This window comes from Symphalangus syndactylus, chromosome 6 (assembly GCF_028878055.3).
Source record: "Symphalangus syndactylus isolate Jambi chromosome 6, NHGRI_mSymSyn1-v2.1_pri, whole genome shotgun sequence".
In the NCBI taxonomy this organism is placed as follows: domain Eukaryota; kingdom Metazoa; phylum Chordata; class Mammalia; order Primates; family Hylobatidae; genus Symphalangus; species Symphalangus syndactylus.
The window spans coordinates 51314944-51387032 of NC_072428.2; the positions used below are offsets into that span (position 1 = coordinate 51314944).

Genomic DNA, 72089 nt, shown 5'->3' on the forward strand with positions numbered 1-72089 from the left:
CCTCCCACCTTGGCCTCCCAAAGTGCTGGCATTACAAGCGTGAAGCACCACCCTGGGCCAAAAAGTCCTACTTAAAGTTATAAAATGCACTTTCAGTTTAGAAATAAATTAATCAACACTTGCATCTTCATTCAAAAATAATACTCCTCTCTGCTATGTGAGCTAAAGCTGGCTACAAGTAGTCCTCAGGACATCTAGAGAGAGGCTTCGTTGGCTTCTCTTCTCTTCCACACACTCATATCTTACTAGCTATTATTTTAACACTGTCAAGGTCAAAGCTAAAGGGAAAAGAAAAATAAAACCAATGGTAATTTTTTTTTTTTTTTAATGAAGTTGCATTCTTGTCTCCCAGGCTGGAGTGCGGTGGCACGATCTTGGCTCATTTCAACCTCCATCTCCTGGGTTCAAGTGATTCTCGTGCCTCAGCCTTCGAGTAGCTGAGACTACAGGCACGTGCCACCACACCTGGCTAATTTTGTATTTTTAGTAGAGCCTGAGTTTCACCAAGTTGGCCAGGCTGGACCTCAAGTGATCCGTTCACCTCGGTCTCCCAAAGTGCTGGGATTACAGGTGTGAGCCACCATGCCCGGCCTAGTAAAATTCTTATTTATTCGATATTGTCATAAGATGTTTTCATACTTGCTAGGCTTAGTGGTTTGGGGGGCTTTCTCTTGGACTTCTTTTGTGAGTTCATCAAAGTCTCCCAACAAACTACTGGTTTCTCACCAGAGGTTTCTTTGATCTGGTGAATGTGCTCTATTTCTGTCCACAGCCCAGAGGTTACCCCCAGTTCTCTTCTGTTGAGGCTTTACTGTGCCTCCAGACAGCCCTACTGGACATCATTTAAGAGGACCTTCTTACTGGCTCTCTCACATGCACACAGGGTACTTCTGGTCCATAGGACACACTCAGGCAGTCTTGCACAAGCAGATTTGTGAGAGTAGTATGGACCCTAGATAAGAAACAGCAATTTTTTTTTACTCTACCACCACAGAAACTCTCCCTTTTTCTGATCTTCAGGTTTCTCAAAGGGAGTCAGTCATCAGCGCACTCACTGTCCACCTCAGATCTCTCTGAAGGGAGCCATTATATCTCTGCCCAAACACCTGATGAGAGAGTGAATAAAATCTTAACACAGCTTTCTCTAAAGTGGTCCTCTTCACAAGTCTTATGATGAGAACCCCCATTTAACAGCACCTCCTGTGTCATAAGATACTATGTCCCTACTACCTCTGTGTCACAATTTTCTGACATCAGAGAAAGAAAAAGAAAAGAAATTCTCAGCAAACAAGGCTCTGACAACAAAAGCTGGCAGTTCTTGCAAAGACACCATTTGCCTCTTGCTTAAGATACTAAGCTATTTCTCTGATGGCCAGTGATGAGGAGCATTTCTTCATGTGTTTTGGCTGCATAAACCACAGTGAGATACCATCTCACACCAGTTAGAATGGCCATCATTAAAAAATCAGGAAACAACAGGTGCTGGAGAGGATGTGGAGAAATAGGAACACTTTTACACTGTTGGTGGGAGTGTAAACTAGTTCAACCATTGTGGAAGTCAGTGTGGCGATTCCTCAGGGATCTAGAACTAGAAATACCATTTGACCCAGCCATCCCATCACTGGGTATATACCCAAAGGAATATAAATCATGCTGCTATAAAGACACATGCACACGTATGTTTATTGCGGCACTATTCACAATAGCAAAGAGTTGGAACCAACCCAAATGTCCAACAACGATAGACTGGATTAAGAAAATGTGGCACATATACACCATGGAATACTATGCAGCCATAAAAAATGATGAGTTCGTGTCCTTTGTAGGGACATGGATGAAACTGGAAAACATCATTCTCAGTAAACTATCGCAAGGACAAAAAACCAAACACCGCATGTTCTCACTCATAGGTGGGAATTGAACAATGAGAACTCATGGACACAGGAAGGGGAACATCACGCTCCAGGGACTGTTGTGGGGTGGGGGGAGGGGGGAGGGACAGCATTAGGAGATACACCTAATGCTAAATGACGAGTTAATGGGTGCAGGAAATCAACATGGCACATGGATACATATGTAACAAACCTGCACATTGTGCACATGTACCCTAAAACCCTAAAGTATAATAAAAAAAAAAAAAAAAAAAAGATACTAAGCTAGCTCACCATTAGGGTGTGTAAAAAGACATTTGCAATTTTAAGATGCCAAGAAGACTGTTATATATGTGTTCCTCTATTTCCTCTTTGGGCATGCAGATTAGTAGGAAAAAAAAACAGTCTCAAGTTTCACTTTTTAGGCTGTTACCTTTATGTCTATGTATTAGTCAGTTCTCACACTGCTATAAATACCTGAGACTGGGTAATTTATAAAGAAGAGAGGTTTAATTATGTCATGGTTCTGCAGGTTCTACAGGAAGCATGGTGCTGGGCAGGCCTCAGGAAACTTACAATCATGGCAGAAGGCAAAAGGGAGCAATACTTCATATGGCTGAAGAAGGAGCAAGGGGGAGGTGCCACACACTCCTAAACAACCAGATCTCATGAGAAATCACTATGCAAAAACAGCACCAAGAGGGATGGTGTTAAGCCATGAGAAACTGTCCCTGTGATACAATCACCTTCCACCAGGCCCCACCTTCAACAATAGGGATTACAATTCATCGTGAGATTTAGGCAGGAACACAGATCCAAACCATATCAGTCTATAATAACTTCTTTAATTCTTTAGTGAATTGTGTATTCTCATTGTCACTGACCTGTCTTCCTTGATAGTCTGACAACTCACTTTGGAATTCAGCATCTGCGATTTTTCTGCCTCAGCCATAACTAGGGAGGAAAAATTCAATTTTAACATTGTATTATAGCAATCAATGAAATTGTTCTATTGGATTCATTTATACAAAAAGTTTCTCCTACCACCTCATATCCCTTTCTGGGATTTTTGTGTAGGAACCACAGCAACCTTATCTTTAGATTTTATATTCTCCAAAATACTGGGTTATAATTTTTGCTTCCAAACCATTAGAAAGGCAAATTTCTTTTTTTTTTTTTTTTTTCTTTTTTATTATACTTTAGGGTTTTAGGGTACATGTGCACAATGTGCAGGTTTGTTACATATGTATCCATGTGCCATGTTGATTTCCTGCACCCATTAACTCGTCATTTAGCATTAGGTTTATCTCCTAATGCTGTCCCTCCCCCCTCCCCCCTCCCCCCACCCCACAACAGTCCCCGGAGTGTGATGTTCCCCTTCCTGTGTCCATGAGTTCTCATTGTTCAATTCCCACCTATGAGTGAGAACATGCGGTGTTTGGTTTTTTGTCCTTGCGATAGTTTACTGAGAATGATGTTTTCCAGTTTCATCCATGTCCCTACAAAGGACACGAACTCATCATTTTTTATGGCTGCATAGTATTCCATGGTGTATATGTGCCACATTTTCTTAATCCAGTCTATCGTTGTTGGACATTTGGGTTGGTTCCAAGTCTTTGCTATTGTGAATAGTGAGAAAGGCAAATTTCTAATCCTTGCATTTCACAAGGGAAATAGTAAATCGATTCTTTTATGTTTTTAATGTAAACTAAAGTCAAAAGAACAATACTACTGCAGAACTGAAGCCTCTTTCCTCTTAGTCTGAAACTTTAGCTGTCTATGCTATTTAGGCCAGAGAAAATGTACAAGGCTTTGTGTCCAGATCCCTACAAGTCATCTAACCAGGAGGCCACAAGTCCACCCCATCTTCCACTTCTGTTTTCAGGCCCTGAAGAGTATAGAGAAAATACTGCTTTTCCTGGGGTTTTAAATGCTGGCAGAAGCAAGACTTTACGGTAATAAGACCTAGATCAAAGGCCCGTCCGCCTGGTTCAGCCTGCCTGCCTCCACTCCCACCTCCACCATGTCCATCAGGGTAACCCAGAAGTCCTACGAAGTGTCCATCTCCAGCCCCCCAGGTCTTCAGCAGCTACTCCTACACAAGTGGACCTGGTGCCTGCATCAGCTCCTCAAGCTTTTCCCCAGTGGTACCAGCAGCTTCCGGGGTAGCCTCGGTGGAGGTTATGGTGGGTCCAGCGGCATGGGAGGCATCACCACTGACACAGTCAACCAGAGCCTGCTGAGTCCCCTTAACCTGGAGGTAGACCCCAACATCCAGGCCATGCGCGCCCAGGAGAAGGAGCAGATCAAGACCCTCAACAGCTAGTTTGCCTCCTTCATAGACAAGGTACGGTTCCTGGAGCAGCATAACAAGATGTGGAGACCAAGTGGAGCCTCCTGCAGCAGCAGAAGACAGCTCAGAGCAACATGGACAACATGTTTGAGAGCTACATCAACAACTTTAGGCAGCAGCTGGACACTCTGGGCCAGGAGAAGCTGAAGCTTGGCAACATACAGGGGCTGATGGAGAACTTCAAGAACAAGTATGAGATCCATAAGCGTGCAGAGATGGAGAATGAATTTGTCCTCATCAAGAAGGATGTGGATGAAGCTAACATGAACAAGGTAGACCTGGAGTCTCTCCTGGAAGGGCTGACTGACGAGATCAACTTCCTCAGGCAGCTGTATGAAGAGGAGATCCCAGAGCTACAGTCTCAGATCTCGGGCACATCTGTGGTGCTGTGATTGGACAGTAGCTGCTCCCTGGACACGGACAACATCATCGCTGAGGTCAAGGTGCAGTACAAGGAGATCTCCAATCGCAGCCGGGCGGAGGCTGAAAGCATGCACCAGATCAAATATGAGGAGCTGCAGACGCTGGCTGGGAAGCAGGGGGATGACCCGCAGCGCACAAAGACTGAGATCTCCAAGACGAACTGGAACATCAGCAGGCTGCAGGCTGAGACTGAGGGCCTCAAAGGCCAGAGGGCTTCCCTGGAGGCCGCCATCACAGATGCCAAGCAGCGTGGGGAGCTGACCATCAAGGATGCTAACGCCAAGCTGTCCGAGCTGGAGGCTGCCTTGCAGTGGGCCAAGCAGAACATGGCGTGACAGCTGTGTGGGTACCAGGAGCTGATGAAAGTCAAACTGGCCCTGGATACCGAGATTGCCACCTACAGGAAGCTGCCGGAGGGCGAGGAGAGCCGGCTGGAATCTGGGATGCAGAACATGAGTATCCATACAAAGACCACCACTGTCTATGCAGGTGGTCTAAGCTCGGCCTATGGGGGCCTCACAAGTCCTGGCCTCAGCTATGGCGCAGGCTCCAGCTCCTTCAGCCACACCAGCTCCACCAGGGCCGTGGTTGTGAAGAAGATCGAGACCCACGAAGGGAAGCTGGTCCGAGTCCTCTGACGTCCTGCCCAAGTGAACAACTGTGGCAGCCCCTCCCAGCCTGCCCCTCCTGCGGCTGCCGGAAAGCACGGGAGGGAGGCCACTGTGCAGGGTAGCACAGGGAACAGGAGACCCACCTGAGGCTCAGCCCTAGCCCTCAGTCCATCCATGCGGGAGTTTAGTGCCTGAGGACTGCCCTTGCCCGTGCCTCCAGCTACAAAACAATTCAATTGCTTTTTTTTTTTCCTGTCCTAACTAAATCCTCAGCTAGCTCTGCCAAAAAAAAATAATAATAATAAAAAGTAATCACTTCATGCCTTAGGTGGTGAAAAAACAATTAGCATCTATTAAATGCATTTCAAACTCAAAAAGTACTTAAGGTTAAGTAAAAGTAGACCTAGTAAGATCAAGGAGTCATTATCTTTGCTCATTAAAGAGATATGTATCAGTCACAAAATCAGCAGGAAATAAACAAAATTCAGAATAATTTAAACTGAGAGATGCCGGTGAAAAAATGAATTATAGAATAATGGACATGGCTTAGGAAACAAACAGGGTGTGTTAGTCCATTCTCACACTGCTATAAATAAATACCTGAGACTGGGTAACTTATAAAGAAAAGAGGTTTAACTGGCTCACAGTTTTGCAGGCTATGCAAGAAGCATAGCGACTTCTGCTTCTGGGGAGGCCTCAGGAAGCTTTCAATCATGGCAGAAGGCAAAGTGAGAACAATGCACTTCACGTGGTTGGAGCAAGAGGAAGATGTAACCCATTGGGGATTACATTTCAACATGAGATTTGGGTCAGGACAGAGATCCAAACCGTTATCACGAGGGATGCTGAGATGCCTGGAGACTGGTGATAGTGAGAAACCATTATGATTCCAGGGGCCAAAGCGGGAGGATGAAACATTGTCAAAGCAGAATATCTCCTCCAACTCTACATTCTCCTTCCGGTGCCTTTGGTTTTGTGAACCCAACCCCAAGTCAGCCCACAAGAGAACCCGATGATGCAGTCCATTTTGGTCAACACCCTGAAGCATGAAGAAAAGCACAAAATAATGGACACTAGAACTGGATATTAAGATGACAGTGAAAATAATGAGCACAAGTTTCCAGTCAAAATATATCACCTAAAAATAGATACGCCATACTTTCTGTCTTTGGGAAAAAATCCATTCATGAACAGACATGAGAGCAGTTGGAAAGATGAGAGATAAGACAAAGAGTCCTTGAAAGCCAGTAAGCTCAAAACAGATATTAACTCAGACACAACTTGAAACTCTGTTGCTGGCCATTGCACAGGAGACCTGAAGTGGTGGAGGAGAGAGGGGGCATGTCCTAGGAGAAGTAGATATTTGATAGAAAGGAGAGAAAACATCCCCAAGAAATACCTCAAAATTGTCAACTAGCATCCTTTCGGAAGATTGTATGTAATGATACTTGGTGAACTGTGAAAGCATTTAGCTGGCTGTAGTTATTAGTTACTGCTGTTATTAACAGCAGTCCAGGATGGAGTACCTAATAAGACCCCTATCACGACCATATTGAGCTTGTGTTACAAGCACCTTACTCCATTGTGGTGGCTGTTGGCTTTCTCAGCTCCAAATCCACCATTCTATAGACTCTGCTTTTGATAAGAAGGCTGCAACTCATGAATCAGAATAATCGTTTGGTTCCCTGCTATGGTCCATTAATTGGGGGAGGCTAGGACACTGGAAGCTGCTGTAGGGACAAATATGTCTATCATGTTTGCTTATTGTACCTATCAGTGCCATCACAGCAATAGTTCTTTGCCCAGATGCATTGGTTCCAGTTTCTAGTTTTATTTTTTCCCACACTTCCAGCAATAATCTCATCATGCCCCTCAGAAGAAACAGAATCAACCATCAGTGGGCTGTATTCAGGGACCTAAGTCCCAACTCCACGCGCGGTCTTTCTCTGGTGTTCCTGAGGTATGAGCTGTAGCGGGGAAGTCCCCTTTCCTGTAAGGTTGGCTCTTGGCCCCATGTTCTCCATCCTTTGAGCTCCTAAGGTACCATGACCAAAAGAGCAGCACCCTCTCATTATAGGTCAGAATATAAGCTCTTGGGGGAGCTCTCCACCAAAATTATAGTTTTTAATAAGCCCAAACTCTTCTCTTTGTTCCCAAGGTCATATAAGTAGAGGAAACTTCCTGTAGTTATTATCCCCGCATTATTCCTGTGTTCCTTTTTTTCCCTTTCAGTCCTCTAATACCTGTTTATCCAGTTCTTTGTACTAAATGCTTCCTGTGTTAGTCACTGGTGTGATTTCTGTTTTTCAATCTAGACCCTGAATAGCATATCCACTTCAACTTTCCTTGGGGATAAGGTCCAAGCATAGCATTATAAATCCCACCAGATTAAAATATTTCTGTATTTGCTTCTGTTAATCTTGAGGCCTTACAGAAAATTAATTTATTTGAAGACGGTATTTCCCAAAAGCAGGAACACGCTTGTTCAGCAATAAGCATGACATTACTACTTCTGAAGAAACTATACAGATTGGAGTTGAATTAAGCATAGTTGTATTTCACAGAACGCTTATGCTTGACATCTTCCCTGAAGAGCTGGGAGAAAGTATGAATATTTGACCAAATACAGTTAGGTTACTGACAATGCAATAAAATATTTATTTATTATACTAGCTGTTAAATGTGGAGGTCAAGGAGGCCAGAGGCAAAGGAAAGTAAAAATATTTGGAACAATTGAGTAACCATGGACACGGCAAGCTGTCTATGGTAAATTTTGTTTATAAGATTCAGTAATTTGAAATTGTTAACGCACTTTTTATTCCCATTTGAGAGCAGCATGATGTTATTTATCTCTTTAAGGGAGAAGTTTAAATAATAAGTAGACACTCTTTTTCCATTTTTTAAAACAAAATAATACCACATTTGCAAACTAAGCTGGGCCATTGGTTAACAAAGTCTTTGAAAATGATTCATCTCAAATGCAGAAATGTTATTATCATCATGACTATCAAAGGAAAAGAATGGTATCCTTGAGAATCTTCAGCTCATATTAATCTGAGTTCACAGTCTTCTTACTTCAAACTAAGTTGTATTTTGGGAAACTTTAAATACAAGCATGAGTCTAAACATATTAACCTCTTTGAATGGCATTTTACTCATCTATAAAATGACAAAGACTAGAAAAAACTGAAACGTTCATCTAGTTCTTTGCCATGCTAGAATGGAGAACTTTTAGCACAGCCTAGCGTATCTGTTTGGTCTTCACACTGTAGATGATGGGGTTCATTACAGGAGGGATTAGTAGGTAGGCATTGGCAATCAAAGTATGCACATATGGTGGGGCCTGCTTCCCAAACCTGTGAACAAAGGACAGACTGATCAATGGAATGTAAAATACAGCAACAGCCCCAATATGGGAGATACATGTGCTGAAGGCTTTCTTCCTTTCTTCTGGGGAAGCAATGCTGAGAACAGTCTTAATGATCAAAATATAAGAAAGGACAAGAAAGACAGAATCCACCCCAGCAGTGGCAATCAGGGCAGTCAGCCCAACTGCACTGTTGATCCTGGTGTCTGTGCATGAGAGCTTCATCACATCAGGGTGAAAGCAATAGGAGTGGTGGAGCACGTGGTTGCAGCAGTAGGACAGTCTTTTAAGAAGCAACACCATAGGAGTCAGTGTTATTGTTCCCCTGGTGATAATTGCTACTCCAATCTGTGCTATTTTAAGATCAGTTAAGACAGAAGCATATCTAAGAGGATTAGTAATGGCCACAAAACAATCAAAAGCCATGGCCAACAGCACTGAAGATTCCATGACAGTGAAGAGTTGAATAAAGAACATCTGGGACAAGCAGGCATTAAAGCTGATTTCCCTCACATTGAACCAGAATGTACCCAGCATGGTGACCAGAGTGGATATGGACAGGCTGAGGTCAGTGGTGGACAGCATGGAGAGGAAATAATACATGGGTTTGTGGAGGCTGGGCTGAGTGACGACGGCAAAGAGGATCAAGCTGTTTCCTGAAAGGGCAGTTACATAGAGGAAGCAGAAGGGAATGGAGATCCAGGTGTGGAAGGCTTCCAGCCCAGGAACACCAGTGAGCAGGAAAATGATGGAAGTGGAGGTGATATTCTGCAAAGTTGACATATTGAACTCAAAGGGCAGAATCTTAAGCTGAGTGTCTGGCAATGATAAACTGTATTTATTATGCATTTAATCTGAAATTATTTCACCAAGTAAACATTTATAAAAGATAATGTCTATCTTATATAGAAAGCTCATAAAGATTGGTTAACGGCAACAACGAATGAAGGCCACATCAAACAAAGGAGCAGAAAACAGGAAATGAATGGTTCCCTGAGGATACAGAATTTGTACAAAAACGAAGAGAGCAGCATTCCGTCTTATTTAAGTTCACATGTCTGATAAGTGACTTCAAGTGGTAGGTAGTCAGCAAATATTTGTTGAAGTGTGTGCAAAGTGTTGTATGATATTTTAGACAAATAGTAATATATGCAGTGATTCTGATACAGTAATTGAATTACACTAGCTTTCGGAGGCCCATCCAAAAAATCCTCTCTTTATCTCCTGCTATTTTCTTTCAATCAGAATCAAATCCAATATGTCTAATAAATAGCCAACATTTGTTGATCCCCTACTATCTGCAGTGTGATAATACCCTGGATAAACATACAGTCTATTCATGATATTAAAATTTAAACTGTACATAAGAAATTTTCATACCACATAACAAGTGTGAGTTAGATATAAAAACATATACTTATGTATAAACCATAATTAGAATATATGGCGCCTCCAATATGACGTATTGTGGGTAGTTGAATGTTATGAATTTTTATCCTGCATCCCAAGTCAACGTTTTTTACAGCTGCATGTTATAAATTTTAACTGGGTTAAAATACTCTGACATTTACCAGCTGGATTACCATATGATGAGTTACTAAACTGTATGTGCCTCATTTTCCCCATCTCTAAAGTAACAATGGTATGCATATCCACAGGACTATTGTGAAGATTAAATTAACGTATGTGAAAATCTCAGCAGAGCATCTCACTATGGTAAAAAACTTACCAAATGTTAGTTATTATCATTAAAGAGAAAAATTAAAGTTAAAAAAGTGTATACACATTGTTTTCCAACATCTATCCCCAACCCCCACCTTCATGTATCTACTTGTCTCTTTATCTGGTAGCTGAGAAAAAAAAAAAAAAAAACATGGAAATATTCTAAATCTAATTTAGGTAATATCCACTGGTTAATATCTCTTTCTCATTTCTTCTCTTCTTCCGCTACAACTATGTTTTTCTCACCCTTTCTTCATCTTTCCAGGTTAAAAAGAAGAGCTCTTACTCCTTTCCAGACAACCCGCATTACCTAGTCTCAATCTATCTTGGATGTTAGTTTTGTTTAACATCAAACGTTACTGAGTGCAAGCTGCAATCCAGACTGTTGAGATACAGAGCCAAGTGAAGTATTGCACCTGCCCTGAGGATCATTAGGAAATAATAGGATAGTTCAGAAAACAAATGTGCAAACAAATAAAAAGACTGTATTTAAAATACAGAGGTATATATATTAGAAAATTGGAGGGGATGGAGTCAAACAGCTTCTCTGAGTAAGTAAAGAATTGTCGAGCAGAGGCTAAGTGAAAATCATCACGAAAGAAATTCTAAGCATATTCAAAGGCAATGGGGTTTCAGATATTTTAGAAAAGCCACTAAAGTGTAAGATACAATGTACCAAAAGTTAGTGTTTAAGAGGTAAGAAAGGGCTGGGCACGGTGGCTCATGCCTGTCATACCAGCACTTAGGGAGGCCGAGGCAGGTGGATCACCTGAGGTCAGGAGTTCGAGACCAGCCTGGCCAACATGGTGAAACCTCATCTCTACTAAAAATACAAAACATTAGCCAGGCGTGGTTGCACATACTTGTATTCCCAGCTACTCAGGAGGCTGAGGCAGGAGAATTACTTGAACCTGGGAGGCGGAGGTTGCAGTGAGCTGAGATCACGCCATTGCACTCCAGCCTGGGCAACAAGAGTGAAACTCCATCTCAAAAAAAAGAGGTAAGAGAGATCAAGTATGTAATTATCTTCTTTGCTTCAAAAGGGTAAGAGATTTGTGCTATTCATACAATCTATATAAAATACGATTTATTCCTCAATCTAAATATAATTAAAAACAAGAACGACATTCTTCTTAGCCTGCATCCCTGCTATGTGTATCTCCTTTCCTACACCAACAACTCATAAAATGATTTGTCTATCCTCATTTCCCTCCCTCATGGTTCATACCTATATTTGAAATCTGGTTCTGTTTTTGATCAAAACATAATTTGTTGCATTAGCTGTCTATAGCTGCATAAGAAATTACTAAAACTTCAGTGACTTTAAACAAGACATATATATTACCTCACAGTTCAGTAAGGCAGATGTCTGAGCACAGCAAAACTAGGTGCACTACTCAGGATCTCGCACGGTTGAAATTAAAGTTCCAGCCAGTACCATGTTCTTAATTGGAGAGGAGAGTCCTTACAATCCTCACTCAGATTGCTGTAGGAATTTAGTTCCTTGTGGTATATGGTTGAGGTCTCTAATTTCTTGCTGGGCTTTTAGCTTCTAGAGGCTACCCTCAGTCCCAGTCATGTGTTCTTCTCACAACGTGATATCTTAGGTCTTCAAATCCAGTAGGAGAACCTCCTTCGAGATTCTTGTCTCTTTTAAAGACTTCTATGATTAGGTAAGCCCTACCAGGATAATCTTCCTTTTGATTAACTCAAAGCCAAGTAATCAGGGACCTTAGTTACATCTGTTAAACCCTTTTTGCCATATAATGCAACGTAATCATGGGAGTGATATCCCATCACATTCACAGGCCTCACTCACACACCCAAGGCATGGGTATTGCTCAGGACAAGTACGCCAGGACGGGCAGAAATCTTTAGGGCCCTTTTAGAATTCTACCAACCCCACCTGTCAAGGCTATCCAGTCTCTAAATCTTTATAGGTTCAACTTCTGAAATGTCTCTTGATTGACCATATTTATCTTCCAGTTTTATCAGTGACCTTCCTCCCTACCCTCAGAAATCTTTTTATATACTGCACCTGGGCTTTTCCTTACTTCACCAAACTACCAAATATAGTAAGTTCTTTCACACTAATGTGTTTGCTTAATTCATGTAGTTCTCTCTTTTTGAATAAGACAAAATATTTTAGATCCACTATTTGATCCAGTGAACCATGTATAAATTAAACATGAATTTATTTCAGGAAGCATTTGGTAGCATCACCTACTCTAAGTCAAGTCAGAAGAACTTACTTCTTCCTCTGGAGTTATATTCTTTTATATTTATGCATCTAGAATAGTGTTTATTCCATTGTATGATCAAATATGCCTCTCTAACAAAATTAAGTTACTGGAAGGTAGTTCGTTGTTTTTTCATCATTATATTCCCCATACCTTGAAATATATTTTGAGAAGTGTGGGCATACAATATATACAAGTTGATGTAAATTCAATCCAAGAGTTGTTAACTGACCAAGATTCTGAACATATCTCAGGACCTTAACACATTCAATTTTGTCTATTTAAAACATGTTGTGTTGCCTAAAATTATATATGTGGCTTCTGGAAGAATCGCACAGAGCTCTCCAGTGTTCTCACAAACTGAGTAACGTGTGTGTGTGTGTGAGAGACAGAGAGAGAGAGAGAGAGATTTGGGGTTTTACTGATGGAAGACTCTGTCCTAGTATTGGAGGGTTAACTTTTATGTGCCCTCCCATTTGTTGACAGTAATTATCTTCCTATTATATCAAGATAACACTCCAGACCCATTGTAAGAATGTGTTGCAAGCTATTTCCTGGGCTACCTTGACTTATCTCTCTTCTCCGATTACAGAGTAAGTGATATTGTTATATGGTCATACAAACCTAGGTTCAAATTTTGTCTCTGCCACCTAGACCTAGCCAGAGTTCTCCAAATAAGCACTTTACATCAGATTCCACTAATGTGAAACTGGTAGTTCACCAATGGCACTACTTTGTAAGGATTAAACGAGATAACATTGTAAAACATATAATATGCTGACCAGTGTGTGGGACGTGGAAGTCACTTGATATTGGTAAATGAAGATAAGGATGAGGATAAGAATGGTGGTGTCAGTGTGTGTGATGGTGGTAGTGGCTGTTGACCTTAGGACCTTCAGTGGCAGCTATAAAATGTGACACAACTAACCAGGAAACTTAAAATTGCATGGACACATTAACAGCCTGCTCTAAGCAGCAAAACAAATGGCTCATAGACCAATCAAACCTCCTCAGAATAGAATGTTCCTAGAAAATACAGATTTCAGAAAATAGATTTCCACAATTTTCCTTAGGCACCCACAAGAGCTTTCTGCAGCTAATAGTCTCCCTCGTTCTTAAAAGAAACCAGGGCGTGTAAAGTGTGATGCTTTTCCTGAATGCAGCAGTTTTACTTACAAAGTGTAAGGATGTGTTCTTTCCTGCCTGTTTTCCAGAAAGGGGCCTGAGGAGCTGGGGATGTATTCTACCCAGAAATAGGTAGCATATATACAAAGCCATATCTCAGGATGCCTGAAAGCTCTTAATAAGCTCCTGGTGGAGATTTCTGCAGCCCCCCAGAGTATGAAGCTTCCCAAAGGCTCATTCTACTTCATGGCTTCCTTCTCCTTCTACTTCATGTACTTTTATAGTTTCCATGAAGGGACTGCTGTTACAGGTCTTTGAGCTTATGTGTTGATAAAATTTTCTTAAAAGTAAATTTGTGAGTAACCACACCCTCCGAAAAAAACCTACAAGATCGCCTCTCATTTTCACACCACTCCCACACCCAACTGATAAACTTATCTTCCTCCTATATTATTTACGTGAATTTTATATATTTTTAGAAACCCCTCTGCTTGTGCTTCACTCTATGTCCCCCAAAAATCTTCATTTATTCTTTCATGGAACATTTGAAGTATCTTTCATATTCTAGGACTTCGTACTGGTAATACAGAGAATAAAACAGAGTCATTTTCCTCCAGAGCTCCTTGGAGGGAACCCCCTGTGGAAACAAGACATAGAACTCAGTGTTTACAATGAGGGATATTTATGATGACAGTACAGAAGAGTTGTGTTTATCCTGCAGGAAACTCAGAACCAGGTCTGTCAGGAGACAATGGAGCACAGAGCGTAGGAAGAACAGAAGGTAACTAATAACAGACTCAGCTCACTTGGAACCCTGGGTGTCAGTGTAGGGGAGAGATGAAGCTAAATAGGGAGACAGGATCTATGTTAGGCATGAAGATCTTTTATGCATCTTAAGTCATTTGAATCTAAATAACATAATACAAATTACACAGCATGGAACTTAATCTTTCCTCTTCCCTAGAAAAACTCATTTTTGGGCCGGGCGCGGTGGCTCACGCTTGTAATCCCAGCACTTTGGGAGGCCGAGGCGGGTGGATCACGAGGTCAGGAGATCGAGACCACGGTGAAACCCCGTCTCTACTAAAAATACAAAAACATTAGCCGGGCGTGGTGGCGGGCGCCTGTAGTCCCAGCCACTCGGAGAGGCTGAGGCAGAAGAATGGCGTGAACCCGGGAGGCGGAGCTTGCAGTGAGCCGAGATTGCGCCACTGCACTCCAGCCTGGGCGACAGAGCGAGACTCCGTCTCAAAAAAAAAAAAAAAAAAAAAAAGAAAAACTCATTTTTACAGCTCCACATGAAGCAGCTGAGGAAGTTGGGCACCTAATTTGAGAATCCCTAATATATTGCAGTTTTCTGCTTGGTTTCAATATCAACCTGAATGGTACAAATATCACATCTTCCCCCTAAACTCTGATATATCAGTTTATAGAAATGTCAATTTAGAAGACATTCTCAAACAGAACTTCAATACCTCATCGCCTACTCTTTCAAAGTCTACTTCAGATTAACTAGACTACTATTTTCAGCATTAGTTCTGACAGTTTTAAACAACCATTGTTTCAGATGGACTATAAATAAAAGCAAAATATATATACCATAGTATTGGATGTTGTTGAATTCAGAGTATAACATAGATAGTAGGGAAAAATAAGAGGTATAAGCTGTAAGATTAAAAGAAAAAAACTTAGAAATAAGAAAAAATATAAAGTTTTATTTTATAAAGAGAGAAAATAAATATACTTCAAAGTGGATTTTATTAAGGTACATATAACTATACTATGCAAGATTATCTGTAATTGACACTTCATAAATTACATTATTAAAGCATGAATCAAAATTGTTACTTTCACAATAACATTCTTAGTACATTTATTTTAAGATACACCCAAAAATGTGGTTGCTCCAGCTTCAAAATGATTTTTGAAAACTTTTCATAACTATCCATATGCAATTTAAATAATTTATGTTTATGCTTTTACTGATTAGAAATGAGTGCATATTATATTTTCTCTATTAAACAGTAAATTTCTAGGAGCTATATTTTTCTTATCAAGTCGAGTATCTCCTGGGCTGGTTGTTTTTCCACTGGTTCAGGCTTCTACTGGGAGAAAGAGAGCCTGCCATCTATGACTACTCTTAGTATATGGTATAATGTTTTGTACACAGTTTGTAAGTAACAACTGATTAAAATATTGTTTCAATTTAGATATGTTTAGTCAGATTTAAACACCTTAAGAATGAAGGCTGTGCCTTCCCTGTTCACTATTATCCCTAGTACCTCCCTTCCACAGTGTTTGCCAAAATGAAGATGCTCAAAATATGTCAGTATATATGTGAAGTTATATAAAAATAAATTTAATTCAATAAGCATACATTAAGTAGCTATTATTAATAAAGCACTGCACTTGTATCTGTGCAAGATACATCAATTCCCAAAGTCCAATGCCCATTTTCAAAAAGTTTCAGAGCAGTAGGGGGAGAGAAATCTGACTACCTATAAGACAAAGATTTATTAACAGCACCTGAAAGAATAATAAATGGAACAATCAGGAAAAGAAAGAGGTGGGTATTTCAGTCAGAGAGAGCAAAATAATCAAAGACTTAGAGGCAATATATTCCTGGTGTTTTTCAGAAATATATAAAATTCATCAAAGTGGATAGACCCCAGAAAAGTGTTACTCTGTCATACATGATAATTCATAAATGTCTTATTAAAACGCAAATTTGTGGGTTCCATTTCAAGGGTTTCTGTTTAAGTAGCTCTGGAGCGGAATTGAGGAATCTGCACTTTAAACACAAGTGTCAAGTGGTTTGGATGCACAGATGCTGGACCACATTGAGAAAAGTGGTAGATGCAAGTAGAAAGTGGATGTCATCTTATGAGTGTATTCAGTGGGTTGTATGAGGCCAGATCTGTGAAGACCCATTGGAATGAAGATCTTATGGAAGATGAAGAACTAAAAAAGTTTTGTTTTGTGGGAAGGTGTTAAGTGGAAATTACTTCATTATCTAAAAAGAAAAAGAAACCCTCATTATTTAACATTTATAAAATGCAAGAAAGTATAAAGAATATGTCAGCAAAACAATATCCAGCTATCAAATATAAGCTGTTGTGATGTTTGGGATATGTCTATTTATACTTTTTAATGTGCATGTACACATATTCACATGAAATATATACACAAGTAAGTACTTTGTATACTAAACTATCCTTTTTGACAAAATGTAATTTATATTTCTATCAGTATTTAACTTGTTGCATTGTATTTTATATTTTATTTAGTGAGTACCCTAAATTAATTGTTTAAGCAGTTTCCACATTTTCATTGCAATGTATAATGAATGATGTGTTGAACATCACAATATATCTTTACATTCTTGCCCATTTTTCTTCTTTAGATATATATTTAGACAATGGACCCCCAGATCTTTTACTATTAAAATACAAATGCATTTACCAAGGTGACCTCAAGTACTCTTTTAAGAATTAGGAAAGTAGTCCTTTTATTAATACTTCTTGCTTATTGTGCTTATTCGTATTCTTTAGCCATTTACAACCTGTCTGGTGGAATAATGAATCATTACAAATAAACTGTAAGAATTACTAAAACCTAGACTTTGCCTACTGATCTACATTACAGGAGACCTAATTTGGATAGCTACATGCTGTAGAAGTGGTGAGACTCCTAAACTCCAAGTATAACTTTACTTGTGCATGCTTTCAGACATATTTTAACTGTGGTCCTATACTGTGCTAGGTTCAGTATTCATGACAGGATCAGAAGTACCGACATAATCTCTGCCCTCAAATAACTCACCATTTAGAACTGTGTAAATGGTAAGTTAGTGGATCATCAGAATAGAAAGAGAGCATGTTGAAACCAGCTGTTTCAATAAACAACAGTAATTCACAGTACTGAATGATCAAACATGGGTCAGGGAAGACTTGGTAAAGAAGGAGTACACTCAAACTTCCCTAAATGAGCTTAGAAAGAAATACTTTGAGCACAGCCTTGCGAATTTGCTTGGTCTTTACACTGTAGATTATGGGATTCATTACAGGAGGGATAAGCAGATAAAAGTTGGCAATGAGCATGTGCACAAGGGGAGGGGCATGCTTTCCGAATCTGTGCACTAGTGACAAACCAATCATGGGGATGTAGAAGATGGCAACTGCACTGATGTGAGAGACACAGGTACCAAAAGCCTTTTTCCGCTCCTCTGGGGAGGCAGTGCAGAGCACAGAGTGGATGATCAGAACATAGGACAGGAGGATCAAGACTGAGTCTAAGCCAGCAGTAGAGATAACAGTGGCCAGGCCAAATGCACTGTTGATCCATGTGTCTGTGCATGAGAGCTTCATCACATCAGGATGGAAGCAGTAGGAATGGTGGAGCACATGACTATGGCAGAAGGAGAGGCGCTTAAGGAGCAGGAGTAGAGGCACTAGAGCTGTTGTCCCCCTAAGAACAATTGCAAAGACCACTTTAATAATCCGTGAATTGGTTAAGATTGTGGCATATCTCAGTGGGTTACAGATGTTTATGAAGCGGTCAAAGGCCATTGCCAAAAGTACTGAGGACTGCATGAATGTGAAGCCGTGGATAAAGAACATTTGACCAATGCAGGCATCAAAACCGATTTCTCGAGTATTGAACCAGAAAATACCCAGCATGGTGGTCAATGTAGAAAGACACAGACCTAAGTCCATGAAGGATAGCATGGAGAGAAAATAATACATGGGTTCATGGAGGCTCGACTCAGTGATGATGACAAACAGGATCATGCCATTCCCAGAGATAGCAATGACATAGAGACAACAGAATGGGATGGAGGTCCAGATCTGAGGGGTTTCAAGGCCAGGGATGCCAGTAAGGAAGAAGACTGCAGGGTGGAAAATGCTCTGGTTGAAGGATGGCATGATGATTGAAGAAGCAGATGTCTTTGAGGAAAAGAACCATGTCCTATAGTAATGGAAAAGAAAAGCATTTTCACTCTCTTCTATATACCATACAATTTACCATCACTAGAGAACCACGTCCTATTCTTCAATAAAAATGCATAGCCACTTACTGCTTTCTTAGATGTGTTCTTGAATGAACTAGGAGAGGACACAGACATTAAATTGTGTAAAGAAACCTGGTTTTTAGCAAGATTCCCATTATATTACATCTAGGCTTCAGGATATTTATATACACATATATAAAACAGGAGATTAGTTTCAATAATAGAAAATATTTCCCAGTTCTATGACTGTATGTACATGGGCAGATAGGATATTTCTGGGCAACCATAAGAAACACAACAGAAATTCACCCCGCTTTTCTTCACTTCTCAATTTCTGTGGCAAAAACCCTAAGGTGCATTAAAGTTTGTAAGTCCATGTGACCCAATGAAAGTAAGAGAATAAGATAATGTTAAACATTTTCTAGTAAAATACTCCTGATCAAATAAATACACAACAGCTATTGAGTGAAAAAAATAAATAAATAAAACTAAGTACCAGGAAAGAAACAATTAAATCTAAATGGACCACGATGGGTGATAGTAGAAAAAAGGTTTGTTTATACATGTAATAATTGAGAAGTTGATTATGTTCAAAGGAAATTCTGCCTGAAAAAAGATGGCTTAAATAACCTTAACAAGAACAAAGGAATTCATTGGAAAGTCATGAATAATAACTGGAGTATTTACCTGAGCAAGTTTCTCAATTTTCCATTTCTGCAAAAGGGCATTGAGAATAGATTGGCTGGGGGAAGGAGGTTTTCTCTGGAGATCTAAGTGTATGCTCACCCAGATCCATAAATCTGTAGGACTGAAAATGTTTCTGTATATTGCTTCTTGTCTTAAGTTTTCTGACACTGTTTTTTATCTATAGAAAGAATGTTTGGTTTTTAACATATTTATGTTCCCCTTTCACTCACTCATGCATGTATTTACTCAAAAACAATTAAATACCTACAGTGTTAGTGTGTGCATTAGAATTAGACTTGCTACTTTAAGAAGGTCTGACTCCGAGAAAGAAAAATATTTGAGTGTAAGTTAACTTAGTTATCTTCATTGCAACCCCCCGAATGAATAGACAGGAGCTTAGACATCAGTAAGAATAATTGGTTACAGGAAGTGTGTTCAAGAGGGCATTTCTCTAGGTATTTGAGAAGAAGGAAAAATGTTCAATACAGGAAGCCTCTTTGAGTTCTCACAAAAAAAAAAAAAAAAGATAGTGGCTGGAAATTTTGAATTGAGAGGCAATGCAAGACAAAACAAAATCTATGGATTTTCAAGTCAACCCTTGGATCTCAGTTGGAAGATAAGCTTCACTTTTTCACCTGTGACTTTACATACAAGAATCGAGACATGTACCTACTTCTGCATCTTAGGGAAAATGACTCCTGCCCTGATAATAGGGCTTGAGAGTTGTGAAACTAATGTCTATGGTTGAAGTCACAGGATCAGTGAAAAATATCTTAGAGTAATAAATCTAAGGGAAATGAAGTCTGAGGACAGAGTGCTGGGGAACAGCAGTATTTAAAGAAAAGACCAGAAGAAGCACCCTCTAATGAAATTGAGGAGACATGGCAACTAAGGTAAAAATGACTCCCAGGAAAACACAAGGACCATTTTTTCTCAAACCTATGATCTCAGAGCCAGAAAAAAATGGCTAGCACAACAGCATCTAAAAATATCTATTAAATAAATGAATGAACTGCTTCCGAAAATAGTGATAAACCCCAGTGCTTAATATTTCCACATATGTGTGATTCCTGATATGTGGCCCCCTCAAATTATAAGTTAAATTCATGCAACCATAAGAACATATTTTAACATAGGAGGAAAACAGTTTTCTCAGTAATCTGATATTTATCTTTGAGACAAGGACTTTGCTCAAATTTGGACCTAGTGATAAAAACATTTATTTTCCCAGTTGAAGTGGAGAGCAAGTAATGACCTTAAGGTCATACACTCTTTATTTTAAAAATGAGGAAGCAGCCTCTCAATTTAATGTTCTTTTTATTATAGTAAATAAACCCAATTTGCCAACCAAATACCTGATTAGGGGTTAATATTCAAAATATATAAGGAACTCCTACAACTCAGTAGCAAAAACACAAATAACTCAATTTAAAAATGCACAAAGGACTTGAATAGAGATTTCTCCAAACAAAACATACAAATGGCCGACAAATATAAAAAGATGCTCAACATTACTAATCACATAAATGCGAATCAAAAATCATCAAAATCACAGTGAGATATAACCTCATAGCTATGAAAATACTTATAATAAAAAACAATAGCAAGTGTTGACAAGAATGAGAAGAAACTGTACCTAATGTACACAGTTGGAGAGAATGTAAAATCATGCAATCACTGTGAAAAACAGCACATCCACTCTGAGTATATATCCAAAGTAAAGGAAATCAGTCAGTCAAAGAGATATCTGCACTTCCATGTTCATTGCAGAATTAGTCACAATAGCCAACATATGGAAACAACCTAAATGTCCATCAACAAATGAATGGATAAAGAAAGCACAAGACACACATGTAATAGAATATATTCAACCTTAAAAGCAGTAATATTCTGACACATGCTACAACATGGATGAAACGGAAATGAAATACTTCTGATTGCACTTACATGTGAAGCATCTCTTAGCCAAACCCATAGAAACAGAAAGAATGGTGATTGTAACAGACTAGGGAGAGGGAAAAATGGGGGAGATGCTGTTAAACAGGTATAAAGTTTCAGTTACTAAAGAAGAATTAGTTCCAGAGATCTGATATACACCGTTTTACTTATAGTTAACAATACTGTATTGTGCGATTAAAAGTTAGAGTAAATCTCATGTTAAGTGTTCTTTTCTTTCCTTTTTTTTTTGAGATAGGGTCTTGCTCTGTTGCCCAGGCTGGAGTACAGTGGCGCAATCACTGCTCACTGTAGCCTCAAACTTCCAGGCTTCAGTGATCCTCCTGCCTCAGTCTGCCAAGTAAAGATTAGCTGAGACTACAGGCACACACCATCATGCCTGGATAATTTTTTTATTTTTTGAAGAGATGAGGTTTCTCCGTGTTGCCCAGGCTGGTCTTGAACTATTGAACTCAAGGAATACACCTGCCTTGGCCTCCAAAGTGCTGGGATTACGAGTGTGATTTTATCACAATAAAAATAAATAGAATAGCTATATTGTAAACAGCAAAAATAAAAATAAAACATAAAAGAAAAACCCAACAGATTAAGTACTTGGCTATATTTCTCTCTAATAAAATTAGTGGTAATGTATTTAATGCCTTCAATTTACTTCACTGAATCTCTGAGTCCCTCTTTCCACTGTACATAGCTCATAGCATCTTTCTTCAACTCCTGTAATCAAAGGGAAACATAATAGGATTCTTGTAACAGAGGGAACTCTATTAGCAAACATGGGTCCAAGAACATCTCCCCCCCTCCACCCCCCCACCCTCCAACCCCTGCTAGGCTGGAGTGCAATGGCACAATCACCTCCTCCTCCCAGGTTCAAGCAATTCCCTTGCCTCAGCCTCCCGAGTGGCTGGGACTACAGGCACATGCCACCACACTCGGCTAATTTTTGTATTTTAGTAGAGACGGGGTTTCACCATGTTGGCCAGGATGGTCTCAATCTCCTGACCTCGTGACCCGCCCACTCCGGCCTCCCAAAGTGCTGGGATTACAGGCTTGAGCCACCGCACCCGGCCAATAATAGCTTTTTTAAAAAAATTCTATGATTCTCGAGTTGTCTCAAGACCAAGTCTTGAGTCTGTCTCAAAACCAGTCTTGAGTTGTCCTGCACTAAAACTAATGAGCAAATATTAAACTCTTCTTAAACAGATCTCTTTAAGTGTCTCTTTCTCCCCCACTGAGAATTCTTCCATGACAAAGCCTGTAACTTAAACATCCCTGTTACCAGACTACTAGGAACTTCTAAATAGATAGCTCTCACAACAATGCTTCACATTCATTACTATCACAACACCATTATTGGGTATTAATAACTCCCCTTTATGGGTGAGAAAGCAGGCTAAGATGAGATAATTGAGTCTCAGAGGAACCGTATGACATTCTCAAACTCACCCAACAAGCCAATGGCAGATTCAGGAATTGAGCTCTGTTCTTACTCCAAACGCCATGCTCTCGCAAACTCCTTATTTAAATTTTTTTTTTTTTTACTGTGGCATGAACAAACACATGCTGATGACTGTAGTCTATGTTTGGAATAACTATTTTGAATGCTACAATGACATTTTTGAGTTGACATAATGTATGAAAATATACTACTGAGTTCATGCTCACTAATTTACTCTGAATACTTCTGTGTTTGTTTCATATACTATCTGAAGGTTATACAGTACCTAATTTATTTATAAATGTCTTCAATGCACTACAACACTGACCTTGTGCACAGAAGAATTCTTGGGTCTGGAAGGTGAGGTTATTTGATCCTGCCCCCTGCTATTTGAAGGATCATCCCACACAGCAGAGAATCAATTAATGCAAAGCAAGTGAGAGTTGTCTCAACCTCACTAACTTACTTGCAGAAAGGTGCTGTACTACTACAGCTGCGGAATCAGCCCCCGATCAGCCCTGCCCCCGGACAAGGAGGTCCTCTTCTGCCAGGAGAAAACATAGGGAAAAAATTCAGGAATAGGAGAACTACCAGATTTGAGAAAAAGAGCCTTTATAAGGAGCCTAGAAGTCACCTGATGAGAGTCATTTACCCAGCAGAAAAGCAAATATCTAGGGGAGAACTCCCTACAGCTGTGTCCTGTTAACCCTTTGTGCTCCAAATAACAAATTGTAAAAGGCAACATCTTTTCAATCTATCTTCACCCTTTCTTCCCCAAAAGATAATTCTGTAGATGAACTGCAATTTCAGTTCTCATTCAAGAGCAATTTGAGCCCTAAACAGCTGTGGGACAACTTTGCATAGAGCCAGAGTAAGGAAGAAGCGGTGTTGTTAACGGATCATTAACAGCTGAGTTTGCTCAGCTGCCATTTGCCAGTTTCACAGCAATCACGAGACATTGAATCCAAATAGGAAAGGGGTTGCTGAGTTACTACATTCACTGAAGGTAGTGCAGTGGTTTTCTGATTGAGGGCCCAGGCCCTCCCCTGAATTTCCTGGGAGTTGTTGCTAACCTGTGCATGGTCACAGAAAATGACAACTTAAGAGGAAGTGACTAAAGGAAGACAACAAACCTTTATGAGTCCCTTGTGTGTCCCTTGCTAGCTTACAGAGATACTAGGCTGCTCTGCCCTAAAACTGCTACCAGCATGTTTACCACTGCGGTGGAGAATTAACCATGTTTGACAGACAGCTTCTATTTAAGCTGTGGATACTCATAATTGGCTTTCAGCTTTGTCATTAATACAGCGTTTCACAATTAATAGTGAGCCTGGAAGGTTGGTAAGTTTCAAGGACAACTATTTAAACATGTTTCTTGGCATAAGAGGCTGTATCAAGAGGCCATTACCTTGCGAAGGCCTGCTATATGGAAGAAGGGGACGAGGTAACTATTCCCGTTAGAGTTGCTACAAAGCAGAAAATTTAATTATCCTGTTTAATTTTTTTCTTCTTCTTACGTCACAAGATTCTAGATCCCTAGGAAAATCTGGAAAGATGCATTTTTTCCCAGAAGTTCATAAAGAACCTGAAAAAATATGCTCTTTTTAGGTATCTTCTGTACTAATAAAAGCATAATCTTCCCCCATAAATACTTCAACGGGTTGGGGGGAAATCTTAACAGTCCCAGATAAATGTGCCACATAATGTATGAGACTCCGTGGGAAAAAATGCACAATTTAAATAGAAGCTTTCAAGATACAGAAGCAAAAACAGATGTCCAGGCCGTTACAGGGAAATAAATGTGAAAATTTTACTATCCATGCTAGGAATACCAGTCTGAGGAGCACTGGTTCATGCTCACAGACACAAGTGCAGGCTGATCTTCTACACACAGCTGCAGAAAATGGAACACAGAAGAACTTCAGAGTCTTTTTTAGTGCAAACTCCAGACATTTAAACCATTCACCAGCCAAGGCCTAACAATCAGTGGATACAAGAAGGGCATAATGATCAATGCTCATTTTGACTGGTTGTCTATTCTAATTGTACTGTCCCAGGACTTAAGTATGTTACACACTTGCCTATATCTACCTGTCCATTAAAAGTCAACATAGCATTGGTTCAACTGAAAGTATTTGGAACCAGACAACCTTGGTCCAACCAGACAACCAGACAACCTTGGTCCAAAGCTCAGCTCTGTCACCAATCGTGTGACCTTAGGCTACGTCACCTCTGTTTTTTGCTTTTAATGTGGAGAAAATCGTTATACTGCTTTATAAGTCTATGTTGTAAAATAAGATAACCCAGTATTGATCCATAAAAAGGTCTTAGCACAGTACACTTTGCACTCACTCAAAATGTGTTATTAATCATTGTACTTATTTTTATTATTTATTATGATTACTATTGTTTTCATTAATATAGCAATTTTATTAAATTATCATTTAGTGCCTAGTATGTGTCAGATACTATGTTCCAATGTTGAGATGAAAAGGTGTAGTATCTACTCTCAAGGAACTCATGTATCTGACAGATAGATAGACAACCATTATAACACAAATCTGATCAGGACATTACCCTGCTTTCAATTCTTTGGCTTCCCAGGTTCTTAGAAATCTGGCCTTGCGACTGCTTTAGGTGGAGAAACATTTATTTCTACTCTCTCTCCTTCAGTCATACAGAACTCATTTTCAGTTTCCTAAACATGGCATGGTTTGGCTCAGGTCTGAGCCTTCTCTCATTCTATTCTCTGAGGCAGTATTATGATGTTTACTGATTCCTAAACTCTGTTTCAAATATAATTCAAAACAGTTTTATTTTTTATTTATATTAAAATTAAAATAGCTTTTTATCCTAGATTTTCTGATTTACAGATTGTGGATAAATTAATGGAAGCTTAATTATGTGGGGGTTTTTTATCCTTTTTTAATTTTTCTTTTTGGTTTCCCTACTTTGCAGTGCCCTAACTTGGTCCTCACTCCGCCAAGCAGATGAAACACCACAGCAGTTGACCATGCCTGGAACATTTCCTTAACCTTCTGTCGTCTCCTCACCCTACTCTACTCTCCTGCCCTCATTACTAGCTCCCCTGTCAAAACCCTTTGCACTCACTCGGATCTCATATTATCAGTTACATTTGGTTAGCCTCCCTTGATCACACAGGCTAAATTGTCCCAGTACCTAGGTGATCTACACCAGCACTTCACAAATACGAACGGCACATTAATGCCTTAGGTATCTTGCAAAAGCGCAGGTTCTAATTCAGAAGATCTAATTTTCTTTTCATTTCCAACAAGTTTCCAGGCGATGCTAACATTATTGGTCCTTCAATAGCAAAGATCTCTGTGAATACCACTTGTAGAGTAATTATAATACAGTATTTTAATTTCTCATTTACTTATTTGTATCCCCCACTAGACTTCAAACTGTGTAATATTTGGGGTGATATCTATCATATTCACTGTTATACCCTCAGGCTCTTGTTCAATACCAGATATATGTAGAGTATCTATACAATATTTCTCTTAATAAATAAATTAAGAACTTTAATGAAAGCATGTGCAACAAGATATAGTGGGAGCAGAGAGGAATGGAATAAATAGGAATATTAGGAATAGCCGGAAGTTCAAAAGGAGAGGTAAGGAGGAGTGACATTTCTATATACACCAAAATTGAATGGTCAGTGTTGGCCATATCAACAGGGTAGGAAAACTGCTAAATCCAACATGGCTGGATCCAGGAAAAGAGGTGAATGAGGCTTTCATCAGACCATGGAGGGCTAGTAGGTCATATGGAGTTCTGATAATTTTTCTAAACAGTAGTATAAACAAAATGGTTTTTGACATAGTGTCTTAATCTATTTCCTCTTGCTATAAAGGAATACCAAATACTAGGTAATTTTTGAAGGAAAGAAGTATATTTAGCTCACAGTTCTGGAGGCTAGGAAATTCAAAAGCATGGTGCCAGCATCTGGAGAGAGGTTTTGTGCTGCCATTACATGGTGGAGGACATCACATGGCAAAAGGGCAAGGGCATGTGTGTCAGCCCGGATCTCTTTTTCATCTTAAAAATCCACCAGTCCCATCATGATGACCTTATCTAATCCTACTTATCTCCCAAAGGCTTCATATCTAATCAAGATATGAATTTGGGAATTAAATTTCCAACATGGGAGACATATTCAAACAGTAACACACAGCAACCCGTTTTCGTTGCTGTTGTTATTGTTTGTTCTCTTTTAAGTTTATTTCTACAATTTCAATGCATTAACCCTGGATTACCTGGTTTGCCTCTGGCCTCTTGCTCCTGTATCAAACCCTGTTTCTTTTATATCTTAAACTCTTTGCTCCTTGTACTGGTCTTAGCCCTGAAACTTGTTTTTCTATTTCCTGATCAAGCATGACCATCCACTTGAGCTGCTATATGCACAAATTTTAAAGGTTGCATAACATCCCAGGACTGGATATAAATGCTTTATATATTCTGTATCATTGAGAATTTTTATCTATATTTTTTACCACTGTAAATAATGGGGAAATAAATTTTCCTGTACATAAAATATGGCCTGCATCTCTGATATCTTCCTTCCAATAAATTTTTAGAAATGGAATATTATGGACATTTTAAGACAACAATATACTGGAAAATATGCTTCCAGAAAGTTCATGCAAACATTGTAAAACAATGCTTAGTCCACTGTAACACAGCAACACAACACTATGTATTATGTGTTTTAAAAAACATTTGCTGATTTGATAGCCAAGAATATTTTACTGTTTACTGTAGTAAAATGTTGACAGTCAATAAATAAGGCTTACTTCAAGTTCCAAGTGCAGAGTTTTCTTGTGTCCAATTTGGTACTTCCTGTTTGGATTACCAAGTTTCAGAAACATTAATATGAAGTCAAATGACATCACAGACTATGATATGTTTCCTGGACTCAATGGTGTTAATATTAATGTATTAATAAGGTGTGTTGCTATGTGATTTCATGGAGGAACATTGAACTCGAATTTTCAGAAAGTTTAATTAAATTACCAGCTACTGTTCTGCTAGGCTGGCATGAGAATATGGCAGTGAGAAGAGCCATATTTTGAAGTATGTGTGCCAGTGTGTGTATTGGTGCTTTGACCAGTACACACATTAGTTTCATTTTCATGTACTAAGCTCTGGCACAGAATTTACGTGGTACCACTATAGTAACTTTATTTTTCTTATAAGAGTAACATTCTTTCAACCATAAGAATATAAATATGTGACTATTCCCAAATAGTTTCTGAGACTAATGGGAGAAGAGTCACAGCCCTACAATTTGCCCAACTTGGTAGAGAAAGTGTTTTCAAGGGTCTCAAGAAGTTTCCTGTGCGGAAACACAACAATAAAAAACCTTTATGTGCAAGGTATAAGCATGCACAAGTGACAACCTGTTAACATTCAGTTTGGCACATCAGCATGCATGCAGGCTTTTGGGTGTAGATAACTCAAATTGAAAGTAGTGGTGGATGGATAGTCACGTGAAGACTCTTTAGAAAATGAGTTTTGAAAACTGAAAGGGTGTCAGATAGCCCAGGCTTTGAATACTACTTGTGCCATTTATAACTGAGAAACTTAGGTAAGTTAGTTACACTCTAATTTTTGGTTTAAACATAGTTTAAGACATAAATCAAACTAATAATGGGTTCTTCTACTGAATTTATTATTGTAGAGTTGTGTAAGTCAAAAGTTGACATGGATCTCACTGAGATAAAATCAAGGAATCACCAGGCTGCATTTCTTTATGGAGGGGCTAGGGAGAAATCAATTCTCTTCTTTTCTCCTTCTGGAGGCTTCCCACATTCCGTGGCTTGTAGCCTCCTTCTGCCATCTTCAAAGCCAGCAACAGTGGATCAAATCCTTCTCATGCTGCCATCTCTCTGGTTCTCCACTTTTAAAGACTCACATGACTATATTGAATCTACCCAGCTAATCCATCTAATCTCGCCATCTCGAGTTATTTAATTTTAATCACATCTGCAAAGTCCCTTTGCAATGTAAGGTGACATATTCACAGGTTCAAGGCATTAAGACATAGGTATCTTTAGGGGCCATTATCCTGTCTACCACAAACACTTGCCCTAGTATCATGGATGTAGAATGCATAATAAAATATTATTGTTCTTGTTATTTATTGTTTTTATTACATTATGAAGAAGAAAACATCTCAGGCCATGACATTTTCAGTAGTGAAACAGACTTGATAGTGGGGAGGAGATAATATCGGAAGCAGGGAGAATGGTTAGGAAACTACTGAAGTTACCCAAGTGAGAGATAATTGTGACTTAAATAAAGGTGACATTTCTGGAGAGGATAAAGAGTGATCAATTTCTGATTGTATTTTTCAAAGAGATTGACAAAATTTACCAGTGGATTAAATGCAGGGTGTAAGAGACAAACTGAGAATGAATCAAAGACCCATATGCCCAAGTGTGGTCCAAAATTGGTGGGAATATCTAAGGATCTAAAGAGACCATAAGGAGACAAGATGGACAACTTATAGCAATCTATGCATTCTATTTATTAAAGACTAATGAGAGCAATAGTAAACTGACAGAAGGTGACATCATTGGCCAAATCAATCACCCACCTACCTGCAATTTTTCTTGGTATAATACAAGATTTTCAAAATTTGACTATAAGTAGACAGAATCCCAAATTATTGTGACTAATTCTCTTCAACCTAGTAGGTTGGGACTTCAAAATATAAAATAGGTCAAATTATAAAAAAGTAAATGAAACTGTATTTTATACACAACTAAGTTGTGAACTAAGATTTTTACCTACTGTATTCACCAAGCATTTGGTTCATGCCTCTAGGATAACCTTATCATTGGTTAACAGGTAATTATTGGTTAACCTGTCTATCTTCTACACTAAAATCCTAAACAGAATTATGGTATATTCTTAAAAAAAACTCTATCACTGAGTATAATGTTTAGAATATGGGACATTCTTATGAAATATTTACTGGATATATGTATGGATGAGTAAATGAATTATTTTTTATCTATAAGAGAAAGACTGCTGCTGCAAAGAACCACAGGTAGGCTAATGAAACCATACTGCTGTGAATAATCATGGATACTGAGGAGTTAAGGGGTGGAGTTGGACTCTCACTCATAATAGGAGATGTCATTTAGCAATTTGCTACAATATTTCATTTTTTAAAATCTCCTTCAGAGTGGCTGCTAGTGATTATGAGTTTCCTTTTAAGGGTAATAAAAATGTTCTAAAATTGAATTGTGATGATGGTTCTTGCACAGTTCTGTGACTTTACTAAAAACAATTGAATCATACACTATAAATGGGTGAATTTTATAGTATGTAAATGATATATCAATAAAGCTGTTAAATAAAAAAGCTTTTGAGTGAAACGACACATGAACAAAAGGTTACATCAGCCCATAAAGCACATAGCCACCATAAGTAATTGCATAATGGAACAGATATAAAAGGACTGTATGAGGCAAAAGAAGTCTTCTGGGAATCTCCACACCCTGAAGACACAGTGAGTTAGCACCACCACCAGGAATTGGCCTCTCAGCTCTGTGCCTGTCTCCAGTCAGGCTGGAATAAGTCTCCTCATATTTGCAAGCTCGGCCCTCCCCTGGAATCTAAAGCCTCCTCAGCCTTCTGAGTCAGCCTGAAAGGAACAGGCCGAACTGCTGTATGGGCTCTGTAAGTAAAATTGTTTTGTTCAGAGAAAATGCTTGACTCTAGATGAATTGGACTTTCTCACCCACAGGGAATAATTTCCTCAAAATGTGCAGAATTAGATAGATGTTGGTATGGTGGGCTGAGGAGGATGGTAGAATTTCAGAATTATTTATTCCCAGGAAATACGTAGAGAATGGGTATTTCGTTCTGCCTGATATAGGTTGGATAACTTGTTTTTAGTCAAATGGTTTAATCAGTGTGCTAATATATTTATCACAGTCAGTGAATCTCATTTCTATGCCCAATAACTATTACTAAAAGTGAAAATTTAGCAATTTCGAACGCGTTGCCTGTCAGCTACTGGTATTAGACACAGTGCATATCCTGTCTTATAGATGAGGAAACTGGTCACAGAAAGTTTATATTACTTGTAGATTTCAGTAAAACAATTGTTTTTGAGAGCACGAGCTTTGGAATTAAAAAGACCTGAGTTAAAAATTCAGCTCTGACTTTCACTAGTTGTGTGTGATTTCAAATATGTTTCAGAACTTCTGATACTCAGTGTCTTTACCAGAAAAATGAATTTAAAGTGAATCTAATAATACTTGTCACATGATGATATAGTAAGAATTAAAATAATGCTTATAAGGCACTGAGGACAATAATGTTCACAGAACAAGTGTCCAGTAAATGGTAGCTATTTCTATAAGTAATATTTTTATTAATGGTGTAGATGGTCTCAAAACTAGTTAATGTTTGAGCAAGAATCTGAACCCAGGTCAGTCACACATGACAGCCATACCATTGACAATAGCATGGAGAATACTGATGACACTATACGGTCTAGTTCAGCAGATTAAGACAGCCACAAGCTATAGCTTATAATAGTGCAATGAAAGAGGAGCATCATTGTAATCTGAGTGGGCAGGAAAATTAGTTGAGAGAATATAGCTTATTTCACAAGAGAGAAAATGAAGGTATATATGGATTGGAGAGGATGGGTCAGAAAGATTCGAGAGTGAAGGCAGCACAAAAGAGAAGCTTGGGGGAAATTTAGTGCCTCCTTCTAAGAATATTCATTAGTACCTCTCTTGTCTTAGATATAAACACTTAAGATTTTTTCAATGTAAGAAAAATGCAATGAAATAACAGCTTCAAGTACCCACTAGTAACAATTGCTTGGCCTTCTTATATAGACATCCCGAGATTCTCATCTTTTACATTTCAGGAGTAGAATCAATTAAAAACTAATCTTTATATGTAAGGGATGAGAGAGAGAAAGAGGAGGGTGTGTGTGTGCGCACATGTGTGTGCGTGTGGTGGGTAGTAATTTTAATTCAATGATTTACTAGAGTTCGATGTCATTTGCTGATAAATGAAGCAGGAGGAAGAGCCAGGTTTGGAGGGGAGGAGAGAATGAGTTCCATTTGTCTCATATAGAAGTTGAAGTAACTGAGTGATGATGGGTGGAGATGTCCCTCAGGGGTAGCCACAGTATTTTATTTACTTTTTATTCACCACATGAAGCAAGGAGATTTGTTCTCCAAAATGCTGTCAATTATTTTTCTAAATTACAGGTTTGATTGCTTCACTGTATTTTCATGTCTCATTACTACCTTTACGCTTAAAACCAGAAACTTTGCCACAGCATTAAAGATTCTGCTAACTTTTAAAATACAGAACTCCGGAGATGCCATAATTAGATTGCAGATTTATGAGTCTTCTGGATATAAGTGCTATTTAAAGCCATGAGAATAACCAAGATATCTCAAGGAGAGCATATGAAAAGCAAGAAAAGAAGAGGTACTTCTTGGGAGAAAAGCAGACTCCTCTAGAATCCCACAATTTAAAAGGCAGAGAACAAAACTATTGTTTGACAAACAGGAAAAAAAAAACACCTCACAGAATAACCATCACTGAAGCTAATGAAGGAGAAAGTTTCAAGGAGGAGGAGGTAAACATTCCTGAAAGTTGAGATGAGGGAGAGAAAAACAAATCTGAGATTAAACTTTTGGACTTGGCATGTAGAAAATCATGGGTGACATCATTTGGAGGATTTTCAGAGTCATTAGGGAAAGAATTCAGATTGTTACTGAAGGTGAAGGAATAATAAACAAAAGCGGACTGTTCTCCAAAGGAATTTTTATCCTTATAAAAGATACAGCAGGAAATTGAGAGAGAAACAGGGCTTATGTCTTGTATCCCTCACTATCAAAGCACAAGGCTAATTATGAAAACTATTCAATATATCCTGGTTGAAATGAATGGTTTGGAAGTATCTATATAAAACTGTGGGAAGCTTTTATTGTTGAGTTAGAATAAAACTTGAGTATTGCAGACTGCAAAAAAGCAACCGGTGGTACTAAACAAAATACTAAAGAGGAAAAGGAATTTTGTTGGCATTAAATGAGAAGAGATGGAAAATGATTTATTTATTAAAAACAAAGCTCCTTGCTTCCAGTGGTCAATAAAAGGTGAATAAAATGTTTAGAAATGTCTGTCTCTTGATGCTCTGCAAAAATTTAAGTTCATTGCACTTTCCATGGAATTCAAGATTTTCATGATTTGACCTCTGGTGCTTTCTCTAGCTTCATTTCCCACAGCACCTAGCCTCACATTTAAGACTTCGATATACCCCTTCTCTTGTAATTATCCAACAAACTGGCTTATATTATTCTTTCATTCATGTCTCTCCTCATTTTATCAACGGCACTGCAAAAGCACACTTCTCCTGTTTTTCATCCTTATAAACTCACATCTACCCATCAAAACTTCACACAGTTATAAATCATACATTCTGTTAAGATTCTTAGAACTAGTTCTTCTTGACACACATAGACACATTCATGTGTGCACACACTCCAAATATGCCACTCCACACTATTATCTCTTCTGCCTTGTCGATTAGATACATCCTATCCTTATACACTCTACAACTAGTAGCATTTATCTGTTTGTCTCTGACACTGCTGATAGACACTGTCTGGCATATAGTAGATATTTAAAATTAGTCATTTTTTATTTTCAGTAAGAGTCCCTAGACTCTTGACACAGCAAGCTCAGCTCCCTGCATATGTGTGTGTGTGTATATATATATATATATAGTTCAGTTCAGTTTGAACTGAACTAAGTGTTTCTGGTTGATAGGAGCTAAAGTGGAGTTATTGGCTAGGAAAAAGAATAAGGTACCCTCGTCTCTGAGTCCAGCGTGAATGTAGGAAGGGTGCAGGAAGCTATGGTTGTAAAGTGATGGAAAGGAGAGAAATCATTTTTTTTGCTAGGCCCAACACAGATCAGATCAAAATATATACAGTATGGTTTTCTTTTATTTTGTTTATGATCTCTCAGCAAGAAAGAGGGAAAAAACTGCCAAAAAGAATGAAAATAGGCAATGAATAAATTGTTGAAATGAGGTAATGGGAGCTATGAAGAAGTTAGGATGAAAGAGACATTATTCAAATAGCAATTTAATTTTTTTAAGTGGTTATGTAAAATGTCCTACAACACAATGACAAAAATTACAACTCAGACATTGCGTAGGAATTAAAAATCATGAAAGCCAAAATTAATTGAAGTAAATGGAGCCCCTCTCTACTTTCATAACCATTTTTATTACATCACTGTTTATGAGATATTGAAGTTATTGAACAACGGTTCTGCTCTTTCTCCCTCACTGGATTATAAACTCTCTAAGTGGGGTTTTATTTGTGTTGTCCTTTAGCTTCTAACATAGCACTATGTAAGATCCAGATACTCAGTTAATGTCCCTGAGAGAGTAAAGCAAGATCAAGAGAAGAAGTGTTACAAGTGCATTATTGCTCAACAGTTTTTTGTTTGTTTGTTTGTTTGTTTGTTTGTTTGAGACGGAGTCTCGCTCTGTCGCCCAGGTTGGAGTGCAGTGGCGCCATCTCGGTTCACTGCAAGCTCCACCTTCCAGGTTCACTCCATTCTCCTGCCTCAGCCTCCCCAGTAGCTGGGACTACAGGCACCCACCACCACGCCCGGCTAATTTTTTGTATTTTTAGTAGAGACGAGGTTTCACTGTGTTAGCCAGGATGGTCTCAATCTCCTGACCTCGTGATCCACCCGCCTCGGCCTCCCAAAGTTCTGGGATTACAGGCGTGAGCCACCGCACCCAGCCTGCTCAACATTTTTACACATGCTGTTCTGAAAGCCTGGGAATTCTTCATCTCAACTTATATAAAACAGAAATCTTTCAAGCACTGCTTTTTCTAGAAAGCCTTCTCCAAATACTACAAATCTACTGAATGCTCTCTTTCTGTTAATTCCTTTTTAGTGTGTTTTGGTTTTTAAAAATTATTTTACCTTATTTCTAGTTGACAAATAATATGGTATACATTTGTGGGGTAAAATGTGATGTTGTAACACACGTATGCATTGTGGAATGATCAAATCATGCTAATTATCATATCCATCACCTCAAATATTTATCATTTCTTTGTGGTGTGAACATTTAAAATTCTCTCTTTTAGTTTTTTTGAAATATACTATATATTAACTATAATTCTTATGTCTCTAAGAGGTTTGATCATACATTTTAGATATTTTCATCACTCCCCTGAGGACACTGTCATTACTATAAATTTCAGAATCTAAAGCTATAGTTTCATTATTTGGCCAAATCATGTAATCTAAAATTTCTTGTTTTTCATCTAGTTTTCTGTTAATTTTAGTTAAATCCCACCCCCACCCCCCCTTTTTTTTCACTAAGACTTCTTCCGGTGATCCTTGAGGCGGCACTTTATCAGGGTGAATGTGTGAGTCTGGATATGCTGAGGGTCTTCTCCATCCTCTCTTTTATCAACACTTACTGTCAGCCACCCAGCACCCTTTCTTTTCCCCTGAAGAAAAGTTACCCTGCAACTGGCTCCCTCTCATTGATTGAGCCCTCTGCAGCCAAAACTCTAATCTCTGTTTTTCCCTAGACCCCTGTCTTCAACTCAACCATACCCATCTATCTACCTTTCTGCAATTCTCTACTCTATGAAAAAAGAAATATGATGTTTGCAATAAAGTTATATTTTTCCCTCCAAAACAAAACAGTAACATTCAATTAGGTATCTCCTAAGAAGTATGTCTTAACAAAATAGAGAGATTCTGTTCTGGAGAGCTAGTCTTCCAGCAGACTGAAGAGAGAACTGTGTTGGAACAGGGCAGCCCATTATATCAGGCGGGGGCAGCCTCCTGTCTTCCTAAGCCTGGTGGGAGTTCTGTGTTCTAATTCACCATCTCTTCCAAATGTGATGCCAGGTATCACATTGTAAGGGTTTCTTTAATGGTTAGATGCTGAAGCCATTTATTTGTCACTTCCTATGTGTTACTTTGTATTATAATGATCTCTTTCTTCATATTTTGTGGCTTCCCGAATTGTCTGTAAATGTCTGTGCTTTCCACACTTATGACCAATGTAACATTGCTGTTCCACAGCCCCAGTGTATTTTTCTCTGGTGCCAACCATAGAGGAAAAATAATGCACTACCTCTTTAGCACAATTTAAACATGCCAGAAAGAATGAAATGTGATTGGCAAACTCGGGGTAAAGTGTTTATTCTTAGTTTGGTTATCTATGGCTAGAATGATCAGAGGACTGGTCACATGATATAAATATAGCTGCCAGCAAAGGGCCCTAGAGAAGAAAGATTGTACACTGAGGCAAATTCAAAAACAAAGCAAAGTGCCCACTACAGCAGTTGAAATCTGACATTTTTTAATCAATTTAAATGAGCCATTCATAGTTTCATATATATAAATACTCATCAGTTTTCTGTACAATAAAATTATTTTAATTCGATCAATACGCAAACGAATGTAGCTTTTTTTTTGTTTTAAGCTCTCATCTTGTTCTGTACTTTTAATTCATCATGTCAACTTTGCAGAATATCACCTCCACTTCCATCATTTTCCTGCTTACTGGTGTTCCTGGGCTGGAAGTCTTCCACACCTGGATCTCCATTCCCTTCTGCTTCCTCTATGTAACTGCTCTCTTGGGAAACAGCCTGATCCTCTTTGCTATCATCACTCAGCCCAGCCTCCACGAACCCATGTACTATTTCCTCTCCATGCTGTCCGCCACTGACCTCGGCCTATCCATATCCACTCTGGTCACCATGCTGGGTATATTCTGGTTCAATGTGAGAGAAATCAGCTTTAATGCCTGCTTGTCCCAGATGTTTTTTATTAAATTCTTCACTGTCATGGAATCCTCAGTACTGTTGGCCATGGCTTTTGATCGTTTTGTGGCCATTACTAATCCCCTTAGGTATGCCATGATTTTAACTGACTCCAGAATAGCTCAAATTGGAGTGGCAAGTGTCATCAAGGGGATCCTAATGCTGACACCAATGGTAGCACTTCTTATAAGACTTTCCTACTGCCACAGCCAAGTACTCCACCACTCCTACTGCTACCACCCTGATGTGATGAAGCTCTCATGCACAGACACCAGAATCAACAGTGCAGTTGGGTTGACTGCCATGTTCTCTACTGTTGGTGTAGACTCAGTTCTCATCCTCCTTTCTTATGTTTTGATCATTAGGACTGTCCTTAGCATTGCTTCCCCAGAAGATCGGAAGAAAACCTTCAGTACATGTGTCTCCCACATTGTGGCTGTTGCTATATATTACATTCCATTGATCAGCCTGTCCTTTGTTCACAGATTTGGGAAACAAGCCCCAGCCTATGTACATACTATGATTGCTAACACCTACCTGCTGATCCCCCCTGTGATGAACCCTGTCATCTACAGTGTGAAAACCAAACAGATACGTAGAGCTGTGATAAAAATTCTCCATTCCAAAGAAACATAAAATTGTAGAATTCTAGCACTAGATGGACCCCTCGAGATGGTATACTTCAGGTCATGTTTCCAATTAAAAACAAAAAACGACCAAAGAACTGGTGCCCATTGAAGCTAAGCATATAATCATTTAAAGTTAAAGCTGGAATGTATCTAGAACATCAGCTAGTTTGACTACTTTATTTTCCAGATGAGGAGGTGAAGACATGGGATGGAAGAGAGGAACAGCCTAAAATTAGCCTTATATATAAAATTTCTCCTTCTCACACCACTGTTGGGTGCAAACTGTTGTTGCCTTCTGTCCCTGCCAACACCCTTTCTATTATTATCTCATCTACTTCATAGCAGTTAGAATGACACATTATAGAAAAGTCACTCCTTTGTGAGAAATAGGTAGTATTTTCCAACTGTTCTAGTAATTTCAATTGCCATTTATTATTTGCTCTGACAAGTCATGGTTCTAAGTGTTTTTTATATGTATTAACACATTTTATATCTAAAACAATAAGATAATCACTTTATCAATAAGAAAATTGAGGCATGAAATGTTAAGTAGCTTGCTTAAACAAGTAGTAACTGGTGTTGCTGATGGCAGAGCACATCTATGCAGACTGACTCCAGAGTCCCCTACACTCTTAACTTTAATGCTATATTGCTACCTATAATATAATATATAGGTATATAATTTATATATAATTTATATTTGTAAAAATTATATGAACTCATATATATAAACTTATATTTATAAATTATGTACTTATGTAAATTATACTTATATTTATAAATATAAAAATAGAGAGAAGTTCAGGCAATTTTTAATAGGAAACATAAAGAAGTAAAAAATTAATTAAAAAAAAACACAACTCTAACCTCTAGAAATTTTCAGTCAAATTAGGGAGAAAAAGCCCAAATCAAATCTTCAAACCTTACAGATATATTTCTACCTGATGATCTTTCCTGACTCAAGCATATTTAAGCATTTCTGTCAGCCCTCCATCAACATTCTGCCCCAGCAGAAATGGAAAGTGACGACAAATGAATTATGGTCATTTACTCATGAATTTTTTAATTTGTGTCATAATGGTCATGTAATGGCTTAATTCAGAAAGATAATTCATTCCACCCTGGGTGTGTCCGTTAATTCTCAAAATTTTTAAAGCATATATTTCAATGCCACACTAATATCATTAATTTAAAATGGGCTGTATAGTTGGTATCAGGTCCAGAAAGGAAGTAGAAGTAATCATTCATATCTACAGGCTTGCCCCCTCACTTTATGCAGATCTCTGCCAACTGCACCTTATTACAGGGCCCTTGATGTTATAATAATTATAATAGTAATACCTCTCCCTCAATTTCTTCCTGTATTCACTCTCATCCTTACTTGCCTTATTTTTAATTTTTAGCATTTTTATTCCCCAACATATTACATATATGCTGTTTCTTTTCTGGTTTCCTCATCATTCCCCGTAGGAAATTTATTAAGTGACTATAGTACTTATAGTACTGTAAGAATTATGTCAAATCCTCAGCCTGTTTGACAACAACATTTCAGTTTCAATTATTGTTAGTCTTCATCTTTATATGTTGGAATGTCCTGGGACTTTGTTCTCAGACCTTGTTGCTTTGTCATAATCCCTTCCTTGGTCATCCCATCCAGTATCATGTCTTTAACTACCATCTCTATGCTGACAAAATCCAAATTAATATTTGTAGTTCAGACTTATCCCACTGCCTATATATCAATATCACTACTTGAATGTCTCATAATCATCTTAGAATCAACGTCTAATATATACTAATATTCCCATCAAGGAAAAAGCATGCTCACCCACAGTCTTCCCTAACTCAGTAACTCTACCTTCCAGTTTGTTGAGACAAAGCACTTGGAGTTATCCCTGATGCCTTTCTATCACCCCGATGCTACATCTAACCTATTAGTAAATCCTGGTGACCCTTTCTTCTAGATATCTCCGATATTGATGTCTAAAATCGAGTCAATTTATACCACCTCTACTGCTACCACTGTGATGCAAGCCATCATCTTGGACCTGAATTATTATAACAGCCTTCTGGTGGGTCTTCCTTCATCCACATTTGCTTTACAGTCTATTTCTCCCCACAGTGAAGTTAGACTGATTAGTTTAATGCACAAGGCAGATCAAGTTCAATATACCCCAATGGCATCCTGTCTTACCCAGGAAAAATTCACAGTCACTGTAAAAGCATATAAATATCTATATGATCTATATTCCCTCCATCAGCCCAGTATCATCTTCTACTACTCTGCCAGTGATTCACTCTATGTCACCCACACTAGCTTCCAAATATTTTCTTAAACTCATCAAGCATGCTTCAACATCAGAGTTCACACTTGCTATTCTCACAACCTGGAATGTTCATCCTCCAGAGACCCATATGACTTACACCTCACTTTATACAAACCTCTGCTCCAGTGCACCCTATTACAGGGACCTTGATGTTATAATAATAATAACAACAACAACACCTCTCCCTCAATTCCTGCCCGAATTCACTCTCATCTTTATCTGCCTTATTTTTAATTTTTGGCATTTTTATACCCCAGTATATCACATATATGTTATTTATTTTCTAGTTTCATTACTATAACATAATGTTTTTGAGAATAAAAAATTTGTTCCATTTATGCTATCTCCCAGCCCTAAAACAGGTCCTGCCACATAGTAAAAATAGTAAAATGTCTTAATGATCTGGCTCTGTTTACCTCTTAAGCTTCATTGCTTCCCCTCTGTACAATGCCCCAGAAACAACAAACAACCTGCATGTCCTAAGTCCCAGGAAAGAATGTCCCGTCCCTTTCAAGCCTACCTCCACCTAGATCATTCTCACTCCCTTCCTTCTCCTGACTTAGAATAGAAGGGGCTCTCCTTCAGGGACTTTTCTTGACCTCTCTGATCTGCCTGGTGCCCTTTCAAGGTGCTCCTACAGCACCTTGTTCTTCTCTCTCAAGACAACTCTTTCGAAACTCTCTTGTCACCATTCTCCCCACAACAAACTCTGAGCTCACTTCTCGGGGTCAGGGACTGGGTCTATTCACCGCTGTTTCCACATTTCTATCTATAGTGTCTGGTCCATTGTAACTTTAACTCTTCATTGAATTAATGAATAAATACTGTCTTTGATGCGTAAGGATTCGGATGGCACACAAGAAGATAACCAAGTTCTCTTATACCAGAAAGTTCTTCATATCTACAAATGTATTTTTATGAAATTTCACATTTTGGAGAATACTGTGCCAAGTACTGCCATTTGGTATAAAAAGTTTGCCCTTTTTCATATGACCTCGTATACCATGATCCTAATCTTGTGAAGCTTTATTTCCACTTTCCAACATAAAACTTGCTTTGTCTAGTGAATGAATGTAGGTAAGAGTAAAAATTAGGAGGCCACTTTAAAGAGGTGATTTATATTTTGAATAAACTGCCAGTTTATTTCTACATATTTCTTTCCTCTTCTATTCCCTAATACGTACCCCTGCAGATCATCTTTACATATCTATAACTCACAATGAAGCAAAAACAAAAATCCAGAGAAGCTACAGGCAGGTCCAAAGTTGAAAGATGGAAAAGCTCAGATGATACAGGCCTAAAGACTAGATTTTTGCTTATTTGTTTCCATACACTACTACTACAGAGGACAGCAAATAGAGCTGAAGGAAAAGGATGGAGATACTCAGAGTCCTAAAAATGGAAAGGAGTAAAAGGAATGTCAACCTCAAGGACAACTGAGATGTTCACAGAACTTCTGCAGATTCTCGTCCCCCACCTCACCTCACAAATGCTAACCTGTGGACAGTCCTCCTGTCCAACAATCCTGGCAGCTTATAAGCTTCCATCTATAGAAAATTGGTAATGTAGACACCGAGACTGGGTGGGTTGCAGAACAAATGTCATGCTCTGACCAAGATGGATAAGCTCACAATGAGTTGGGGACTTTCCTAAAAGCCAGAGCACTAGTAGTCACATGGCCACTGTTGTAGCTACTTGAACATGGTGGTGGTGGTGAAGATGGAAATAAGAGGAAACATGCAAAAGATTTTTAGAAGGAAAAATAGACAAGATCAGGATGTGAAGGATGAGGAAATGCTATATATCTTAAGTTCCTGTCTCACATGACTAAATTCATAAGCACATCCACTTCATCCTCCTCAAATTCACCCTCCCAACAGCTTCTGGAATAGCAATCTGAAACACATGTCTAGTTGTGATGTCCCTGCTTAAAACCATTTATTCACCTCCCAATTCCTACAGGATGAAGTTCTTGAGTTCACAGCCTATCATCAGTTCACATCCATTGACCTCTCCAATTTCTCTTTCCTTTTTGGTTGACTCTATGCTTCAGCCAAGCTACAACTGTTCGTAATTCTTCTGTAGAAAATTCTGTTTCTTTCATGATTTTCTGTCTGCTGAAATACCCTCTTTTTGGACCCATCCAATGACTAAATAAATACACTTCTCAAGTTCCTGTAAAAATCTGTGGCATTCATTGCTCTTTCATAACATTTCAGGTTTGTTTGGGTAGGTGTCTATGAGCACCTTGAAGGCAAGGACTTTGTCTTATTCACCTCTGTCACCCTAAACTCAGCACAGTGCCTGCACAAAACTAGCCTTGAGAATGTGTTTATTACACAATGAATGAATTAATTAACTCCATTGCCGGATATAGGTGACCAATAAATACTTAATGGCTGATGGATAAGAAAGTAATTCTGTTTCTGTGTTCAAAGATTACAGTGACAATGACAAAGTAAGACTCATGTGTGAGGCATACTTAGGATGGCAGATAGAACAGGTTAGTGTTAAATATTAATAAAGTATGAAGGTAACCCTGCTGGGTATGACGTAGGGGACACGTCACTGGAAGACAGCCATCAAGCATCCTGAGGTACTGAGGATACCTCAATATCCTGGAGAAGGTAGTTGGGGTGAGTTTTTTATCTATTTTGCTTATAACATTGTAAGCCTTTGACAAACATTTGTTTAATGTGAATAAACAGAATACCTGGTTCTCCAACCAATATTATCACCAATTAACTATATGACCTAGGACAAAAAGCTGTCATATCATCTGGGCTTTATCTGTAATCCAGGAGCAATGAAGAGTAGCTTTGATACATTAAGGGCTGTTTTGTCAACCAGAAGAAAGGCTAGGGAAAGATATGGAGAATTGCATGCCCTTATTTTGAATTATGGAACTATACTTTTGTATTTTTAGAGAGGATGCAAACTCCTAAAGCCCAAGGGCCATGCCTAGTCACACATGATGTCTGCTGCATCTAGCAGAGTGGCACATGAAGAAACACACTAATCCTATGGCTGACTGTGTGTGCTTGGTTTAGCTTGGAGAAATGGGAGCAGATTGTTGAGAGCCCAGTATATGTGAGTGTGGGAGTGATGGCAGAGGCAGTGGGTGCTTTGAGGTTGCTCTCCCTGGACAGGAACAGTGGGAAGCCCGTGGGAATGGCACACAAGTGGACATGGAGATGTTTTTCCTCTGTCTGCCAAGTCCCTGGGGCCTCAGTTCATACGCTCACTGCCTGTTCCCATGGGCTTTCTGAGTGGCATTATTAAAAAGGCCTGAACCAGAAAGCAAAACCAGCTCCAGCTGCTCTTTCTAAGTAGGACTTTACCATTCTTAGGTGAGTGCACCCTCACCTGGGGTCAGACAGCCTTAGCTCCTGCCATCCTAAGGGACCTTGAAGACCCCACATACTGCTTCAAGCCAGGGCAGGGAGAAGCCCTTGTGTCCCATCCACAGCTTTATGGGCTGGGAAGAAATGTCCCAGAGTCTTAGCTAACAATCAGGAAAGGCAGGTGAGAATGAATGCAACAGCCACATTCAGACCCAAAGAGAAGCTGAAATTGGGTTTAGCAGGGAGTCTACTTTAGGCAGCATGCCAGGCAACGTGGGAGTGTGACGTGAGGTCTTTCAGGATAGGTATTTTGGGAAATGAGATGACAGCCCAAAGTCCTATACTCTAGTAAGCATGTGCAGGTACCAGCAAGGCAGAAAATATGCTCTGCAGAGAGAGGGCTTAAGAAAGTACCCAGCTCTGGAGCCAATAAAGGCTCTTGTTATCTGTCAGCACTGCATGTGGTAGCGTGGGCAAAAGGCATTAAGAAAGTAAATATACGTCCCTGTGTTCCCCTTGCTCTCCCTCCATGACTGCTCTTTTCTTCACCCTGGGTCCCATTTCTCTGGAACACAGTGGTCTAGTGATCTGGCCTCTCTTCAGAGAAGGTTCTTAGTTCTGTCCCATACATTTCAGCATGATTGGTTTAAATTTCTGTATCCCCTTCCCCAAGCTATGATGGATACAGAAATGGATGGATGGATGCAAGATGCAAACTATCTTGTATCTCACTAAAGGATGCAATCATCTGCTTCTGAAAAGGGCTTTTCATGTTCTGATAGCAACTGGGAGCCAGATATGGGATTTAATATTTGTCAAGGAGCTTAGCTGTTTTGTCTGCACAAGTTCTGAAGGTGGAGAAGAGAAAATAGAGGCAGAAGTACGGGTTTTGTAACCTTTGAACCCCAAATCTGTCCTTCCTTGCTTATCCAAGATGGGGAGAATCCAGTTCAAATCTCTTTGTACTAATTTAATCATATTGTACCTTAAGATCACTGGTATCTAATCCCTCTACATTAAGGCCAAACTGAAGGGCATCTCCCAGCTGCAGTAAGAACTCAGATAATGAGTGAAGAATTCTGGTGTTGGGGGAGTGCCATATAAGCAAGCTAACCTGTTTCGATGAAACAGATAATCAATGAAGACACTGCATCATTTGTTTCCAAAAGTTAGGCCTTGCAGCCAAGGCTTTGGCTTTTTAGAGAAAATTAGCCCTAAAGACCAGGGCACCTAGGCAACCTAGCAGAGAAGAAGTTTCATGAAGTCAGAGCCCAGGTGTTTGGGTGAGGGTAGAGAGTTGGGGCAAAGCAACACTGGGCTTCTAAAAAAGAAATGTCTCCCCTGAGATGAATGACTTGTTGGCACAAGTTTCAGGAAAGACAAAGCTCTAAAAATATCATTGTAAAATTAATAATACTTCTCCAAAGTAAGGACTCAACTCAAACTATCCTTGGATGCAATTAGAGTGGCCTTGGAAGAAGCTTTCAGGTGCGGAGGTACTCAACAGTGTCCTGCCAGCACCTTCATCTCTGAAGAAGTCATGGGAGGAAGCCACTACCTTTGATTTTATGACCACAGATGAGTTTCCTTTAATCCGAAAGAGATTGACTTTTGGCATTTTTTTTCTTAGTTTTTGTTTATTTATATTGCTTTAAGCTTTAAAAAGAGTGTCATTGCTGTGCTTCTTATTCCTCTGGCTGACTTTAGAATTGAGGACCGGGAACCCTGAAAAGTTGCAAAGTTATCTCCTGTCCTCACTGCCTTGGAGCACCCATTATTCCACTCTCTGTCTAATGTCTACTCATGTTTCAAGTCTAAACAGGAAGATTCCTCTGTGATCGTGCCTCTCCCTTTCCCATGAATTAAATGCATACATTATGCTAGTAATGCTTCTGGAATGAATGAATAATAGAAAGAAAGAAAGTGGGGGGAGGGAAGCAGGGAAAGTAAAATAAGAAAGGCAGCCTTATCTGGAAGGAGCTCCCAAAAGTGTATCTCTTAACACCTATCAGAAAAAAAAAGGGCCACCAAATATCCAGACAATGAAGATATGGACCAGTAGGAAGAATCTGAGGGAATTACATTTTGGAAAAAGCATTGCTCTCCCGAGGTTCCCTTTTAAAAATTTAAATAAACCTTGGGAGTAGTGATGCATAAATGAATTTGATCTCTCACAGTCCCGCCTTTGGAAGAGGGCCTCAGAGCTTATGAAAGACCCTAAGTGGGGGTGGGAGGAGACAAAAGGGGTGGGATGTCAGTTTCAAGTTTCCAGGGCGTTCTCTGATTGTGCTCTATGTCCCTGCAGACTGCCAGTGTGACCTCACCCTCTCCAGTCACCCCTCCTCAGTTCCAGCTATGAGTTCCTGCAACTTCACACATGCCACCTTTGTGCTTATTGGTATCCCAGGACTAGAGAAAGCCCATTTCTGGGTTGGCTTCCCCCTCCTTTCCATGTATGTAGTGGCAGTGTTTGGAAACTGCATCGTGGTCTTCATCGTAAGGACGGAACGCAGCCTGCACGCTCCGATGTACCTCTTTCTCTGCATGCTGGCAGCCATTGACCTGGCCTTATCCACATCCACCATGCCTAAGATCCTTGCCCTTTTCTGGTTTGATTCCCGAGAGATTAGCTTTGAGGCCTGCCTCACCCAGATGTTCTTTATTCATGCCCTCTCAGCCATTGAATCCACCATCCTGCTGGCCATGGCCTTTGACCGTTATGTGGCCATCTGCCACCCACTGCGCCATGCTGCAGTGCTCAACAATACAGTAACAGCCCAGATTGGCATCGTGGCTGTGGTCCGCGGATCCCTCTTTTTTTTCCCACTGCCTCTGCTGATCAAGAGGCTGGCCTTCTGCCACTCCAATGTGCTCTCACACTCCTATTGTGTCCACCAGGATGTGATGAAGTTGGCCTATGCAGACACTTTGCCCAATGTGGTATATGGTCTTACTGCCATTCTGCTGGTCATGGGCGTGGACGTAATGTTCATCTCCTTGTCCTATTTTCTGATAATACGAACGGTTCTGCAACTGCCTTCCAAGTCAGAGCGGGCCAAGGCCTTTGGAACCTGTGTGTCACACATTGGTGTGGTACTCGCCTTCTATGTGCCACTTATTGGCCTCTCAGTGGTACACCGCTTTGGAAACAGCCTTCATCCCATTGTGCGTGTTATCATGGGTGACATCTACCTGCTGCTGCCTCCTGTCATCAATCCCATCATCTATGGTGCCAAAACCAAACAGATCAGAACACGGGTGCTGGCTATGCTCAAGATCAGCTGTGACAAGGACTTTCAGGCTGTGGGAGGCCAGTGACCCTTAACACTACACTTCTCCTTATCTTTATTGGCTTGATAAACATAATTATTTCTAACACTAGCTTATTTCCAGTTGCCCATAAGTCCATCAGTACTTTTCTCTGGCTGGAATAATAAACTAAAGTATGGTCCATCTACTTAAAGGACTATAATGTGGAATAATACATACTAATGAAGTATTATATGATTTAAAGACTACAATAAAACCAAACATGCTTATAACATTAATAATAAAGACACATGATTGAAACCAAGTTGAAAAATAGCATATGCCTTGGAGGAAATGTGCTCAAATTACTAATGATTTAGTGTTGTCCCTACTTTCTCTCTCTTTTTACTTTCTTTTTTTTTATTATTATTATGGTTAGCTATCAATACAACTTTTTTTTTTTTTTTTTTTTTTTTTGAGATGGGGTCTTGCTCTGTCACCAGGCTGGAGTGCAGTGGCGCGATCTCAGCTCACTGCAACCTCCACATCCTGTGTTGAAGCAATTCTTCTGCCTCAGCTTCCCGAGTAGCTGGGACTAATGGCACGTGCCACCATGCCCAGCTAATTTTTTGTATTTTTCAGTAGAGACAGTTTCACCATGTTGGCCAGGATGGTCTCGATCTCCTGACCTTGTGATCCACCTGCCTCGGCCTACCAAAGTGCTGGGATTACAGGTGTGAGCCACTGCTCCCGGCCTGTGTACAACTTTTTAAATAGGGAATATGATATCTGGGCATGGTGGTATGCACCTGTAGCCCCCACTACCCGGAAAGCTGAGGTGGGAGAATCGCTTGAGTCCAGGAGTTTGAGGTTACAATGATTCACGATCATACCACTACACTCCAGCCTGGGCAACAGAGCAAGACCCTGTCTCAAAGCATAAAATGGAATAACATATGAAATGAAACAGGGAAAATGAAGCTGACAATTTATGGAAGCCAGGGCTTGTCACAGTCTCTACTGTTATTATGCATTACCTGGGAATTTATATAAGCCCTTAATAATAATGCCAATGAACATATTATGTGTGCTCACAATGTTCTGGCACTATTATAAGTGCTTTACAGGTTTTATGTGTTCTTCATAACTTTATGGAGTAGGTACCATTTGTGTCTCTTTATTATAAGTGAGAGAAATGAAGTTTATATTATCAAGGGGACTAAAGTCACACGGCTTGTGGGCACTGTGCCAAGACTTAAAATTAAATTTGATAGTTGAATACAGTTACTTAACGGCCATGTTTTATTGCTTCCTGTGTAACATCTGCCACTTATTTCCTCAGCTGTACAAATCCTGTGTTTTCTCTCTGTTACACACTAACATCAATGGCTTTGTACTTGTGATGAGAGATAACCCTGCCCTAGTTGTGGGCAACACATGCAGAATAATCCTGTTTTACAGCCGCCTTTCGTGATCTTATTGCTTGCTTCTTTCCAGATTCAGGGAGAATGTTGTTGTCTATTTGTCTCCTACATCTCCTTGATCATGTCTTCATTTTTTAATGTGCTCTGTACCTGTCAAAAATTTTGAATGTACACCACATGCTATTGTCTGAACTTAAGTATAAGATAAAATAAAATTTTATTTTAAATTTTGCTGAGTGTTATGCCTATTGATTTTACATTTATAGAATCCTATAAATCAGAACTGGAGATGTGAGTGATTTCCTAGTCTTCTTTCTCACCAGTGCAGGAATCCTGACTGGACTGGTTCACACAATAGTAAGGATGCTGAATGCATCTTATTTCAAGGTAGGGTATTCCCACTGTACTATTGAGCAGATCCAGTGAGCAGCTGAGATCTGAATACGATCACTGGGCCTATATGTTCCCTCACTAAACAAGTCTTGGGTGCAGGACTTGGGTAGATAAACCGTGAGGGAGACTCTATACTGTAGGCTGTCTCTTAGGAGGAGGGAACCACAGATACTTGATGTGTACTGATGACGGGTTCTGCTAGCATATAGATCTGTGAGCATTCAACTGTGCTTCATTGTTCAGAGGCAGTAAAGTGGCTTCCAAAGTCATGCAGTTAATCAATGTGCATAGGCCAGGGCTAAGGGGAGGAAACACAATGGAAGAAATGGATGATTTCTCTAAAGAAATGAAAGTGTACCCATGCTCTATAAAGTGGAGATTCAGGTGTTGGGCCCCACCCTCAAATAATGAGGTCAGGTGCCTCATTTTATGAGATTAAACTCTGTTATGTCTCTCCCCACAATCTCAGTCCTCCTCTACCTTCCTGTCCGTTCCTTTACCTCAATTCCGATCCTCCAGCCTACTTCCATATGCCTAAGAACATAGCCATATTGACAATTTAATGAGTAGTGGATTTCTTTCTCTCTCTTCTGTGAATAGCAAATCCCTTACTGTCTCCCACTATGATAGGTTGTTTATACATTCTTACTATCTCCTCTCCCCTTCCCTCTGTCCTAAGATTTTTAACTTTTAAAAGTAGCCCAGGCCGGGCATGGTGGCTCACGCTTGTATTCCCAGCACTTTGGGAGACTGAGGAAGGTGCATCAGCTGAGGCCAGTAGTTTAAGACCAGTCTGGCCAATATGGTAAAATCCCATCTCCACTAAAAATACAAAAATTAGCCAGGTGTGGTGGTGGGTGCCTGTAATCCTAGCTACTCTGGAGGCTAAGGCAGAAGAATCACTTGAACCAGGGAGGCGGAGCTTGCAGTGAACCCAGATCGCCACCACTGCACTCCAGCCTGGGCGACAGAGTGAGACTCCTTCTCAAAAAATAAAAATAAAAAAATAGGCCAAAGACTTCTGTGCCAATGTTCATAGCAGCATTATCCACAATAACCAAAAGGTGGAAACAACCCAAATGTCCATCAACAGATGAATGGATAAACAGAATGTGGTTTATATATACAGTGGAATATTATTCATTCTTAAAAATCCGGTACCCGCTACAACATGGATGAAACTTGAAAACATTATGTTAAATAAAATAAGCCAGATGACAAAAGGACAAACAATATATGATTCCACTCATATAAGGTATCTAGAATTGGCAAATTCATAAAGAAAGAAAGTAGAATACAGGTTACCAGGGGCTGGGGAAGGGGAAGATGGAGAGTTATTGTTTATGGGTGCAGAGGTTCAGTTTGGGATGATAAAAAAGTTCTGGAAATGGATAGTGGTTATGGTTGTACAACAATATGAATCTGCTTAATGTTACTGAATTGTACACTTAATGTTTAAAATGTTAAATTTTATTTTATGTAAGTTTATCACAATAAAAATTGCCAAAAATAATGTAAAACTCTCATTATCAATTTTATCTTAAGAATATGTTGAAATGATTATATTTTAGATGTTAGGTTTAAAATATATTATTAAGGTTTTTTTTGTTTTTTTTTTTCTTTTTTCAAAATGTGTTGCCAGGTGCTGTGGCTCATGCCTGTAATCCCAGCACTGTGGGAAGCTGAGGTAGGAGGATCGTTTGAGCCCAGGAGTTCAAGAGTAGCTTGAAGAGGATGATATTTATTTCAAAGTAATAAAGCTTTAATAGCAGGACTACCAAGGTTGTAACAGGGCCATTATTTATAGTGGCAATTTTTATAGCCTTCAAATCCCATCCTGAGGGATACCAGCTGTATGTACATCTGGTCACCTAGCCTAAGGCTGAGCAAACAGAAGGCGGGAGACCAGGCTTCCTGGCACTGTGCACACTTAGGTAAGTCAACTTTCTCTTCTCCATTTTTCTACCTATAACCTTATTGTAGGTTTCATTTCTCAGACAGCAGTACAGAAATAGAAAAAAACCTTCAATTATACTTTGTGTAATTGAATTATACAATTCAATTATAATTATGTAAGTATAATTATACTTTCAATTATCCTTCTATGACTGTCAAATAATAATTTAGCAATACCTTACTGATTGGAATAATAAAGTTGTGATCATGTGACTGAGACAAAAATCATATGACCTTGTGATGATTAATATTATGTGTCCACTGGCTGGACCACAGTACCCAGCTACTTAGTCACACATGTTTTCTGGATTTTCCTGTGAGGGTATTTTTTTCCAGATGAGATTAATGTTTTAATCAGAGGACTTCGAGTAAAGGAGATTGTCCTCCATAATGTGGGTGGGCCTCACCCAATTAGTTGAAGGCCTTAATAGACCAGATTGATCGCCCCTGGGCAAAAAGAAGTATCCCAACAGACATGGCCCGAGGACTTAATTGCCATGTTGGCTCCACATTGGCTCTGCAGTTTACTGACTTACCCTGCAGATACTGGATTCACTAGTCTTCACTGTGTGAGCTGATTCGTCAACATAAATACCTCTATTTCTCTATCTCTACATATTATCTATCTATCTATGTGTCTATCTATCTATATAGCTCCTTTTGATTCTGCTTCTCTGGAGAACTCTGACAAATAAAAGTTATAAAACGGGGAAAAATTGTCCCTGTGAGCAGCTAACCTATGAAGGGAGAACTGAAAATTGAAAGAAACCCCGTAAAAAAGACAACATGCAAAACACAAATTAAATTAACTGGGCCAGCCCAATCTAAGGTCAACATCACAAACTATACAAGTCCAAATTCTTTTATTTATTTATTTATTTATTTATTTATTTATTTATTGAGACACAGTTTCACTCTTGTTGCCCAGGCTGGAGTGCAGTGGCACGATCTCAGCTCGCTACAACCTCCACCTCCTGGGTTCAAGCGATTCTCCTGCCTCAGCTTCCTGAGTAGCTGGGATTACAGGTGCCTGCCAGCACGCCTGGCTAATTTTTTGTATTTCTAGTAAAGACGGGGTTTTACCACATTGGCCAGGCTGGTCTGGAACACCTGACCTCAGGTGATCCACCTGCCTCAGCCTCCCAGAGTGCCAGGATTATAGGTGTGAGCCACCGCGCCCAGCCCCAAGCTTAAATTCTTTTAATAACAGTTTGTTCAGACCATGTGATTACAGATCAAAGATAAACTGATCTAACCATAACTGCATGAACTCACATGTTCTAAAGACAAAATCCCTGAACAATCCATGTGAAAACCATCCTATGACTAACCCTAGATCCCCCACACTCCATAAATACACTTCCCTAACTCTCTCCTTTTGAAATACTTTCTTCCATTGAATTGTTCTTCTTAACTGCAGCAAGTTAATAATCTAACATTGTTTGACTACAGGTATGGCCCTAGTGTTCTTTAGCTACTGGGTTTTAGCAAAATTTATAAACATGAGTATTCTGTTTTTTTGGTTTTTTGTTTTTTTGAGACAGGGTCTCGCTGTCTCCCAGGCTGGAGTACAGTGGCGCGATCTTGGCTCACTGCAAGCTCTGCCTCCCAGGTTCACGCCATTCTCCTGCCTCAGCCTCCCGAGTAATTGGGACTACAGGCACCAGCCGCCATGCCCGGCTAATTTTTTGTATTTTTTAGTAGAGAAGGGATTTCACCGTGTTAGCCAGGATGGTCTCTATCACCTGACCTCGTGATCCGCCTGCCTCGGCCTCCCAAAGTGCTGGGATTACAGGCGTGAGCCACCGCGCCTGGCCAAACATGAGAATTCTTAAGCATGAGGCAGAGAGTTATACAAGAAATGTCTGAAATATTTATTTGGGGGTCCTAAAAGCAGTGTCTGAGACAGGGACTTGGGTGAAGGTAGTGTAATTAAGACATGTTTCTAGAAAATAGGAGTGAGGGAACAGAGACAGTGAGACAAGGCAGAAGAAAATTCAACACAGAGTTATTACCAAGGTTGCTGCTGTGGACAATGAGCACTCAACTCTGCTAGCACTCTGTTCAGAATGCCTTGGGGAATTTCTGTCCAAAGGCTAGACTAGGGCATTTGCAGTCAACTGTCTTCCTCATTTGACCCAAGGTTGCCCCTGGGCTTTGCCTACTTCTGTGGCTTTGAAGAAAGCACAAAAGCAGAAAAACATGGAGAAATGGCATCAATTTAAAGTGGGAGAAATACTCAGAATGAATTAAAATGTCTGTCACAGCCCCCAGTAAAGTCAGAAGTGGACCAAGGCGGTATGACATTAGACACAGAGTATCTGTTCCACCTGGTTGTGGGGAGTGGAGTGTGGTAAAGGTTTGAGAAATCTTGGATTCATATATCTCTATTGCATTTAATATTACCATATACTAAGGGCTTACTGTTCATTCTCCAATAAAATAACACCTTACTTACATAATCCTCAAAACAAGCATCTGGGGCCGGGCGTGGTGGCTCATGCCTATAATCCCAGCACTTTGGGAGGCCCAGGCAGGCAGATCACGAGGTCAAGAGATTGAGACCATCCTGGCTAACATGGTGAAACCCCGTCTCTACTAAAAATACAAAACTTAGCCAGGTGTGGTGACGCGCACCTGTAGACCCAGCTACTCAGGAGGCTGAGGCAGGAGAATCAGTTGAACCCAGGAAGCAGAGGTTGCAGTGAGCAGAGATCGTTCCACTGCACTCCAGCCTAGTGACAGAGCGAGACTCCGTCTCAAAAAATATATATATAAAAAAATTAAATTAAAAAAAAAAATCATCTGTGTTGATGGCCACTGTTCAGACTAGGAAACTGAGGCACAACTGGGAGTTATATAATTTTCTGAGTCACTCAATACTTCAGACTTGAACCCAGGTCTCTCTGACTTCCCAGTCTACTCTTTGTGAATGAAGATTGTAGCCTGACCAGGCAGGCATGGACCAGCATGGACCGGCCCAGCCAAGTGATGACTGATACTGGCAAAAGACTTCCCCGAAAGGAGGTGACTTTGCACAAATCACATTCTTCTGTGTATTTCTGTTTTTTCCAGATTAAACACGGGCAACAGTGTAACACTTGCCCTTCGGAGATCAAGGAGGGTTCAGTTACAGGCGCGGGATCATTTGCTTTCAATGTTTCTGCATCTCTTCTGCAAGGAAAAAGAGTATTAGAAGTGTAAGCCAATCTGTCCCAGTTCCCACAGGTTCTACCCACAAGAGTGATGTGAGATTTTCTTTTTCTTTTTTTTTTAAGCCACTTTATTGAAGTCTGATTGACATACAAAAAGTTATAGATTTTTAATGTATACAACTTGATATATTTGAACATAAGTGATACAACCTTAAAACAATCATCGTAACTAATGTGGTAAACTTATCCATCATCTCCAAAAGTTTCCTCTCATCTCCTTTATTGTTGTTGTTGTTGCTACTGTTTTTCGTTCTGTGGTAAGAGCACTTAACATAAGAGCTAATATCTTAACATATTTTTAGGTGTACAATACAGTAGTGTTAATCACAGGCCCTATGTTGAGTTGCTTCTGGAGACATGCCTTCCCTCGTGCTCCATACTACGTTCCCAAGGAGCAGGCCCAGAGAGAACCTGGGGGCAGGGGTAAAACACAAGAATAGCCTGCCCTGGGTCTTATATTGAGGGAAGGACAGAGCCCTGAATGGAATGTGGAGCTCTGAGCTACATCTCATGTTCTGCCACTAGGAGGATGACCTTACTTAATTCATATAATCTCTTGGGATTAACTATAAAACATGGTAATTGAATTAGAAAACCTCTAAATCCTGCCCCCATTCTAAATATTACATTCCCTGGACACCATTAAGAAGTCACAGGCAATTCCAAAGGTCCTGCAAAGGCTGACACTCTCTGCGGTGTCCTTGGAAACTATTCTCTGACCCACAGGAGAAAGCCAGCCCCCTTCCCTGTGGCCACCTCTTTGCCCAAACATGGCATTTCTCCACTTGATCTCCTACCTCTTGTTCCTGCCAATTATGACTCTCTTCAAAAATCAAACCTGTTCCCAAATATTGTGGATTTTCCACCCCAAGAGATATTCACAGGCTTCCTATAAGGAAACATAGTCCAATAAAAAAGAACAGATGGTTATCTTACTCATCAACTCAATTCACTCTTTGTGAGGCTGGCTTTCATCTGTTTACTAGGGATGATAATGCTGTCTACGCTCAGTGCTTTTGTGAAAATTATGTGCAATGATCCACAGACAATGCCTAGGATAGTATTAATACATAGTATAAACTCAACAAATACTCATTATTATTACCACGGAAACAGGATAGGTAATACTATCTGCCTCACAGGAAAATGGAGGGGATAAGAATGTGCATTGGTATGTGTGACAAGCAAGTCACAGATTTTCTTAAAGCACTTACTTGGTCACATCTGCCTAGAAGCTTGAAGCTTAAGAACTGGGTTCTCGTTCTCTCTCTCTCTCTTTCTCTCTCTCTCTTGCTGTCTCCTCTCTCTCTCTCTCTCTCTCACTGTCTCTCTTCTCTCTCTCTCTCGCTGTCTCTGTTCTTTCTTTCTTTCTCTCTCTCTCTCTCTCACACACACACACACACAGTAGTACCAAGACTAAGACTGGAGGACAGTAAAAAGAAAGGTAGCATGGTGGGCAGGGGACGTGGGATTCAAATAGGTTTGAAATGAGCCTAAAATGACCGATCTATGCACTGAAGAAGGAATGCCAACAGAAGGGCCAGTTTCCAACATTGTCTCAGGAAAATATGATTGAAGTTTAGAAAGTGGTGAATTAAAAGGGAGGGGTTATGGCCACTGCTTATTTCTTGTTCACAAGGATCATTGTCCTGGGAGTGTATTTGCCTTCCTGTTCTCATTAATCTGGAAGGGCTTCCCGGGTGTTTTGGGAGCTGAATCAACTCATAGAGGTGGTCCTAGACAGCTCCTTCCGTGAGAGGCTTCCAGAATTGGGAGTCTCAGGCAAGTGGTCACTGTAGTGAGAGTATCTTTCCCAGTGAAACAGGGTCTCCAGGGACTAAGGACCATAAAAACATTGCCCTTTTCCCAGCCATGTTTATGTTGGCCTGGTCAGTGGAGGGTACCAGTTTAGGTGGCCAATTCCTCCGGAGAGCCACAGTCTGAGGTTGCCCAATAAATAGGACAGCTCCCATCCCCCAGTAATTTCATCTAGCCCCCATCTCTGAGCAGCACATCATCTATCCCAGACTAGATTGATAAGAAATAAGAGAAGAACGTAAATGTGTTTGTGTCTGGGGATAGATATTTCCTTAGGCATTTTATTATTGTAAGAAAAGATTTACACTCAATATATATTTATGACCAGAGATTACCAGCATCACATATTTAGGATTCTTTCCGACTATAATCATCACCAATTCTCCCAGCTGGTGCTAAAATTATTGCCCAGTGTCTGTTTCTTAATATCATTTAATGTTAAACCTTCAAGAATGATTGACAATGTTTGACAATGTTTCAGGACCTAAAATATAAAAGAAACAAAAAAAAATAGTGGATATTACAATGAGTATCAGATATAAAACCAAATGTATTGAGAGCCCTCAGTGCATCCATGGTGGAATAAACAAGGTACAGCAGCCACAGAGAAGGGAGAAACCAGCTTTGTTGTGGTGATGAAGGAAAGCTTCATGAACAGGTGACATTTAAACAGGGGCCAGATTGAGGTTTGGGGGAAGTAAGTGAGATTAAAGCAGAGGGAGTATATGGAGACATCAAATAGTGAGGTGACTTCTGACAATGCAAGAAGATTTTATTGCCAGAGCATAGGCCATGTGTTCCCCTGAGTTCTCCCAAGACAAAAGCCTAAGAGCAGCTACTCTACTGGGGACTGGACCCAGTGAGCAAAAGTCAGGGACAGGGAGTTCGGAGCAGGGAAAAGGGAGAGCCCAAACAAACATGCATTGTAGAGTTGTCCACATAATAGGAGACTGTTGCCAGTTCTTGCAGTACTTGCCCATAATCTTCTTCCTGGGGGAAGTAAATGAAAAGTAATTATTCCTCCTGTATTCAATTAGTTAAGAATTGCTCCACAGAGCATTAACTCCCAAAACTGGCAGACTGCCTATGCTTGAGTATTCAGTGGGTTCCCATGGGCCCCCATGACAGAACATCAAAGGAGAAACCCCAGGGTCCAGATGAATCTGTGACAGGCTGCGCCTGCCCAGAACTGGTAGCCATAGCAGTGGCTGAAATAGGAATTGAAGTTGCAGGGATTTTAAATGATTTACAATTGTCTCAGGAGCCAAGGCTGAATAGATGAATTAAAAATCTTAAAGGAGACTCCTCCCACATTGGGGAAGACAGAATAGACATATTTTCCTATTTATTTGCTAAGAACATGTTTCTATTTATTTGCTAAGAACAACTAAAAACCTTGGGCGCTGTGTATAAAACAAACACAAAATTCCAAGGGTAGACAAGAGGCAGACCATCTAAGGAGCTTGGGATATGAGGAATGACATCATGAAATAGAGGAATGACATAGTGGTCATCCTTAATGATTGCATTATCTTCTTACCTCATATATCTGACTTGGAGCTGAAGAAACTGACAACACAGAAATGCTAATGTGCACAGACAGTAAAAGGCCTCTCAAAAGCCTGCTCCCTCTGGCCAATGAAAGGGGAATCCTAGCAAGGCAGAAGACTTCAAAAAACCACTTTACTCCAGCAAAACACTGCAGAAAAAAAAAACTGTGACCACATAACCCCCCAACTCATGTCAGCAAAGGCCAAATGGGGAACCCAGACTTCCAACCTCATGAGGCTGTAATGAGGCACCCAACACCCTCCTCAGAGTGGTGGTATCAGAGAATGTCGAATAGGCAGTTGAGACTGTCATTCCTGCCAGCCAATAATGAGTAGCCCCTTTCTCCATGGTGTCAGTGGAAACCATGTGGGTGCCTGGATTTCAACCCTCACTGGGCAGTAATGAGATGCCCATCCCATCCCCAATGGGATGATGGCAGAGGAGGCCTAGTAGAGGATCAAGATATTCACCATCACCCAAGAGTAATGAGGACCCTCACACCATGTTATCATAAAGATAATGTGGAGAAAATTCCCATCTTCACTTAGCAGTAATAAGTCCCCCACCACCAGTATCAACAGAGACCAAATTTAAAAGAATAAAAGTGACACGCAATATGTTCTCCAAATGCAATGTAATCACAGAAAGATAACTTGGAAATTCCTAAATAATTAATGAATAACAAAAAGAAGTCTCAATGGAAATCGAAAATAATTTGACGTGAATAAAAATGAAAATAAAACATACCAAAATTTGTATAACACAGATAAAACAGTGCTGAGAAGAACATTTGTAGCTTAAATGAATATATTAAAAAGGAAGAAAAGTCTCATATCAATAATCTAGGCTATGCCATCAAAAACCTAGGAAAAGAAGAGCAAAACAAAACCCAAAGCAAGTAGAAGGAAATGATAGAGATAAGAGAAGAAATCAATAAAATTCAAACAGAATAAAATGAAATCTTTGCAACAGAGCTGATTCTTGAAGAGATCAATAAAATTAATAAGCTCCTAGCAAGATTAACAGAAAAAAGAAAGAAGGCATGAATTAATAATATCAAGAATGAAACAGAGGTTATTATTACAGACTGTGTACATCAAAGGAATAATAAGGAAATACTACAAACAATTCTACACACAGAAAAGTGGACCACTTCCTAGTAAAACACAAACTACCACAACTCCCAAAATATGAATATATAATTTGTAACCCTGTAACTATTAAGAATTGAATTTTTAATTTATAAAATCCCCAAAAAGAAATTCATAGGTCCAGATTGTTTCACTAGAAAATTCTAATAAACATTAAAAGAAGAATTCTACACTATGTCTTCCAATAAATGGAAAAGGAGAAAACATCTCCCAATGTGTGTTGTGACGTTGGTATTACTCTGATAACAAAAACAGTACAAAAACCACAAAAAAACACTACAGGCTAATCTGTCTCATATATAGACACAAACATTTTTGACAGTGCACCACACTCATTATGGCTACTAGAATGTGGAGAAATTAGAATCCTTTAACACCGTTGATAGAAATGTAAAACAGTAAAACGTTATCACAGTTCTTCAAAACATTAAAAATGGAATTACTGTATGTTCCAGTGATTCTACTTCTGGGTAATCTCAAAAGAATTGAAACCAGGATCTTGAAAGTATATTTGCACACTCATGTTCATAGCAGCACTTTTCACAATAGTCAAAGGGTGTAGGCAACAAAGTGTCAATGGACGGATGATGGATAAACAAATTTTGTATATACCCACAATGAAAAATTAGCCTGCAAAAGGAAGAAAATTCTGACACGTGCTACAGCATGGACGGAGCTTGAGGACATTAGGCTAAGTGAAATAAGAAAGTCACAAAAAGACAAATACTGTACGATGTCACTCACATGAGGTAGTCAAATTCTTAGAAACAGAAAGTGGAATGGTGGTGGCCAGGAGATGGGGAAGGGGCAAACGGGAAATTATTTGTTTAATGGGTATAGAATTTCAGTTTCACAAGATGAAAATGTTCTGGACATTAGTCGTACAACAATGTGAATATGCTTAACACTACTGAATTGTACACTTAAAAATGGTTGGGCCAGGCGTGGTGGCTCACGCCTGTAATCTCAACACTTCGAAAGGCCAAGGCGGGTGGATCACAAGATCAGGAGTTCGAGACCAGCCTGGCCAATATCTACTAAAACTACAAAAAATTAGCCAGGCATAGTGACGCGTGCCTGTAATCTCAGCTACTCAGGAGGCTGAGGCAGGGGAATCACTTGAACCCAGGAGGCGGAGGTTGCAGTAAGTGGAGATCACGCCATTGCACTCCAACCTGGGCAACAGAGCAAGGCTCCGTCTCTTAAAAAAAAAAAGGTTAAGGTGGTAAAGTTTATGTTATGTGTACTTTTTAAAATTATAACCAACCATGTTTTGTTTTCAGGAGGGCCAGGCTTGTTCAATATTCAAAAATCAAGTAATCTGCCATATTAACAGCATTAAAAATAAATTTCACATGATGATATAAATTGATACAGAAAATGCGTTTGATAAAAATTCAACAAACATTTATGATGAAAACACAGAGAAGAAATTCCTCAACTTGAAAATGAGCATCTACAAAAACCTATAGTTAATATTATAGTTAATGGTGAATGACTGAATGTCTTCTCTCTAAATGTGGGAACAAAGAAAAAATGCCTACTGTCATCACTCTTATCCAACATAGTCCATAGTCAACGCAATAAAGCAGGAAAAAAGTAAAAGGCATGCAGACAAAAATAAAGAAATAAAATATCCGTATGTGTACATTATAATATATACCTAATATTACATACATAGAAAAATATTCAAATAATCTATTTTTTAAAAAACCCCTAAAACTAAGTGAGTTCCACAGTTATCATATTATACAAGAAAAAATGATAAATTGGACTCTATTAAAGTTAAAAATTATTGCTTTGTCAAAATTCCTGCTAAGAGGATGAAAAGAGGACCCAGAGAGTGGGAGAATGTATTCCCAAACCAAGGATTCAACAAAGGACTAGTATCTAGAATATATAATGTCTCAAAATAACAAAATTATAGCGATATAGAACACATCCGTGGTTTTCAGGGATTAAGAAGGGGATGGCAAAGGAGGAAAGTGAGCATAAATACCAAAGGGCAACATGAGGAATCCTTGTGGTGGTGGGAATGTTCAATGCCTTGACTGTATCAATGTTAACATTCTTATTGTTTTATTTTGCAAGTGACTATTTTTTCCAGATTTATTAAGGTATAATTGACAAATAAAAATTGTATATGTTTACAGCATATAGTATGGTGTTTTTATTTTTGTTTTTGTTCCAACTTTTATTTTAGATTCAGAGGGTACAAGTGCACGTTTGTTACATGGGAAAAATGCATCTGGCTGGATTTTGGTGTATGAATGATCCCATCACGCAGATAGCGAGCATAGTATCCAATGGGTAGTTTCTCAGCCCACACACCCTTCCCACCCTCACTCCTTTAGTAGTCCCCAGTGTCTATTGTTGCCATCTTTATGTCCATGTTTACCCTAACAACAGAATGTTTTGATATATGTATACATTATGAAGTGATTACCACAATCAAGCTAATTCACATAACAATCACCTCACATAGTTCCCTTGTGTGTCTGTGTGTGTTGAGAACTTTTAAGATCTCTTAGCAAATTTAAAGTATACAGTCAGATATAATTAATTGTAGTCACCATGCTGTACATTAAATCAGATTTTATTCATCCCACATAACTGAAATTTTGTATCCTTTAAACACCTCCCCATTTTTCCCACCCAGCAGCCCCAGCCATTGGAAACCATCGTTCTACTCTCTGCTTCCATGAGTTTGACTTTTTTAGATTCCACTTATAAGTGAGATCATGTAGTATTTGTCTTTCTGTGCCTGACTTATTATACTTAACATAATGTCCTCCAGGTTCATCCATGCTGTTGCAAATGACAGGGTTTCCTTCTTTATTAAGGCTGAGTAGTGTGTGTGTGCATGTGTGTGTGTGTGTGTGTGTATCACCTTTTCCTTTTCCCTTTATCTGTTGATGGGGATTTGGGTTAATTCCGTATCTTGGCTCTTGTGAATAATATTGCAAAGAATATGGGCATACAGATATCTCTTTGAGATACTAATTTCATTTTTGGGGATATATATCCAGAAAAGGGATTGCTGGATCGTATGGTACTTCTAGTTTTATTTTTTGAGGAACCTCTATATTATTTTCCATAATGACTATATTGATTTACATTTTGACCAATAGTATACAAGGGTCCCCCTTTCCTCACCAACACTTACCATTTTTTTTCATTTTTGATAATAACCATTCTAAGAAATATGAGCTGATAATGTGGTTTTGATTTGCATTTCACTAATGATTATTGATGATAAACATCTTTTCAAATACCTTTTAGCCATTTGTGTGTCTTCTTTTGAGAAGAAACTATTCAGGTTCTTTGCTTACTTTTTGATTGGATTATTTGGTTTTTGACACTAAATTGTATTTTCTATATATTTTGAATAGTAGCCCCTCACCAGATGTATGCTTTGCATTTTCTCCTATTACATGGGTTGTCTCTTCACTCAATTGATTGTTTCTGTGCGTAAGCATTTTAATTTTATGTAATCCCATTTGTCTATTTTGTTGTCTATGTTCTGGGTTCATATCCAAAAATTTATTATGCAGATCAACGTCTAGAAACTTTTTCTTTAAGTTTTCTTTTGGTAGTTTAGTTTCAGATCTTAAATTTAAGTCTTTAATCTTTTATGAGTTGGTTTTGGTATATGGAGTAAGATAAGGGTCCAATTTCATCTTTTGCATATGGATAGCCAGTTTTCCCAAAACCATTTGTTGAAGAGACTCTCCTTTCTCCATCATGTGTCCTTGTACCTTCATTGAGTGTCAATTGGCCATAAATGTGTGGATTTATTTCTGGGCTTTCTACTCTGTTCCATTGGTTTATATATCAGTTTATATATTAGTTTTTATGCAAGAACTATGCTGTTTTAATTACCATAGTGTTGTGTCATGCCTCCCACTTTATTCTTTTTGCTCAAGATTGCTGTGACTAGTAGGGTTTTTGTTTATTTGTTTGTTTGTTTGTTTTTAACGCCATAGGAATTTCAAGATTGTTCTATTTCTGTGAAGAATGTCATTGAAATTTTGATAGTCTATAGATCACTTTGCATAGTATGGAAACTTTAACAATACTCAATTCATTAATTCTTCTATGAAACTGGATATTTTTCCATTTGTGCCATCTTCAATTTATTTTATCAATTTCTTTTTGTAGTTTTTTTTGAGTAACAGGTATTTCACTTCCATGGTTAAATTTACTTCTAAGTATTTTATTTTTTGTTTATGTTATTGTAAGTGCAATTGTTTTCTTTTTTGGGGTAGTTCATTCATAATGTATAGAGATGCAATCAATTTTTATGTTGATTTGGTATCTCACAGCTTTACTGAATTTGTTTATTAGTTCTAACAGTTTTTAGTTGGGGTCTTTATGGTTTTCTATATATCAAGTCATGTCATCTGCAAACAGATATAATTTTACTTCTTTCTTTTGGATTTGGATGTCTTTTCTTTTTCTTACCTAATTGCTCTAAGACTTCCAGTGTATATTCAGAATAGTATATATTGAACAAACGTGGTAAGAGTTCTTGTCTTATTCCTAATCTTAGAGGAAAATCTTTTAGCTTATTGTCCTCGAGTATATTAGCCATGGGTTTTCCATGTATGGTCCTTATAATATTGTTGTACATTCCTTCTGTACCTTCAAAATCCTTATTTTGATATTGCACTGTTGTTTTGTAAGCTGTCACCCCACTGGGGGAACTGGGTAAAATATACACAGAATTTCTCTGAATTATCTCTTAGAATTGCATGAGAATCCACAAACATCTTTAAAAGCTTTATATAAAAATAAAATAAAATAAAATAAAATAAAAAACATTAAAGAGTCTTAGGTGCCATCCATGAAATGGCATTCAGAATTGTTTTTGCTGTAAGTTATGGGCAGCCAGCAAAGAAGTAGTTAAAAGTGTGGAGAGGGAGCTAACATGAAGCAACATGTTCCTTAGAATGGTCTGTCTGCACACCTGTAATCTCAGCACTTTGGGAGGCTGAGGCAGGTGAATAATTTGAGGTCAGGAGTTCAAGACTGGCCTGGCCAACATGGTGAAACCCTGTCTCTACTAAAAACACAAAAATTAGCCAGGCATGGTGGTGCATAACTGTAATCCCAGCTACTTGGGAGGCTGAGGCACGAGAATCTCTTGAACCCAGGAAGCGGACATTGCAGTGGGCTGAGATCACACCATTGCACTCCAGCCTAGGCAACAGAGTGAGACTCTGTCTCAAAAAAAAAAAGAATGGTCTCTCTGGCACAGTATGTGTATAAAATGGAAACAGTTCAGATAGCAGATGCATTGGGCAGGAAGCTAAGGGAAGGCCCACTTGATGGCTTCCATTTTCTGTGTGAAGTTAGGAGCAATACCAAATTAACTAATGAGAGGAGTGGTGGCAGGTTGGGTAAAGAGCTTGAGAAAAATTGTGACAATTTAAAAACAGAAAGAAAATAATTGTGAAGCAGTGCTAAGGTCTCAGCTCGGGTTAAAGGTCACGAATTGTCTTGATATAAATTTTCAAGAGTGTGTGATTTTTTTTCTAAGTTTACTTATCACCTCAGGAGGAGAAAAGTAGAGAGATAGGCTGAGCCCAATTCAGCATGACAGGGTGCAGGCAAAATCAAAGACAAGAAAGAGTCAAATGTGTCCATAGAAGGAAGTTGCAAGTGAGTAATGATAGTCCAAATTGATTTAGGAAAGAGCTGAGGCCAGAGCTACTATGGAAACTCTCTCAGGAGTAAGAAAAGTTCAAGAGGGAGCCTCAAACCCAGGTCTGATGCCTCTGAAGTTCATGTTCTTTCCACTGTCCAAGTTCTCTCCTTTTGAGTCTGCTTGATTCAGCAGGTCAGTCCTAGGCTAGGAATATGGGCAGAATCTATACCACACTCCAAGCCTGGGGCTTCAAGCCCACAGTCCTGGTACCCTTCCAGGAATGAGAGCTGAGGGCTTCGCACAGGGTTTGGGGGCCTGTCAGAAGTCTATTTTCTCTCCACCTCCTCCAGGAAGCCTTCCCTGACTCCCTCAGGCTGGGTTGGGCCACCACTGGGCTCTCAGCTACATCACTCCATATCCCGCCCGTCTGCAAAGACTATGAGCTCCTGTAGGATGCATCCTGTGGCCTGGCCCAGAGGAGGCTTCAGCAGTATCATCCTGGAAAGATTTCAAATTCAGATGAGCTGTGGAAGTCGATAGTTTCTGAGAATAATTTAAACTTGGTGGGACTTTGTAGAATCTATGATTCTGGTCTCTCTTTCCTTCTTATGGTTTAGTTTCTCCAAGCACCTGTCTGTTCCTGGTTCCAAAGCCAGCCCCAACTTTCCCATTCTCCAGGGCCCTGAGTGGAGCGACTGATTCATCTGTGACCCAAACCCGCCTTCCCTGGAGATAGGCACTTCTGCCAAGGTGTCTCTGTGTAATGAGATAAAACTCAGTCGCTCTGCCACAGGCATTCTGGGCTCCTGCAGGATAGGAATGGGAGGACAGCTTGGGACCACAGCTAGGGTGAGTAATCTGCGCCCCAATACATCCCCTTCTCTAATTCTCAGATGGGTGGCTTCCAGCACTTCAGCCTCAGATGGAGATACATCAGTGGGATGGAGTTGGACACAAAGCATAAAAAGGAGAAATACTCAGTCTGGCACAATGAGAGACTGTAGTTCTGTCCCCACTTGAAGAAGATGGGCTGGAAGAGGCTGGTTTCCTAAGGTCCTGAAGTTGATAGCTCTGAGATGAACTGGAATCCAAGACCATATTTCCAAGACTATGCTCCTTATAATTTCTCAAAAAAAGGAGTGGATGTGACAATGTATCCAGTTCTTTTCCTGTTTGGTATCCTGAGGTCATCTGAGCACTGTTTCAGCATCTCAGCTGTCCTTATCTGGTCTGGCATTTCTCCACAGGCTTTTCCTGCTGGGTGGACGCCCAAGGTGACCATCAAATGATGCAGAATAAACCCGATTACCAGAACTCAGTGAATCAAGTGAGAAAAGGAGAGCTGGGCAGTCTTGCCATTCCTCATATCCCTTGTTTTAAATACTGTCCAGGTTTCATTTCTTTCAAGTATTTCTGGATCCAGAGCCTTGCTGGTAGAATTTTTTCGGAAAGTAGTCTGACTTCTACCAGGGTGGAAGGTATATCCAGGAGAGGGGATCTTACAGTTGCTCCTCATAAAATCATCCTGTTCTCAATTCCTCTCCTCACTCTTGCTTTTATGAGCTCTAACTCCTAGTCATTTTGCAGTGGATCTGAGATGTAACCTTTCTATAAGAACTTAATCTTTTATTTCTATCAGTTTCCCACCACTCTTTCTGATGTACCCATAGACCATAATATTTACATCTCTTATATCCTATCCAGTTCTTTTGTCATTGTGAGTTAATATATTTTTATTTTTACTGTCACTTAAATGGGAATTTGGAGAGAGTAGAGAGATAAAGGTTTTGTATGATTTACCAAGTTTAACTAGAAAGCTATTTTCATTAATGTTGTCACTTGTTATAAAAGAAAACTATTTTCTTAGTATTTTATTATAAAAAATCAAAAATATCCAAAATTAAAGAAAGAATACAGTGGATCTCTGTATACTCATATGCAGCTACAACAATCATCAGCTCACATCCACATTTATTGCAATTCACGATTACCCTGTAAAAATGTTTCTGTTTGTTAGTTTGATCATGTTTTACATTTGATTTGCTCAAAACAAGATACTAACAAGGTCCACGCATTTCTTTTGGTTGATAAGAGTCAAGTCGTGTGTGTGTGTGTGTGTGTGTGTGTGTGTGTATAAAATAGCAGTACATATTTTAGGAGTACATGTGATATTTTCATACATGTACACAATGTATAATGATCAAATCAGTGTAATTGTGTTATGTATCTTAAACATTTATCTTTTCTTTCTATTGGGAACATTTCAATTATTTTCCTCTAGTAACTTTGAAATACACATTAAATTACTGTTAATAGTAATTTAATAGTATTAATAGTCTCCCTATTGTACTATCGAATATTATAGGAGAACTTATTCAATCTACCTAACTGTATTTTTGTACCCACTAACCAATCTCTCATGTTCCCTTTCCCCTTTGTACTTCCCAGCCTTTGGAAACTACCATTCTAACCCTCTGCCTTCATGAGATCCAATTTTTTTGTTCTCACATAGGAGTGAGAACATGTGATATTTTCCATTCTGTGCCTGGCTTATCACACTTAACATAATGGCCTCCATTTCCATCCATGATGTTGCAAATAACAGGATTTCATTCTTTTTAATGACTGAATAATACCCCATTGTGTATATGTGCCAAATTTTCTTTATCCATTCATCCATTGATGGACACTTATGTTGACTCTATATCTTGGCTATTGTGAATAAGGCTGCCAAACATGGGAGTGCAGATATCTGTTTGACATACTACTGTTCTTTCTTCTAGGTATGTACCCAGCAGTGAGACTGCTGGATCATAAGGTCGTTCTATTTTTAGTCTTTTGAGGAACCTCCATACTGTTTTCCATAGTGGCTGTACTAATTTATATTCTCACCAACAGTGTAAGTGCATTCCCCATTCTCCTCATCCTCGCCAGCATCTGGTTTTTTGTTTTCTGATTTTTAATAAAAGCCATTTTAACTGGAGTGAGGTGGCATCTCATTGTCAGTTGATTTTCATTCCCCTAATGATTAGCGATGTTGATCCTTTTTTCATACATCTTTGGGCAATTTGTATATCGTCTTTTGTTAAATGTCTATTCAGGTCTTTTGCCCACTTTTTAATCAGATTATTTGTTTTTCGCTATTGAATTGTTTGAGTTCCTTATATATTGTGGTTATTAATACATTGTGGGATAGTTTGCAAAAATCTTTTCCCAGGATGTAGGTTGCCTCTTTGCTTTGTCAATTGTTTCCTTTACTGTATAAAAGCTTCTTAGCTTTGTGTAATCTCATTTGTCTTATTTCTGCCTTTGTTGTACTTTTGATGTCTTAACCAAAAAACCTTTGCTCAGGCCAGTGTTCTGTAGCATTTCCCCAATGTTTTCTCCTAGTAGTTTCATAGTTTCAGGTCTTACATTTATACTTTTAATCTATCTTGAATTGATTTTTGTATATGGTAAAAAATAGGGATCTATTTCCATTTTTCTGCATATGGATATCCAGTTTTTTCAGCACCATTTATTAAAGAGATTGTCCTTTTCACAATGTATGTTATTGGCATCTTTGTGAAAAATAAGTTGGTTGTAAATGTGTGGATTTATTTCTGAGTTCTCTATTCTGTTCCATTGGTCTATGTGTCTGTTTTTATGATAGTACCATGTTGTTTTAGCTACTATAGCTTTGAGGTATAATTTGAAGTTAGGTAGTGTCACGCCTCCAGTTTTGGTTTTGCTTTTTGTTTTGCTCAGGATTGTTTTAGCTATTCAGGGTTTATTGTGGGTCCATACAAATTTTAGAATTTTGTTTTACTGTTTTTGTGAAGAATGCCATTGATATTTTGATAGGGGTTGCATTGTCTGTAGATTGCTTTGGGTAGTAAGACATTTTAACAATATTAATTCTTCCAATAAACAAGCATAGGATATCTTTCCATTTGTGTGTGTGTCTTCTTCGATTTCTTTCATGGGTGTGTTATGGTTTTCCATGTAGAGATCTTTCACTTGATAAATTTATCCTAAGGTATTTTATTTTTTGTAGCTATTATAAATGGAATTGCTTTCTTATTTCTTTTTTAGATTAATTGCTGACAGCATATAGAAATGCTATTGATATTTGTATGTTGATTTTGTGTCCTGCAACTTTATTGCATTCATTTATCAGTTCTTACATTTTTCCTCTTCGTTTTTGTTTTCTTGGAATTGGAATTTATTTATGGAATAAGCTGGAATGTTTCGTCAAGTTTGTTTATTTTAATATGAATATTTCTGACTTCTTTCTTGGTATCTTAACATGCCTGCTTGACTGCTGTCTTGACTATTTTCTGTAAACTCACAGTGGGATGTGACCCAAATTTGTTATTTTGGTAAAATATACAGTGTTCTCTAATTTCATTTTGTTTTTTTTTCTTCAATTTTTAATTTTTATGGGTACATTGTAGGTGATATATTTATGGGGTACATGAGGTTTTTTTAATATTTTAACTTTTATTTTAGGTTCAGGGATACATGTTTGTCATATAGGTAAGATTTGTTATATAGGTAAACTCATGACTTGAGGGTTTTGGTGTACAGATTGTTTCCTCGTCCAGGTACTAAATGTAGTACCCAATAATTGTTGTTGTTGTTGTTGTGTTTAATTTTTCTGAACCTCTCTCTCCTCCCACCCTCTACTCTCAAGTAGGGCCCAGTGTCTGTATTTCCCCTCTTTCAGTCCATGTGTCCTCATTGTTTAGCTCCCACTTATAAATGAGAAAATGCAGTGTCTGGTTTTCTGTTCTTGCAAAGGTTTGCTAAGAATAATGGCCTCCAAGTCCAACCATGTTCCCGCAAAGTATATTATTTCATTCGTTTTTATGGCTGCATAGTATTCCATGCTATATATGTACCACATTCTCTTTATCCACTCTACTGTTGATGGACATTTAGGTTGATTCCATGTGTTTGCTATTGCGATTAGTGCTGCAATGAACATATGCATACATGTGTCTTTATGGGAGAATGATTTATATTCCTTTGGGCATATACCCAGTAGTGGGATTGCTGGGTCAAATGGCAGTTCTTTTTTTAGTTCTTTTGAAGATTTGCCACATTGCTTTCCACAATGGTTCAACTAATTTACCCTTCCACCAACAGTGTATAAGTGTTCCCTTTTCTCTGCAATCTCATCAGCATCTTTTATATTTTGACTTTTTATTAATAGTCATTCTGACTGGTGTGAGATGGTATCTCATCGTGGTTTTGCTTTGCATTACTCTAATTATTAGTGATATTGCACTTTACTTCATATGCTTGTTGGTCACATGTATGTCTTATTTTGAAAAGTGTTCGTGTCCTTTATCCACTTTTTAATGGGGTTGAGCTGGGAATGTTCTGGGTCTCACCTGAAGTCAGCATGTCTCAGAGTCTCACCCAAGGCCCATGACATACTACTTAGGTATGGCTGCTGGTTATTCAGGGCCAAAGGGATCTTTAGTCATCAGGTGATAAATCCTGCCAGGACTGGGCCATTCCCTGCAGGGCAGCAGGTTCCCTTCTGTCCCAGAGTGTGTCTAGAAATGTTGTCCAGGAGCCAGGGCCTGGACTGGGGGCCTCACAACTCTATCTGGTGCCCTATCCTACTGTGGCTGAGCTGGTATCCAAGATGAAAGGCAAAGTCCTCTTCCTCTCCCTTATCCTCTTCTCAATTAGAAGGAAGGAGTGACTTTTGTTGCTGTGAGTTGCGCTGACTGGGATTGGGGGAGGGGTAGCACAAGCATTCCCTTAGCTGCCCCTGCTGGTGTTTCACTAGGTCATATTCCCACCCACTTCCGCTGGCTCTGAGCCCATTACAACACTAGAACTTGCCTAGGAGTTGCCGTCCTTGTGTCCTAGACTTTCTTTCAAGTTTATTGAGGACCCCGGAGCACTTTAGCTCAGGGTAGTGAGGCTTGCCAAAACTCAAGTTCTGACTGCTGGAATGTGTGATTCCTCTCTGGCTAGGGCTGATCTAAATCCCCCCTCTATGGGTGGGCAGTAGCTGAGTTCTGCCTGGTGTTGCTTTCTACTATGACAGGGCAGCTCCGAATTCAAAGCACAGTCTCACAGCCGCTGTGTTCTACATCCCCCAAATGCTCAGATTCTCTCTCCACATGACGTGTCCACTGCCAGGGGATGGGGTATGGGTGGCAACAGCAATTCAAGACCCTTTCTACCCTGGTCAATGCCCCTTTCAGCAATATGACATTAAAACCAGGTACTGTGATTGCTCACCTGAATTTTGGTTCACATGAAGGTGCTTTTTTTGTGTAGATAGTTGTCAGGTTTGGTGTTCCTGAATGGAGGATGACTAGAGAAGCCTTATATTTGGTCATCTTACTCTGCTCCCTCTGGTATTTTGTGATACTTTCAGCCCTTGATGATTTTTTCCATTATTTCACTAGGTAAAGAAAAGGTACTCTAATTCTATTATTTCCTGTTCGCTGTGATACTTTTTGCCATTTTTTTTGCTTTAACCATGCAACCATTTGTAGAAGCAAAGCAGATTATGCGCAAGTTTTCAAATACTGAGTACCAGTTAATAGCATCACTGACCAATGAATTGTGAGTTTGTGTATATGTATATGTACATCTCTCTCTCTCTGTCTCTCTCTCTCACACACACACACACACACAAACACATGCAATGTGTTTCCAACTTTTTCATCTTCCATTCTTACTAATGTTGAATTGGCCCTATTTGGAAAGTGGGAGCCTCTTCAAGTTGACTACTTTGTCTTTTTTAAATGATTCCCATTGGCTTTGAATGATTCCTTGTCTTCTAGTATTAAAAGATGTCCAATATCATTAGCTATATTTCCAACACAAGGTTTGAAATCAGCTATTTATCAAAAGACATGTGACTCCTTTTAGGGGAAAATGTTATCTAAAAACCACAGCTAAGTATTAGAGGTATTCCTTGCTACTGAGATGTTCTTGCTACTGAGTCATTTTCTGAGGATAAAGCTGAAAAATATATATTACTTAAAAGATAAATATTTCTTGAGCTTATTCTGATATTTCAAACTTAACTTTATAATTACAACATTTTAATTAACTTGTTTGATTTTAAATATGTACTTTTTCTCTTACCCTGAAACTCTTGGCTCTCAAAGGCATTAATATAATCACTCAAAAAATGTATCCTACAATATTAGTCCATATTATAAATAATAATAAAAATATTGACTTTAATGTATGTTATTTTTCTTTTCCACTAGACAACATTCTAGATGCATTCAGAATGTTTATATTCCAGCCAGGCGCGGTGGCTCACACCTGTAGTCCCAACACTTCGGGAGGCCGAAGCAGGTGGATCACCTGAGGTCAGGAGTTTGTGACTAGCCTGACCAACATGGTGAAACCCAGTCTCTACTAAAAACACAAAATTAGCCAGGTGTGGTGGTGCGCACCTGTAATTCCAGCTACTCAGAAGGCTGAGGCAGGAGAATTGCTTGAATCCAGGAGGTGGAGATTGCTGTGAGCAAGATTGCGCCATTGCATTCCAGCCTGCGCAACAAGAGCAAAACTCCATCTCAAAAAAAAAAAAAAAAAAAAAAAGAATGTTTATATTCCATCCATTTTTTACACATTTGGATGTAAAAAATTGATGTTTTTTACACATCCATTTTTTCTGTACACATTAATCCCTTTTTTTGTGATCTATTGGTCTTAAGAGATTTCTGGGTTGCGTCTGATACTTTTTCATTTTAAGATTTGTTGCCTCCATTGGGGAATTTATAGGATTTTTATACTTGCAATGTAATAATTATACCTAAATATATCTATATTTGCCTAGTCATTAGTGTTTATTTTCTGGTAGATAAGCAAGTTGGTACAGAGACTTGGATGTTTTATAATTTTTTAGGAAGATATTTTATTATATATTTGAATATTTTTCTTTTTATTCTTATTTTACTCCTCTTCAGGAATACCTATTGTGTTTGAGATTGCACTATTTTATTCAGCATATCAATTACATTTTCTCTAATTACTTTCATCATTGCTTTAATTTCATTTTGTTTGATTATTCTCAATTCTATTTTTCATATTTGTAAGTTTCTAAGCAGTATACCTTTTTCTAATAAGAATATTTTCAGTTTTAGAGTAGCTTTTATTTTTTGCCCCAGGTTATTTTCTTTGGTCTATGATTTTTATTTTCTTTATTATCAACTCATTTCACACTCTAGTATTACAACATTTAATCTGTTCATGTTTTCTTTAACTTTTTTAAGTATTTAGAAAAAAATTTATATAGAACTTTTTTCTCTTTCCTCTAGTAACCCCTTATTTCAAAGAGTATTTAATATATGTTTAACTTAGTTTATCCCTTTTAATTTTTACAAAATATGTCTGCATAAATTCTATGTTGGAACTTCTCTGTTTTTTACTTATCTTTAAATGGAGTCAGTTCCATCGGGGCTTGATATTCACTCAAAAAGTAATGCATAACAGAGAAAAAATAGAGAATAACTCAACTGACACCAACAGCAACTTTAATTTTCTATGTATTCTTTAAAAATATTTCACAAAATATACACAATCTTCTGGCCAGTAGACACAACACTTCTTAACTCTCATACCCTCCAGTTCTTGGTCATTTTTTACCTTCAGTGTGAGCTGATTACATTGACTAGATACAACTGTGGACCCAGCTATCATCATAAAATTTGCTTTAGCTCACAGA

General features: G+C 39.0%; 4 protein-coding genes and 1 pseudogene across 4 annotated transcripts; 3 read left to right on the forward strand and 2 right to left on the reverse strand.

The window, feature by feature from the left end:
* The first annotated feature begins 3849 nt into the window (after positions 1–3849).
* LOC129484555 (keratin, type II cytoskeletal 8-like) lies at positions 3850–5301 on the forward strand (annotated as a pseudogene).
* Positions 5302–8499: 3198 nt separating this feature from the next.
* LOC129484552 (olfactory receptor 51F2) lies at positions 8500–9408 on the reverse strand. Its single transcript, XM_055282730.1, has one exon. It carries the CDS (start codon positions 9406–9408, stop codon positions 8500–8502), a length of 909 nt encoding a protein of 302 aa, XP_055138705.1.
* An 8284-nt stretch (positions 9409–17692) lies between these two features.
* Positions 17693–18637, reverse strand: LOC129484544 (olfactory receptor 51F2-like). The gene has a single exon (XM_055282722.1). It carries the CDS (start codon positions 18635–18637, stop codon positions 17693–17695), a length of 945 nt encoding a protein of 314 aa, XP_055138697.1.
* Positions 18638–30313: 11676 nt separating this feature from the next.
* LOC129484549 (olfactory receptor 51F2) lies at positions 30314–37655 on the forward strand. Its single transcript, XM_055282727.1, has 2 exons — positions 30314–30514; positions 36391–37655. Exons 1-2 carry the CDS (start codon positions 30506–30508, stop codon positions 37318–37320), a joined length of 939 nt encoding a protein of 312 aa, XP_055138702.1. The 5' UTR covers positions 30314–30505; the 3' UTR covers positions 37321–37655.
* Positions 37656–42188: 4533 nt separating this feature from the next.
* Positions 42189–46302, forward strand: LOC129484532 (olfactory receptor 51E2). The gene is made up of 2 exons (XM_055282709.1): positions 42189–42276; positions 45290–46302. The coding sequence occupies exon 2, from the start codon at positions 45340–45342 to the stop codon at positions 46300–46302; it is 963 nt and encodes a 320-aa protein (XP_055138684.1). The 5' UTR covers positions 42189–42276; positions 45290–45339.
* The last annotated feature ends 25787 nt before the right edge of the window (positions 46303–72089 follow it).

Excerpts from the sequence above, each read along its gene's own strand:
- LOC129484552 (XM_055282730.1), bottom strand. The coding sequence starts at position 9,408 with ATGTCAACTTTGCAGAATATCACCTCCACTTCCATCATTTTCCTGCTC.
- LOC129484544 (XM_055282722.1), bottom strand. The coding sequence starts at position 18,637 with ATGCCATCCTTCAACCAGAGCATTTTCCACCCTGCAGTCTTCTTCCTT.
- LOC129484532 (XM_055282709.1), top strand. The coding sequence starts at position 45,340 with ATGAGTTCCTGCAACTTCACACATGCCACCTTTGTGCTTATTGGTATC.